The sequence below is a fragment of the Aulostomus chinensis genome, chromosome 1 (genome assembly GCF_037954235.1).
Source record: "Aulostomus chinensis isolate RoL2024-O1b breed Wild chromosome 1, RoL_Achi_v1.0, whole genome shotgun sequence".
Classification (NCBI taxonomy): domain Eukaryota; kingdom Metazoa; phylum Chordata; class Actinopteri; order Syngnathiformes; family Aulostomidae; genus Aulostomus; species Aulostomus chinensis.
In genome coordinates this window covers 7,583,487-7,655,167 of record NC_141320.1, presented here as the reverse complement: position 1 = coordinate 7,655,167, position 71,681 = coordinate 7,583,487, and the positions used below count along the sequence as shown (strand labels likewise).

The 71,681-nt window shown below is 45.3% G+C and overlaps 2 protein-coding genes and 3 non-coding genes across 5 annotated transcripts; 2 read left to right on the top strand and 3 right to left on the bottom strand.

Annotated features, from left to right (window-relative positions):
- Positions 1–12,045: 12,045 nt before the first annotated feature.
- trnas-uga (transfer RNA serine (anticodon UGA)) lies at positions 12,046–12,127 on the top strand. Its single transcript has one exon. It is a non-coding gene; the product is annotated as a tRNA-Ser (tRNA).
- Positions 12,128–23,978: 11,851 nt separating this feature from the next.
- On the top strand, positions 23,979–25,777 carry LOC147270212 (E3 SUMO-protein ligase ZBED1-like). The gene is made up of 5 exons (XM_086205081.1): positions 23,979–24,321; positions 24,452–24,669; positions 24,786–25,031; positions 25,187–25,393; positions 25,613–25,777. Exons 1-5 carry the CDS (start codon positions 23,979–23,981, stop codon positions 25,775–25,777), a joined length of 1,179 nt encoding a protein of 392 aa, XP_086061207.1.
- Positions 25,778–27,238: 1,461 nt separating this feature from the next.
- On the bottom strand, positions 27,239–39,614 carry LOC147270210 (uncharacterized). The gene is made up of 3 exons (XM_086205073.1): positions 39,249–39,614; positions 38,361–38,537; positions 27,239–27,453 (listed from the first exon to the last, which is right to left on the bottom strand). The coding sequence occupies exons 1-3, from the start codon at positions 39,511–39,513 to the stop codon at positions 27,239–27,241; spliced, it is 657 nt and encodes a 218-aa protein (XP_086061199.1). The 5' UTR covers positions 39,514–39,614.
- Positions 30,215–30,296, bottom strand: trnal-aag (transfer RNA leucine (anticodon AAG)). Its single transcript has one exon. It is a non-coding gene; the product is annotated as a tRNA-Leu (tRNA).
- Positions 39,615–66,234: 26,620 nt separating the features above from the next.
- On the bottom strand, positions 66,235–66,316 carry trnal-aag (transfer RNA leucine (anticodon AAG)). Its single transcript has one exon. It is a non-coding gene; the product is annotated as a tRNA-Leu (tRNA).
- Between the last annotated feature and the right edge of the window lie 5,365 nt (positions 66,317–71,681).

The window sequence follows — 71,681 nt, the reverse complement described above, 5'->3', positions numbered from 1 at the left end:
TAGTCCTTAGCAATCATGATTATTACAGAGGAAGCTGCTTCCATGGTAGTGCATTAATTTACATCATTTAGATGCAATACTGCGGGGGAGAAACACACTTGGCAGCAACTTAAAATGAAGCATTAAACATGATTCAAACAGGTCAGACCACCTCAGGGGTACCCCAGGTTCTGCATTGTAAAGTAAATATTAAGTGGCTGTTTGACTGTACAATAGTTGTTTGATCACCAACACAATGATGGTTTCATACACAAATGTCTTCATCAATATCATGTCCTGTTAAATAAGTCAGCCTATTTAAACTAACACAGACTTCTGCTCAGCCAACAGAAAGAAGGCAGACGCCCGTAAAACGGGTGGTGGTCCAGCACCACCACCTCTAACAGAGGCACAGGAGCCAGAGTTTAGGAAGGCCAGTGGCTGAGGGAGTTCATCCTTAGAACCCAACCCCCAAGACACCAGTTTCGTCATAAAATGTAATATGGCTCGATATATATATATATATATATATATATATATATATATATATATATATATATATATATATATATATATATATATATGTATGTATGTATGTATGTATGTATATATATGTATTTATATATGTATGTATATATATGTATGTATATATATATGTATATTTATATATATATATGTATATCTATATATCTATCTATCTATCTATATATATATATGTATATATATATATATATATATATATATATATATATATATATATATATATATATATATGTATATTTATATGTATATATATATGCACCCATGACTTTATTTCCCAACAGACTCTGCTGGTGCCATTTGCCTTGTGCCACAACAGACACAGTCACTGTCAGTAAATTCTTCAAAGATTTTCTCAATGTTATTTCAAGTCACTGAAACATCTCTCCTCCAGGACGAAGAGGATGGACAAACGCTGTCTGCTGCCTTTACAGTGGGGGACCCAGAAAGGTCTGTAGAAGTCACATCTTGATACATTCCTGATTCTTCCTCCATTCATATTTCTTACCATTCTGGTGGAATATAGAGACATCAGCCTACACTGAAGTATGAAGACAGTCTTGTCCTCTTTAACAGAGCATGGCTGGGCAGGAGGGTCCCTCGACCTCCAGTGCACACACTGACACAGTGAGATGTTCAGTCAACAGATTCATGTCCAACTGTCTAATCCTCATGTTCTCAGTTACCAGTAAAGGAACTTTACAGAGTCCACCTGCTGAGAAAAATGTAAAAAAGTGACAAAGAAATGCAGTACTTGGACCGCCAGATTAGGAAAGCAGATCTGGAAACAGAACGACTGGAGCCCAAGTTAGAGGGGGGTGCATGGCTCCAGGTGAAAATGTTAACTAGTGGAATGTGAACTGAACGAGCTTTTTGATTGCTAGGAAATAAAGAAGACCAAATGAAATGTGTATTGTTCCTTTATTGGACTGTGGTGGGGAGGATGATTGCTAATTAAATGCCAAAGTGATTCTGATATATGGTGTCTCTGACGGCTCTGCTGTCCTGGATAGCTGGCAGGTGGATGGGGTCGTCATCAGGCTCTTCCATTTGTAGGGCAGGGTGTTGCTCTCCTCTCATAGTGGCAATGTTATGAAGAACACATGCCACAAGAATATCACAGGCCCTCTCAGGGGACACCCTGAGGTGACGTAGGCACTGGAAACGGGCTTTTAGCAGGCCTATGGTCATCTCCACCCGGGCTCTGGTCCTGCAGTGAGCCCAGTTGAAGTTCTGTTGGGGGCCTGGTTCAGGGTGCGGGTAAGGGGTCAGCAGCCTGCGTTGGCATGGGGAACCCCTGTCACCCAGCAGAAGGCCATCAAACTCTCCTGTAATGTATAGTGGATACCTGAGAGTGGATTAAAGGAGGGAGACAATTGACTTCTATTGTGCAAATGTTTAGGCTGTACTTACCACGTTGCAGTCTGTTGCTCAGGTCAGACACAAAACATCTTGAGTCAGGGACAGACCCAGGCCACTATCATCCTCAGAATGTTGTGGCAGTCCAGCTGTCATGACGACAAAGATGGATTTGGACTGTGACCCAACGACTCAGGTCCTGACACCAGCAGACCCCTCACCACCTGCAGCCTTTTTCCAGCTCCACCAAACCCACCATTCACTGCCTCCTCATCATCTGGGCATCAAAAGCAGCTCAGACCTGCTGCAGCTCAGAGACCTCAGCCATTTTTAGGATGTCGCCATGATTCTCCTTCACAGGATTTTCATTCAGAAACAAGAGAACTGTCAAAGACCACAACAGTTTTCAGCTTGCTGCTAAACAGTACTTCAACTACCATTCCACTGTGTAATGGCAGTGACTGATGTGTACTATATGCAGTATTAATCAAGTACAGCCCTGACTGATACTTTATCTCCAGTGCTAGGAAGGATAAGAATGTTGAAATGGACCCAGCAGGAAGAGAATCTCAAGTCATGGCAACTTTACTGAGCAGCACTCAGTTAAGTTCAGGAAACACCAGACATTTGTACCACCTGTCAATGAAGTAGTCAGTAAAATAAATACTACATTGAAAAGTAGTGGAGGGAGAGCAGAGCTGGAAATAAGACCTTACTGGAGGGAATGAATCTAGAAATGTTAGAGTTCTTTCAGTTGAAGAAATCAGATTTGGGAGGGAAGTTCTGGACGTTTTCATCCATTTTTATTTCATCCAGATAAACAAATCATGTTTTCTACTTGGGCAGAATACGCTAACGTTGCTAACTAGCTAATATTATTTTCTAACTTCAGGCCTAAATTTGGGATTGACTGTTAAAATTGTTCACCTCACCTTTGTAACACCAGGTTTTGTATTGATGATGTCATTCTATTTGTCTCTGGTTCTTTCCATTCATAAATCAAACCTGAATGTTAGCTAGCCTGCTCTTACTGTGTTCCATCAGCTGCAGGTTTGACCACAGGTAGCTTAGCTAACTGCTAACTAATGAATGTTTAGTCCAACAAAGAATGGAGGTTGATAGTCATTCATCCAAAGTCTTTGGTTTCAGATGGAGCCTCAACTGAGACTCCTAGTTCAGAGGATGGGTTTGTTTGCTGTCAGGTTGCCACCTTTCTGGAGGAAGACAGGAGACAAGACAGGACATATTCTTTCACCAGGGGGTCAAAGCAGACATCAGTTCCCACTGATCCTGGATCTGGTCTACATTCCTGCCTGTTAAAAGAAGGTTTTAGTCACTACTGTTGCAGGATGTGCTTGCTGATGGAGAATTGTTGGGTGTTAACTGATGGAAGGACTGAGGTGCTGGACCTGCTCTACTTGTACAGTGTCATGAGATCACTTTTGTTGTGATTTGGCACTAAAAAAATTAAATTGATTTGACTGAAATGGAAACTGTTGGGGGGGGGGGGTCGCCTCCATAGGTTATGTGTTTGATCTCTGAATTCTGTGTTTGATCTCTGAATTCTGTGTTTGATCTCTCCACCAGAGGAAGCTTCAGGGTGTGCAGGACCATACCTGGATCATGAAGACGGGTTCATGGATCGGGAACTTTCAGCCAAACTCATGGAGCGTCTAAGAACTGTTGTCTGACTGCTGCTCAATGCTGCCATGAACACACAGTGGACTGGTGACTGGTGATGAAGCATTCATGTGAGAGCAACCACACATGGGGAGGAAATACCTGATGACTATTTTGAAAGAGATCATGAAAACATACGATCCAGGCTTTGGAACAGAAACCTCATCTGCACAATTAGAAAGGACCTGTTCCTGAACCACAGGCTCATCAGTCCTGCTAAGATCACGGGCGCTGCTGAGACACTGTTGGAGACACTGTTGGAGACACTGGCGCAAGCAGGGGTGGCACCAAGAGCGACTGGTGACTGTTGGAAAGTACACAGGTAGGTGACCACTGCTGGAACATTCATGCTGAACAAGCAGGATCTCAAACATTGGTATTCTACTTAGGTGGCGCTACAGAGTTGGATGTACTATTTTGACTACTCTGACTTTGCCTACATGCAGGAATGCTGCCCAGGCCTGTGCACTGCTAATGGGACTGATGGGTGCCCTCAACCTTGCATGTCCCCCACGACTGTGCTACACTTCTGAAGTGTTTCAAAAACTTCTCTTGGATCTGGATGGACTTCAACTGTCCCCCAAAGTCCACGCATTAAAGGTGAAATTGTCTTGAATGAAGATTTGAAGTGACAAACTTCACAATGCCAAACCGATGAGGTCAAGTTTGAATGGACGATGTTGCAGTTGAACAAGATTTGAAAGCACTTTGATGAAGCGTTGCAGGAGTTCTTGTCACGCTCACTGACTGTTACACACTTACGCTCACACACTCTCACACACTCACTTTACAGATGTGCGGTACACACACGGTGAAGAGGTTTTTGCTAAGAACATTTTTGTTTTGTTTCTTTAAGAACATTTTTGTTTTGTTTTTTTAACAACATTTTGGTTAGTTTTTTCCTGAAAGTACTTGTAATACATTGATTCTTAAAAATAAATATGTATTTGTACTTTGACTACTCTAAATTGACCGTAGGTATGAATGTGAGTGTGAATGGTTGTTCGTCTCTCGATGTTGGCCCTGTGATGGACTGGCGACCTGTCCAGGGTGAACCCTGCCTCTCGCCCGTTGACGCTGGGATAGGTTCCAGCCCCCCCGCGACCCTTAATGTGTAGGAATAAGCGGAAGACAATGGATGGATGTATTTATTTGTACTGTATTTTAGTTGTGTGATCCTCTTCCTGAGCCTGTCTACCTGGACAGTGAGGACCAACAGGACATCCTTGGTGCCTTTCTGAAGGCAGTACTTCATAGAACACCAACACAACTGAGCTTGATGGATGAAGTGCAGTTCATCTTTGGTGTTCTAGTTCCTGAGTGAGGCCTCACCATGGATATACTTTACAGAGTTTGTCCTTGCAGGAGTCAGTGACTTAATAGAGTCTAACAAAGGGTTGAACCTGAATGAGACAGTCACCCTTCAACATGGGGCCATGGCAGAGTGAACCAAGAACACTACAATGGGGGTGAGAGTGGAGCCATGATGGACTCACAGTTCATCACCTCCACCATCATGTGGACCACCTGATCACCTCTCCCTCAACCTCTAAATAACACATTCCCTGACCGGGAATCGAATCCAGGCCGCAGCGGTGAGAGCACCGAATCCTAGCCACTAAACCATCAGGGACCACACTGAGCTCTCCAACAACAGAGACTATACACAATGACTCAAGAACACAGGACTCTGTGGTCTACGTTTGAGATGCAGAGGGTCCACCAAGACCACCAGACACCTCAGCCTCCTAAAGACAGTCCACCCCCAGGATCCTGCCCCCCTCTGCTCCAACTCAGCCCTCCATTCATAACGTGACTTTCGCTACGTCCGAACTGCCAAGTACCAACCTACGTCCTCCTGCTACGACCTAAACATGGCGGCACCACTCAGACACCCTAGAAGATTGGTGGGGAAGCACGACCTCTGCTGGCAGAGCACAGACACCGCAATTAGGTAGACAGCACCAACGAAAGCCCCACCTGCTGGCCTGACTGTGGTACTGCACTCCACTCTGAACGCACCCTTCACTCATTCTCTATTATTAAGCACATTAACGCACCTGTACAGGTGTGTTCACATTATATACATATTATATATTTATGCTTGGCCGTTTTTGATGAACTTGGGCGGTACTCTGGTGTAGGGATGAGGTCATGGAGCTGATCTGGGAGCAGTCCTGATGTTAAATGCTGTGATGAAGGACAGTGTGGAGGAAAAATGAGTCAAATTTAAATTGTCAACAGTTCAACGTTGTTGGCAGGACTCCAACCTGAGCAGGGAGACCCCAATGGATTTCTAGTCCATCGCCTTCACCACTCGGCCACAACGACCACATTCACACACTTTTGTAGGAGACTGAAATTAGACAATGAAAGTTCATGTCAGCACAGTCAAATATTTTTTGTCCTCTCTCAAAGACAAACTATTTGTGTGTGTGTGTGTGTGTGTGTGTGTGTGTGTGTGTGTGTGTGCCAGTGTTGTGACTGAGCAGTGAAGAAGACGACCTTCTGACTCCATTTTCTTTGTTGCTCTTCTATCAGTTCCTCAGTTTCACTCATCAAGTGAAGCAGCTTTGACAGGTTTACTTCTCTGTGTGTTAACAACTTTGGTCTTTAAACTCCTGACAAACTCACCACGTCACACATTTGGTGAATTAAAGCAACAAATAATGACATCATGATGATTCAGGTTAGGGGGGCACGGCCTGGAGGCAGAGTGGCCGTCTAGCAGAGTTGCTGGTTCAGTTCTCACTTCAGCTGGTGACCATGTTGAAGTGTCCTTGAGCAAGACACTGAGCCCCTCATTGCCCCTGATGACCAGCATCCAAGACCAACAAGCTTCTGATTGGCTCTGATTCTCTGAGCCAAAATCCAACACAGGAAACAGAAACTCTTGAGGTTGTCTCACTTTTTTTTAAAGAAACTCAGCACAGGACAGTGATAGGAGGCTTGTTTCCTTGATGTGGGCTTCACCTCCACTGCTGTCCACATTTAAATGCTGGCTGATGCTGGTCCCCTGTTGAAACCTGGACCAGACCAGGGACCTTCAGACCTTCAGTCTAACGCTGTTCCAGCATTGGATGAAAGATACTGGTGCTCTCATCTTCTTCAACACTGACTTGTTCTACCAGGACAAGAGAATCTGAGCTTGGATGTCATTTAGCAGTCAAAGGCTTGTTAAACTGGTCAACATCAGCTGGTGTTCACTCTGATGATGTAGCGATGGTCTGGATTCTTCCTTCTGGAGCACCAAGCTGCTGGGAAGAAGCCTGATGATGTCAGAGTTGTGTTCAGTGGCTCCTGCTGGGTCCATTTCTGACAAATGGGCTCCAAAGAGTTCAGCTGTTTCAAAGGCTAAGAGAAAGCAGCACATCATGGTGGTCAGGAGACGAGGTGGCCGAGTGGTTAAGGTGATGGACTGCTGATCCATTGAGCTCTGCAGGCGTGGGTTCCAATCCCATCCTCGTCGTAGGAGACTTTGGTTTCTGCTCCTAGATTCTGGAACGACTCTGAAGTGTGAGGCTTTTCAAGAGGAGATCCTGCAGCACCAGAGAGCTGCAGTTCCAGGACCCCACAGCACCACCTACTGAATTGGATGATAAAATGCATTTATTGGACTTTTGTTTTTTGGTGACAGCGCCACCTATCGAATTAGATGAAAGCAAATGACTCCTTTCTCACTGTAGTATTAAAGGTTTATTCCACCAAAATACTACCTCCTGTCCTTTAATTTCTGACAACTGTTTGAAAGGTTTATTCCAATTCCTCCTAAATACTATTTTTTATGGTTTTAAAGGTTCATTTCACCAAAATACTGCTTTCTGTCCTTTAGTTTCTAACTACAGTATAAAAGGTTTATTCCAATTCCACCAAAGTACTTTCTAATTTATAGTTTTAAAGGTTCATTCCACCAAAATACTTTCTAATTTATAGTTTTAAAGGTTCGTTCCACCAAAATACTTTCTAATTTATAGTTTTAAAGGTTCGTTCCACCAAAATACTTTCTAATTTATAGTTTTAAAGGTTCATTCCACCAAAATACTTTCTAATTTATAGTTTTAAAGGTTTGTTCCACCAAAATACTTTCTAATTTATAGTTTTAAAGGTTCATTCCACCAAAATACTTTCTAATTTATAGTTTTAAAGGTTCGTTCCACCAAAATACTTTCTAATTTATAGTTTTAAAGGTTCATTCCACCAAAATACTTTCTAATTTATAGTTTCAAAGGTTCGTTCCACCAAAATACTGCTTTCTGTCCAACTTCTCAGTTTTAAAGGTTCCTTCAGTTGAGGGCTCCTGGTTCTGTGTGAGGGGTTGAGGGTCGATATGGGATGATGAGGAAGATTTCATGTCACGATGGTCCTGCTAAAGTAACTGTGAGTCATGACATCAAACAATGTCATCAAATTACGCTTGAACTATTAAAATGGCAATAAAATCTACTGGAATCATTTTACCACAAACACTTTTATTGTGATTTTGTGAGCATCATTTTTCAAACATTATAACATAAACTTTAAAAAGGGTCCATTCACTAACACTCTTACTTGAAGGTAGTCACTGACATCAGTAAATAGCTGATAAAGATTTGTGCTCATGTTTTAATTCTCTACTCTGACCTGTGCTGAGACACTGGACCAGAGAGGAAGACCTGCTCAGCCTCCTGCATGGACCAGTTCTGCAGCTCAGTGATGACGACGAGGGATTCAGCATTGAGTTCATTTTAAACTTTTTGGAGGAAACAACTGTAAATTAACCAGCAGTTACTGGTGATGCTTCACAGTTTCCAAGCTCAAACGGCCTCCTGCTTGTTGGACTCACAATTTCCAAAAAATGTAGACATCAAAAGTCAAATCATGGTTTTGTTTGGTTTTGTGTTGTTTTGTTTTTTACTGGAGGAAAACTTCAAATTGTGATGATGTGTCTGACTTAGAAACTGAACCCCCAAAAATCAAAAAGTCTCCTTCTTCTGTGCCGTGATCTCTGAGCTGATCATGATTGATCTCATCAATAGGCTGAGGTGTCTGGTGGTCTTGGAGGACCCTCTGCATCTCAAGCTGAGACCACAGAGTCCTGTGTTCTTGAGTCATTGTCTATAGTCTCTGTTGTTGGAGAGCTCAGTGTGGTCCCTGATGATCTAGTGGCTAGGATTCGGCACTCTCACCGCCGCGGCCCGGGTTCGATTCCCGGTCAGGGAATGAGATATTTAGAGGTTGAGGGAGAGGTGATCAGGTGGTCCACATGAAGGTGGAGGTGATGAACTGTGAATCCATCATGGCTCCACTCTCACCCCCATTGTAGTGTTCTTGGTTCACTCTGCCATGGCCCCATGTTGAAGGGTGACTGTCTCATTCAGGTCCAACCCTTTGTTAGACTCTATTAAGTCACTGACTGCTGCAAGGACAAACTCTGTAAAATATATCCATGGTGAGGCCTCCCTCAGGAACTAGAACACCAAAGATGAACTGCACTTCATCCGTCAAGCTCAGTTGTGTTGGTGTTCTATGAAGTACTGCCTTCAGAAAGGCACCAAGGATGTCCTGTTGGTCCTCACTGTCCAGGTAGACAGGCTCAGGAAGAGGATCACACAACTAAAATACAGTACAAATAAATACATCCATCCATCCATTGTCTTCCGCTTATTCCTACACATTAAGGGTCGCGGGGGGGGGGGGGGTGGAGCCTTTCCCAGCGTCAACGGGCGAGAGGCAAGGTTCACCCTGGACAGGTCGCCAGTCCATCGCAGGGCCAACATAGAGAGACGAACAACCATTCACTCTCACATTCATACCTACGGTCAATTTAGAGTAGTCAAAGTACAAATACATATTTATTTTTAAGAATCAGTGTATTACAAGTACTTTCAGGAAAAAACTAACCAAAATGTTCTTAAAAAAACAAAACCAAAATGTTGTTAAAAAAAACAAAACAAAAATGTTCTTAAAGAAACAAAACAAAAATGTTCTTAGCAAAAACCTCTTCACCGTGTGTGTACCGCACATCTGTAAAGTGAGTGTGTGAGAGTGTGTGAGCGTAAGTGTGTAACAGTCAGTGAGCGTGACAAGAACTCCTGAAACGCTTCATCAAAGTGCTTTCAAATCTTGTTCAACTGCAACATCGTCCATTCAAACCTGACCTCATCGGTTTGGCATTGTGAAGTTTGTCACTTCAAATCTTCATTCAAGACAATTTCACCTTTAATGCGTGGACTTTGGGGGACAGTTGAAGTCCATCCAGATCCAAGAGAAGTTTTTGAAACACTTCAGAAGTGTAGCACAGTCGTGGGGGACATGCAAGGTTGAGGGCACCCATCAGTCCCATTAGCAGTGCACAGGCCTGGGCAGCATTCCTGCATGTTGGCAAAGTCAGAGTAGTCAAAAAAGTACATCCAACTCTGTAGCGCCACCTAAGTAGAATACCAATGTTTGAGATCCTGCTTGTTCAGCATGAATGTTCCAGCAGTGGTCACCTACCTGTGTACTTTCCAACAGTCACCAGTCGCTCTTGGTGCCACCCCTGCTTGCACCAATGTCTCCAACAGTGTCTCCAACAGTGTCTCAGCAGCGCCCGTGATCTTAGCAGGACTGATGAGCCTGTGGTTCAGGAACAGGTCCTTTCTAATTGTGCAGATGAGGTTTCTGTTCCAAAGCCTGGATCATATGTTTTCATGATCTCTTTCAAAATAGTCATCAGGTATTTCCTCCCCACGTGTGGTTGCTCTCACATGAATGCTTCATCACCAGTCATCAGTCCACTGTGTGTTCATGGCAGCATTGAGCAGCAGTCAGACAACAGTTCTTAGACGCTCCATGAGTTTGGCTGAAAGTTCCCGATCCATGAACCCGTCTTCATGATCCAGGTATGGTCCTGCACACCCTGAAGCTTCCTCTGGTGGAGATTCCAGCTGCCTGGCCTCCATCTCTGAATACACTCGCTGGCCCTCAGCTTGTTTTGTTCCATACAGTCAAAGAGAAGCAGAAATAACAACACCATTAAACAGAGGTCAAACAGCCAGAGCAGCTCAAAGGCAGGGTTGGGGTTCCTCACCCCTCCTCCCCTAAAACAGAAGGCACGTGGTCAATCTGGGTGTTTGAAAGCAAAGGTCATGGGCTAGAAGTTTTAGTGGTTTACTCAATCAAATATTTATTTGTTAATGATATGATCATACAGAGAGGCTCACCGGACTTTTCCTCAACAAAAAAAGGTTTCAAATGTTGAAAAGCACACTAGTAATTTATCATCGCATCAGTTAAAGACAACAATACATAAAGAAATTGCTTACCGTTGCAATCGGCCATTTTCCAAAAAACAAAGACTTCTCTCCTGGTGAAAAGAAAAGAAGAGTCGTACGGTCCTCTGAGGTCCTGTTGTGTCTTTTGGTCAGAGACAAAGTGTGTGCCAAGTCGGCTGTGATGAATCTACCAGTAAACCAGGGGTTGGGTTCCCCACACCTTCCTCCCCTCAAACAGAAGGCCAGACGTGTGACTTGGAACACCAAACAGGACCAATGGTCTGTGTGAGGCTTGAGGGAGGACATGTCTGTCTTCTTGCAGTAGTTACTTTCCCTGGTGAGTAGTTACTTTCAGAGTGGAGGAACTCAGGTACTATCTCAGTTACATTTTGGCAGAAGTAACTAGTAACTATAACTACCTACTTTTGCAAAGTCCCGTGCCAGACACTGAACATGAGACACTTGCGGTCTCTTGGTGTGACAATCAGCCGCTCTGTGACAGCAGTGGAGACACCAGCAGACAGGGCGGAACCAACTGGAGCAGAGGAGGAGGAAGTAGCCCCACAAGAGCCCTCCCTCCCTCTCATTCTTTCTCTCTCTCTCTCTCTTTTGTCTTTTCTTCTATTTATTTGCCTTCTGCTGTCTGTCCTTTCCTGCTCTCGTTTAAAAACCAACCACAGCAGACGTCCGTTCCCATGATGAAAATTAATATAAAAGATAGATTTGTTTTCCTCTTAAGTTTAGAAGCTTTTCCAGATTCATGAAAAGATCATCAATCAGTGTCGTATTTCAGACAGACTTCTGGTCCGTGAGGACGAGGAATCCAGGACAGATCCACAGAACTCCAACTGCCATCTTTGATGATTCCTTCTCAGTCTGTAGGGTGGAGAGATCCTCCTGAGTCAACGAGCCCTTTTAGGATCCACCTCCATTTATGGATGGAATTTATACAGCATCCACTCACCAGTGGAGTCTGATATTCAACAATAAAGATTCCCAAGTCACCGTCCAACACTGGCTGGAGCAGCAGAGCTGGCAAAATGTCATCTTTTCTGTCATTGTTTCAAAATGTCCTCACTAAGATGGTTATTAATTCCTCATTCTCAGCTGCTACAGCCTTTAAAGAAAACCTTTGACTGGTGGCTCTAACAAAGATCAGATGTTGTCTCCTCTAGAACATCAAAATGATGATAATAAAGATAAGAATAAAGATAATTTGGTGAATTTCAGTCTCCTACACATGTGCGTGAATGTGGTTGTTTTGGCCGAGTGGTTAAGGCGATGGACTTGAAATCCATTGGGGTCTCCCCGCGTAGGTTCGAGTCCTGCCAACAACGTTCAACTGTTGATGGTCCATATCAGACCTCTTCCCCTACTTTGTGCTCCAGTTGTCTCCTCATCAGGCACCACAGGATCCAGGAGTCAAAGCAAATCATTAGTGACTTTAAAAATGGCCATCAAACACAAAATAAAGCTTGAAATAAGTTTCAAATTTAATTTTATGTTGACATGTTTCATCCATTTCACCACCACACTGTCCTTCATCACAACATTTAACATCAGGACTGCTCCCAGATCAGCTCCATGATCAGAGATCAAAGACTGAAGCAGGAGATCGATGCTCAGAACCCCAAGATCAAAGACTGAATTCAGAGATCAAACACAGAATTCAGAGATCAAACACAGAATTCAGAGATCAAAGAAATAACCTATGGAGGCTACCCCCCCCCCAACAGTTTCCATTTCAGTCAAATCAATTTTATTTTTTTAGCGCCAAATCACAACCAAAGTGATCTCATGACACTCTACAAGAAGAGCAGGTCCAGCACCTCAGTCCTTCCATCAGTTAACACCCAACAATTCTCCATCAGCAAGCACATCCTGCAACAGTAGTGACTAAAACCTTCTTTTAACAGGCAGGAATGTAGAGCAGGTCCAGAATCAGTGGGGACTGATGTCTGCTTTGACCCCCTGGTGAAAGAATATGTCCTGTCTTGTCTCCTGTCTTCCTCCAGAAAGGTGGCAACCTGACAGCAAACAAACCCGTCCTCTGAACTAGGAGTCTCAGTTGAGGCTCCATCTGAAACCAAAGACTTTGGATGAATGACTATCAACCTCCATTCTTTGTTGGACTAAACATTCATTAGTTAGCAGGCAGCTAAGCTACCTGTGGTCAAACCTGCAGCTGATGGAACACAGTAAGAGCAGGCTAGCTAACATTCAGGTTTGATTTATGAATGGAAAGAACCAGAGACAAATAGAATGACATCATCAAGACAAAACCTGGTGCTTACAAAGGTGAGGTGAACAATTTTAACAGTCAATCCCAAATTTAGGCCTGAAGTTAGAAAATAATATTAGCCAGTTAGCAATGTTAGCGTATTCTGCCCAAGTAGAAGACATGATTTGTTTATCTGGATGAAATAAAAATGGATGAAAACGTCCAGAACATCCCTCCCAAATCTGATTTCTTCAACTGAAAGAACGCTAACATTTCTAGATTCATTCCCTCCAGTAAGGTCTCATTTCCAGCTCTGCTCTCCTCCACTACTGTTCAGTGTAGTATTTATTTTACTGACTACTTCATTGACAGGTGGTAAAACTGTCTGGTGTTTCCTGAACTTAACTGAGTGCTGCTCAGTAAAGTTGCCATGACTTGAGATTCTCTTCCTGCTGGGTCCATTTCAACATTCTTATCCTTCCTATCACTGGAGATAAAGTATCAGTCAGGGCTGTACTTGATTAGTACTGCATATAGTACACATCAGTCACTGCCATTACACAGTGGAATGGTAGTTGAAGTACTGTTTAGCAGCAAGCTGAAAACTGTTGTGGTCTTTGACAGTTCTCTTGTTTCTGAATGAAAATCCTGTGAAGGAGAATCATGGAGACATCCTAAAAATGGCTGAGGTCTCTGAGCTGCAGCAGGTCTGAGCTGCTTTTGATGCCCAGATGATGAGGAGGCAGTGAATGGTGGGTTTGGTGGAGCTGGAAAAAGGCTGCAGGTGGGGAGGGGTCTGCTGGTGTCAGGACCTGAGTCGTTGGGTCACAGTCCAAATCCATCTTTGTCGTCATGACAGCTGGACTGCCACAACATTCTGAGGATGATAGTGGCCTGGGTCTGTCCCTGACTCAAGATGTTGTGTGTCTGACCTGAGCAACAGACTGCAACGTGGTAAGTACAGCCTCAAGATTTGCACAATAGAAGTCAATTGTCTCCCTCCTTTAATCCACTCTCAGGTATCCACTATACATTACAGGAGAGTTTGATGGCCTTCTGCTGGGTGACAGGGGTTCCCCATGCCAACGCAGGCTGCTGACCCCTTACCCGCACCCTGAACCAGGCCCCCAACAGAACTTCAACTGGGCTCACTGCAGGACCAGAGGTGGAGATGACCACAGGCCTGCTAAAAGCCCGTTTCCAGTGCCTCTGTCACCTCAGGGTGTCCCCTGAGAGGGCCTGTGATATTCTTGTGGCATGTGTTCTTCATAACATTGCCACTATGAGAGGAGAGCAACACCCTGCCCTACAAATGGAAGAGCCTGATGACGACCCCATCCACCTGCCAGCTATCCAGGACAGCAGAGCCGTCAGAGACACCATATGTCAGAATCACTTTGGCATTTAATTAGCAATCATCCTCCCCACCACAGTCCAATAAAGGAACAATACACATTTCATTTGGTCTTCTTTATTTCCTAGCAATAAAAAAGCTCGTTCAGTTCACATTCCACTAGTTAACATTTTCACCTGGAGCCATGCACCCCCCTCTAACTTGGGCTCCAGTCGTTCTGTTTCCAGATCTGCTTTCCTAATCTGGCGGTCCAAGGACTGCATTTCTTTGTCACTTTTTTACATTTTTCTCAGCAGGTGGACTCTGTAAAGTTCCTTTACTGGTAACTGAGAACATGAGGATTAGACAGTTGGACATGAATCTGTCGACTGAACATCTCACTGTGTCAGTGTGTGCACTGGAGGTCGAGGGACCCTCCTGCCCAGCCATGCTCTGTTAAAGAGGACAAGACTGTCTTCATACTTCAGTGTAGGCTGATGTCTCTATATCCCACCAGCATGGTAAGAAATATGAATGGAGGAAGAATCAGGAATGTATCAAGATGTGACTTCTACAGGCCTTTCTGGGTCCCCCACTGTAAAGGCAGCAGACAGCGTTTGTCCATCCTCTTCGTCCTGGAGGAGAGATGTTTCAGTGACTTGAAATAACATTGAGAAAATCTTTGAAGAATTTACTGACAGTGACTGTGTCTGTTGTGACAAGGCAAATGGCACCAGCAGAATCTGTTGGGAAATAAAGTCATGGGTGCATATATATATACATATAAATATACATATATATATATATATATATATATATATATATATATATATATATATATATATATATATATATATATATAAAAATATACATATATAGATATATAGATAGATATATAGATATACATATATATATAAATATACATATATATATACATACATATATATATACATACATACATATATATACATACATATATAAATATACATATATAGATATATAGATAGATATATAGATATACATATATATAAATATACATATATATATACATACATATATATATATACATACATACATATATATACATACATATATAAATACATATATATACATACATACATACATACATACATACATACATACATACATACATACATACATATATATATATATATATATATATATATATATATATATATATCGAGCCATATTACATTTTATGAAGGCACTGGTGTCTTGGGGGTTGGGTTCTAAGGATGAACTCCCTCAGCCACTGGCCTTCCTAAACTCTGGCTCCTGTGCCTCTGTTAGAGGTGGTGGTGCTGGACCACCACCCGTTTTACGGGCGTCTGCCTTCTTTCTGTTGGCTGAGCAGAAGTCTGTGTTTGTTTAAATAGGCTGACTTATTTAACAGGACATGATATTGATGAAGACATTTGTGTATGAAACCATCATTGTGTTGGTGATCAAACAACTATTGTACAGTCAAACAGCCACTTAATATTTACTTTACAATGCAGAACCTGGGGTACCCCTGAGGTGGTCTGACCTGTTTGAATCATGTTTTTATGCTTCATTTTCAGTTGCTGCCAAGTGTGTTTCTCCCCCGCAGTATTGCATCTAAATGATGTAAATTAATGCACTACCATGTAAGCAGCTTCCTCCGTAATAATCATGATTGCTAAGGACTACATTTAAACTCACGCATTGACCGAGCAGCAATGTTCCTCCACACCATCTCTCTCTCTTTTGCAGCTGCAGCGGTGTTGCACTTCTTTTTTTAACGCGTGTTGGAACTCTTCACATGATCGCATCAAGATTTCCAACTGCACTGACGTGAAAAACAAAGCTCTCCTCTTCTCCGTCGCCATGGTGACTCGGTGGATCGGGGCTCTATTTATGCTGGCTTTTTAGAGTTGTTGTGATCGCGCTTTACCCCAGGTGGACCTACTCAGAGTTGATCAAACTGATTCAAATCCGCTGTTCTGAAACCAAAAACTCAGAGTTTTCTATCTCAGGGTAGATCAACTCAGAGATCAGGATGAAACTCAGGGTTTGATGAACCTGCTTTGTGAAACGGGCCCCTCAAGTCCCAGTCTTCAAGAGTTTCTCCCCAAACTGTCAACCTGCTGTGACTCATAGGACAGCCGACACACAAACACCTGTTAAAATGACTCAACATTTCAAATGCTTTTATTGTGAAGCCCTGGATGGAACACATTCCCATGAAAATGCTTCTTTTATTGTGAGGCTTGGCCTCCAAATAGTCCACACATTCAACTCTGATGTCATCAGATCAGAAGGTGGCAGTGTTGTGTCTGTTTGTGTGTCTCTGGTTCCTCTTCCTGCCTCTGCTGTCTTCTTTCAGGTCTTCTTGATGGTCCGGCTTCTTCTCCTCCATCGAGGGGTTGCTCTCACCGAGTGGAAGCCTTGTAAACCTGGTGATTCCAAGATGGCTGCTGCGTTCATTCCTCGTTACTGTTATGGTGTTGATTCACTCCACGCCCACATTGTTGTGCTGATTAGAGAAAAAGGTTATGTTTCCATCCAAGTGTCCTGCACAACTCTCAGCAAGTAACTTAACATAAGAGGTAACTTGGTGTGCAGAGTAGAAAATACTTGAAGTGAGAAAATACTTGAAGTGGGAAGACTGAGAATACTTCAATATGTGAGCCTGTGTACTTGAGCTTTGGCCTTGTTTCAGTGTCAGGAACCAATCAGAGCAGCCTCCTCCTGACTAAACAGCTCTACTCATCAAGCCCCTGACCCCAGACTCTTCTTGGTGAACTGATCAGAGATCAGATTAGTAGAGAAGCAGTGACACAAAGGGAAACTTCCTCATTCCCTGAACGCAGCTTCATCAAACAGAGCAATGCTAACTGTTCACCTGCAGTGTTGTTCAAGAGGGGTGGAGAGAGCAAGGAGGAAGAGAGGTGGAGAGAAGAGCACGGGGTCTCCATCCAGGGATCTGCTGTTATTTTCTCAGCCCCCCTTCTCCCTTCCTTCCTGCTCACACACTTTGTCACGTGGACACGTGTTATTTGTAAATGGAAAGCTGCCAGAGTTCAACAGGGCTGAGTTTTCTCTCCAGTTTGACGGCCAAATTTGGTCAAATAATTGGAGATGAAGAGGAAGAGAGCTTTGTATCGTCCACGTTTGTGAGGAAGATCTTTTCATGCCACTCTTGATTTCTTTTGTTTTTGAAAGAAAGATATGGTCAGTTCCAAAAATTGGATCATTGTGATTGACAGGACCAGGCTCAGACACAGGACAGAAGCAGGGTTCACGGCAAGGGACGTTGATGTTCTTGTACTCCGAGCAGAGAAACCAAACGGCTGCAAACGTATCCACTAAATCTAGACTATCGGATAAAACTTTCAAAAACTCTCAGAGGCTGAAGAACACAAGACAGGCACGGCTGCATTAACAAGGTAGAGGCTGTGGCAGGAACTGTGGATCAACGGGCTGGAGTGAGCACACAAGGACGAGACAGGAGTGAAGGGTGGATGAGGCGTCATGAAGCCTGTGGACGCCATGACACTGTGTTACTGTCACTGAATACTGACACCTGCTGGACTGTAAACTTCCCTGCAGGCTTGACCGACTGAACTGACACTGATTTGATGACCCGTGAACACAATGAGATCATTGAAGTCTTTGCGTTCCTACTGGATCGTTCCATGTCTTTGAACAATGGGACCATGATGTGAAAGTCTCAGTGAAAGTGATGGGAATGAGGACGCTTTGTTTTTACAAATTTTTATTAAAAAAAGAAGTTTTTCCAACGTTTTCAAATCAAGTCTGTTGGGTTTCTTGAAGCGATTTCTCCTGCCGTGGAGCTCCAACAGACGCGCGAACCAGAGGGAGGAAACCACAGCGTTTCACTGCTTTACATTTAGAATCTCACGCCAAGCCGGAGAAGCAGGTCCTGAATCAGTCACGTGGTCACTGCCGGCTGAAGAGGCTTCATACATCATCAATACGCGCTTCACAAAACGACAAGAAGACGCGGGAAGCTTTGAACACAACAAGGAAAGAAGGAGAAGTCCGTGAAGCCCCGGCCTCGGTCTTTGTCTCCTGAAGGCTGAGTGGCGCCGGTAGAACCTCAACATGTGCGCCGCGCAGCTGCTGCGGGTGTCGGTCCAGGAGCGGATCCTCGCCGCCGCTGAAGACTTCCTGCTGCAGCTGGGAGAAGGAGACTCAGCGGCTGGAGTCCCGGTGCTGAGAGCGCTGCTCACCGAGCAGCTGGCGGCGGCCGCGGAGCAGATCGTGGCTCTGCTGGAGGAAACCGTGGCGGAGTACGAGCGGGAGAACCGCCGGCAGAGGTTGCTGCTCGATGCCGTGCTGAAGCCCCGAGTCAGGCTGGACAGAGCAGGTGAGTCCCCCGGACCTGCTGGGCCCCTCATTCCTGGGTCCTGTTAAGAAGCCCTGCCTTAACAATCAGTAGCAGCGTGTTACCATTGAACTGAACCACAACAACACCTCGCCTGAATGACGTTCACACTGGATCACCAACTGCTGCTAACTTGTGGACCAGAATGTGAACCAGGCTCCTGCTGCATTGTTACCAACATAAAGGGAAGTTTTAGGAACTCAGGAAACAAAGTCGACCTGAAACAATTGGTTTATTTCCTGTTGTTACTGATTTAATTTAAAACCTCCAAAGAAATGCATACAACATGACAATTAACACCTCAACATCAAAACAGTCAGCGCACACACACACACACACACACACACACACACACACACACACGTGTCAGCAGTCTCTCTGTCTCCTGCAGCAAGTCACATGATATCCAAATGAGTCCCATCAGAATGAACCAATGTTACAGCAGCTTTAGGGGACAAAATCCAAAGGCAAACCTCCTGCAGACACCAGTGAAGCTCTGTTGTTTCATTTCAATGCAGTTTCAGTCCAGATCAGTGAGTCCAGAGCTGCTAGCTTGACAGCTAAACACGGAGCATCACAACACTCAGCAGGACCCTGGCTGGAGTCGTTCTGCCAGCTTGAAGTGACGTCACTCATGCAACTCTTTGAGTGTCTCAGTGGTTCAGACCTCCAGTGCTCCAACATGAACAGGAACTTTGAAGACCATCAACCATTCATCAACAGTACAGAACAATGAGAAGAGTTTCCACTTCTAAATAAAAGGCCATCACACTGTTACTACTACAATATTACAGTATTAGAGGTTTAGAAAGTTCACCAAATTAAGAGTAAAATGATATCATAGGCATTGACTCAGCTGTGGAACAACCATGAATTCTGCTCGCTATCAAGAAATCCTGGCAAAGAATGTTGGGCCATCAGTTCAAGACCTCCAGCTGAAGCGTACCTGGGTTCTGTAGCAAGACAACGATCTGAAGCACACCAGCAAGTCCACATCTGAAAGACTAAAAAAGAACAAAATGAGGGTTTTGGTGTGGCCTCGTCAAAGTCCTGACCTGAACCCTATTGAGATGCTGTAGCAGGACCTTAAAAAGGCTGTTCATGCCCGAAAACCATCCAATCTGATTGATCTTAAACAATTTAGCACAGAAGAGTGGGCCAAAATCCCACCACAGCGATGTGAAAGACTCATCGCCTCTTATCGCTAACGCTTGACTGCAGTTATTGCTGCAAAAGGTGGTTCAACCAGCTGTTAGGGTCAGGGGGGCAATCACTTATTCACATGGGCCTTTGGAGGCTCAGATGTTTTTTACCTTATTAAATGACATTGGCACCAAAAACTGCATTTTGTGTTTCCTTGTGTTTTATCTTTGTAAAATATTTAGGTTTGCTGGATCTGAAATGGATGAGCCTGACAAATGTGCAAGAAATGTCAGACATTAACTGATGAATCAACTAGCAGATGTGATCATGAATGGACAAAACCATTCAGCAGAGGGGACCTATGACCTTTGACCTTGGTGACCCAACGTTGATCCAAGCATCTGAAGCCAGCGTTTCTGTTCCCAGTTTGCTGACTGGTCGTCAGTAGCAGGACGTCTCTTTTCATTGAGTTGATTTCTGTTTCTGTCTGTTGCTCCGCTGTTTCAGAGTCACATGAAGAGATTTCCGATGTTGCTGTTTGTGTCCTGCAGATGTGGAGCAGCTGCTGGTGATTAAAGAAGAGGTTCCCCCTGAGCTGCAGGACCCAGAGCCCCCCCACATTAAAGAGGAGTGGGAGGAGCTCTGGACCAGTGAGGAGGGAGGGCAGCTTCAAGGACAGGAGGAGGCTGATATCACCACGTTCCCCTTCACTCTGGTCCCTGTGAAGAGTGAAGGAGACGAAGAGAAACCTCAGTTCCCACAGCTTCACCAGAGTCTAACTGAGGAGAACTTGAAAGAAGAGTCTCTGAGCAGCAGCCCAGTTCATCCTCTGAAAACAGAAGCTGATGGAGAAGAGTGTGGAGGACCAGAACCAGAACCAGCCAGCAAGGTAGATCCAGATACACTTGTACAACCCCAGACTGACGACCAGATGTCAGACTCTTCTGAAGCTGAGACTGAAGTCAGTGAGGATGATTGGGTCAGACCTGATAACACGGCCACCTCTGAGCACAAGGAACCCTTTGGCTCAAGGAGGAATTTGCTTCAGAAACTGAGCCCAGGACAGGAAGTTACTCATTGCAGCTCAAAAGAGCAAAAAGTAAAGACTGAAAGAGAATCAGAGATCATCAGGAACGTGAACTTTGGTCCTTCTGAATCTGAGACAGAAGTCAGGAAGGATGAGCGTCCCTTTAGGTGCTCAACATGCAGTAAAGGTTTTAGAAACAGAAGGAGTTTGGATAAACACATGAGAACACACACTGGGGAGAAACCGTTCCCATGCTCAGTTTGTGGAGGAAGGTTTTCAGAAAAGGGATATCTGAAAAGACACATGAGAACACACACAGGGGAGAAACCATTCCCCTGCTCAGTTTGTGGCACAAGATTTTCAGAAAAGGGGCATCTGAAAAGACACATGAGAACGCACACTGGGGAGAAACCATTCCCATGTTCAGTTTGTGGCACAAGATTCTCAGTTAAGGAACATCTAGAATCACACATGAGAATGCACACAGGGGAGAAACCATATCCCTGCTCAGTTTGTGGCACAAGATTTTCTGAAAGGGGGCATCTGAAAAGACACATGAGAACACACACTGGGGAGAAACCATATCCCTGTTCAGTTTGTTGCAAAAGATTCTCAGTTAAGGGAGATCTGAAAACACACATGAGAACACACACTGGGGAGAAACCATTTCCCTGCTCAGTTTGTGGCAGAAAGTTTTCAGAAAAGGGATATCTGAATAGACACATGAGAACACACACTGGGGAGAAACCATTCCCCTGCTCCGTTTGTGGCACACGATTTTCAGAAAAGGGGCACCTTAAAAGACACACGAGAACTCACACTGGGGAGAAACCATATCCCTGCTCACTTTGTGGCAAAAGATTCTCAGTTCAGGGAGATCTGAAAACACACACGAGAACTCATACTGGGGAGAAACCATTCCCCTGCTCAGTTTGTGGTAAAAGATTCTCAGAAAAGGGACATCTGAAAAGACACATGAGAACGCACACTGGGAAGAAACCACCTTTGCAAGACGTGGCTTTGAAGCGTGACAAGAGTGGGAGACGCAGGTTGACGGCCAAAAAATGAATTTATTTCATGAAAAAACACAACGATGAACCAAAATTGAACTCAGACAACAATGTGATGTGAACATCAGTCCAGTTGGTGGTGTGGGTTCATGTGTGCATGTGTGTAAGGGAGGTGGAAAGAAGAGATGTTGTCTGCTGAAAGTCGAAGTCATAATGGATGAGGAGGAAGAGAGGCTCCCGGCCAGCAAGGCGGGTTCTGTATGTAGAGAGCACCGGGCCCAGGAGCTTCAACTAGGAGGAACGAACGGCCCCCCACCCTCCAGATACCTGCTGCAACACAAGGAACAGCATGAAAGGCACCAGCCACGGGACCTTTATATCCCCCCCCCCCCCCCCCCCCACACACACACACACCCTCAAGAAAGAGGTCCGGAAGCAAGTCACGGCACCTGAAAGTACCTGAAATGCATTTTTTTTAAAAGCCAAAATGATAATGAACCAAACCCCCTCAAACCATATACATCACCCATTGTTCTGTACAGATGAGGTAAACCTATCAGGAGGTGAACCAGTGGCTCCTCCGGTGGTCCAGCATCTCTTGTCCCAAGGTACCGCATTGACCGGTGCACCCAGAAAGCAATGATGTAGGAGGCTAGGAAAAGACAAGAGGAGAACCAGAGAGAGGAAAACAGTTCACTGTCAATTTCCACACTGAAGGAACTCTAGACAACGCGTCCACCACCACTTTGTTGGTCCCCTTCACACAGGAACTATCCAGTGTGACTGCAGGAACAGAGACAAAGAGAGGAGAAAACACAGCAGGAAAGAGACAGGATGAAGCTGAAATCATGGAGCCACCATTGGATAGGAGGGTGTGAGGGCTGATCTGATTTCTCTGAGGTCACCATCAAAGATCCACTTGGCACCAAGTACTGATCTTTATATTGATGTATTGATCCCTGATCAAACACTGAATTGTCTTTGAGATGTGTGAAAATAAATGAGTGGGCGGAGTCTCTGATATCAGTGATGTCATCCAGCTGATGGAGACATATGGGACATCAGCTGGAGCCTCCGGTGAAGTACCTTTAGTAGTAGTACACATGCAGTACACGCTCAGTACTGGCTCCTACACTTCCTACTACGCTCAGGCAGGGTGCTGTGCTGCTGGGCACCACTCAAACAAATACATGGTTCCTATGGGAGGAATTGGTTGGATTTCCGGTGGATCAGGACCAGGACTGAAGTTGGTCCCTGACCATCCTGGAGGGGCGGCTGTAACACAGGATGAGTTTTCACAGTGAAGGTCTTCTTCTTCTACAGCTGAATTAAAGTGTAAACAGCCGTCTACACACCTTTAACTGTCCTTATAAACTTGTCTTTTAATAAACTTTCTGTCCTCTTTTAAAGTCGTCAGTGCTTTTGTTTCCATGTGGAGGCTCTACTTGATCACCACCCTTGTGTTTGACTATTTGGAGTGGATGTTCTCTACTAGGAGTGCCACGATAGGTCGTGCTAGAGCTGTAAAACTGTTTTGCGATAACTGATAGGTCATTTTTCTAGTCATACAATCAAGGGCACATTTCAATCTCTGAAAAAGCCATTCTTCTCTTCTTGACTGTAGTCATTTATTTTCAACACAAGATGGCGCTCTGAACTATGTAGTGGTCTGCACTCTGACCCGCGTCAGTCACCCCTCCCTTCCTGTTAATTTGTTGACATTTCAGAGCGAGCACATGGAAGATGGACACTAATTCAGACAACATTGAAATCGAAGATGCCCCCATTTCTTTTAACTCCCTTGTATGGCACCATTTCGGTTTCCCAGTTGAGAAGAAAAATGGAGAACGAGTTGCAGACAAAACAGGAACGATCTGCAAACTTTGCAAGACGATTTGCCGTACACCCTTTCTAACATGTCCAACATGCAGTCATATGCAGCGCCACCACAGAGAAATTAAATTAGCGCCTGCTACTGCAAACAGAGCATCACTCCCCAAAGGCCAGACGACGCTGACAACCAGATTTGCCCCTCAACTTCCACCATCAAGTCCAAGAGCGATGGCAATTACACGGGATATTGGCTACATGATCGCATATGGTAAGAGACCATTTTCTATTGTGGAAGATCCGTCGGTCAGGCGTTTACTCAGGAGGATGGACCTGAAATACACTGTCCCATCACGTACGCATTTTAGCACTAAAGTAGTCCCTAAAATCTATGAAGAGAGGAAGGCCAGAGTCAAACAGTCCCTTCAAGAGACAGAAAGCATCGCGATTACAACGAACGGCTGGACTTCAAGAAGCACAAAGAGCTACATCACAATCACAGCACACGGTATCAACAACGACTGGGAAATGGAAAATGTGCTCCAAACGCGTCCCATCTCCGAGTCCCACACAGGTAGGTCTGATGCAGTACTGCTGGTTAATGCAGATTATTCTTGTTTTGTGAAAATTGCTTTGTGAAGCACTTTGTTACGTTTTCCTTGACAGGTGCTATTTAAATAGTAAACGTACGTATTTACTGATAGGCGTCAACATTGTAGACGGCCCGTGGAAAGCCCTTGCTGAATGGGAACTTCAGAGGGCAAACCATGTGATCGCAATCGTCACTGACAACGCTCGCAATATGGATGTGGCTGTGCGCGAGGCGGGCTTTGAGCTCCACATCAAGTGCTTTGCACATAGCGCCAATCTGGCATCTCAGGCTGGCCTTCGTGTTGGGCCCATCAGCCGTTTACTCGGGAGAGTGAGGCGCGTGAGTACTTTTTCCACAAGAGTCCCCCTGCTGAGGCCGCGTTGGAGTCCAAACAGAAGCAGTTACAGCTGCCATCGCGCAAGCTGATCACGGATGTACCAACTCAGTGGAACTCCAGCCTGGACATGTTGGAAAGATATCTGGAGCAGCAAGCCGCCATTGGAGCAACTCTCACCAGCCCTGAGATCAAACGCAACGCCCGGGACGTCAATACCCTGGACAGAAGAGACTTCTCACTTGCTGAAGACCTGGTGAAACTCCTCAAACCCCTCAAAACTGCTACTGTGGTCATGTGTGACGAGAAGACTCCCACCGTGTCTCTTATTGTGCCACTCAAAAGCATGATCGAACAGGTAGGCCTAATTTAAATGAATACTACCACTGCTTTTTATATTGTTCTTTACCTGTTTTCCCTGTTCTTATTTTTGCTTTGTCTGTTTCAATGCTTTGTGTTCATATTGTAAGTGCTACAACTAAAGCAAATTGTTATTTATTGTTTTTCTAACAGAGCATGGCGCCACACCCAGATGATTCCCCTGCCATAGCTGAAACAAAGAGAGAAATCCTCAACAATATCTCAGAAAGATACAGGGGGGATGTGTATGACCGTCTGCTGGAGTGCACAGCGCTGGACCCCAGGTTTCGAGGTCTACCTCAGCTAAACCACGACCAGCGTGAGGCTGTCTTCCTCAGGATCCAGGAAACAGTAAATCTGGTAGGCCCATGTCTTTCTTCTTTTCATCCTCCACAATTCCTTTGTTGGTTAATCGTGTGTGTGTGTGTGTGTGTGTGTGTGTGTGTGTGTGTGTGTGTGTGTGTGTGTGTGTGTTTCGAGACAGTTTCAGAGTAAATGTGTGTTGAGGAGGGGGGCTTTGTTGCTTGTCTAAAGGAAGGATCATGCACTGATGCCAGTCTTTCTACTCTTAGACCACAGATGAGGAGACTAATGCCAGGGGAGCAGCTGGTGAAGATCCGCCAGATGAAGGACAGGGGGCTGGGCTGCAACTGGAAGAGCCTGCTTCCAAGAAGACAGCACTTGAAGATCTACTTGGGGACTCATTTTCTGCTGTGCCAGAAGAACTGTTCAGAGAGGGAGTAGAGAGAGAGATTGGCATGTACAGAAGAGAGGCATCCATCCCACTCACCAGTTGCCCCTTGAAGTGGTGGAAAGAGAACTGTTTTCAGTGTCCTTTGCTGTCTCGTCTTGCGAAAGCTTATCTTTCCATCCCTGCTACCTCAGTTCCAAGTGAACGTGTATTTTCTACTGCAGGGGACATCGTTACTGCCCAAAGATCCCAACTGCTGCCAGAAAATGTGGACGTGCTAGTATTCCTCAAGAAGAATGTGGTCCTCCCTCCTGACGAGGCTGGGGCATGTGGCTTGATACCCTTAGCTCTGTGATGAGCTTTAACAAAGCCTACTGATAATAAGTGATCATTGATCATTGATCAGCCTACTGCTAATTGATATGTTGGCATTTTGAGTTTTGGACGTTTCATAGTAACAGTTAATTTATTTTTTGTTGTACTTGTTCAATTTCTGGAAGACACACTATTCAGCTGAGTTTGTAGCAAAATAATTTTACTTTTAAGGAAAGAAGAAACTGATGATGCATGCTTTTAGTTAAGTTTGTGAGCTACTTGTGTCAAGTTTATTCATAATGGTTGGCCAGGCTTGCCTGTTACATAAAGTGTAACTAAATTGAAAAATATGGCAAAAGCACTTTTGTTTAATATTTTGTATCTTTTAAATAAAATATATTCCAAAAAATTAGCTTAAAAAAACATTTCTTTAATATTGTATCGTATCGTTATCGTGACCTCCATATCGTGTTTCGTACCGTACCGTGAAATTAGTGTATCGTGGCACCCCTATGAGTTACTAAAATGAAATTATACTGCAGAATAAACAACAAATACTGATGAATCTCTGGTGGAAGTAATGACCTGGTTCTCTATGTGTTAGCATTCATGGTACCTGCTAAAAATCCTACACTCGTACTTTAATGCCACTGATCGCTCATGGAAACCCTTAGATGGCAGCTCAACACTGGGAATGGGAAAAGATTTGCTTTCAAAGCAACTTGTGATGTGTTTGAGTTCTGGAGCATCTCAACATTTCAGAAATGAAGGTGGAGATTAGTAGTCAGTATGAAGTACTTTGGGTATTTTTGCAGTAACTCAACATTTGAACATCTTTAAACCTTTATTTTGAAAAACGGGTTCATTCCTTTTTAAAATGTCTGATTGTGTTCCTATGAAGAAATGTATCTTTGAATGTAGCCTCTCATTAAAGGAACCGTTTGGTGTTTGGACAATGACGTGGTCTTTGTCACGATCGCTGTTAGCAGGAACTAGAATTTTGCTGGCTCCCTGCTCCGCCCGTCCAGTCCCACGGGAGGAGGAGGGCGTATGCATGGCCACATGACCGTCTCTGAAACCTCTGATGAATGTTGTTGTAGATGCAACGCTCAGTGGAACCACACTGATGCCTGGAGGTCAGCTCGGAAAAGACTTCAAAACAAAAGCAACCTTTTTGTTGTCAGTTATTTCTGGATTCTTCAGGTTCCTGTGGACCAAACAGCAGCTAAGAAGGTAGTGTTGGTGTCTCTGTTCCTCTCCAGAAGCACACAACTGTTGACAGAAAGCTTGGCTTTCCAAGAGAACACACTGACACTGGTGTGGTAGCCCTGAGTGTCGTGATTGAGAAAACCTTTGTCGTAGTTTTCAAAGACCTTCTGCCCTTGTAGGAGAGTTTTAGGCCTTCCTGGTGTTGCTGGACAGGCGGAGCAGGGACCGAGCAAAGCTGTGGTTTCTCATCATGGAGAAAGTCACTGACAACATGACGCTTGGGCCCAGAGTTCAAATACTGAGCCTTTCCTTCAAGTATTTCTACATCAGTTCCTTTTCTCCACATCAAAACCACTATTTTGACAGTCAAACACTTCATCGGACAGTTGTATAAAATAATGGCTGCATTCCTACTTTGCCAGGTTGCCTTGAATGTGGCGTCACTTCATGTTCTGACACTCTGCTGGTTTTTCCACTGTAAAGTGAACATTTTTAACAAGAAATATTTGTTCACAATTCACTGAAATGACTGTTCAATGCCACACATTTACAGACCTTTGTGTTTCATTGAAGGTTCATGTTTGAACACTGAATGTAGTAAAACCTGTACTTTAATGGGAAATCCCTGTAGATGAAATGGAACATTCCAGAACTTCACTTTAACACTACAATTACAGAGCTTCTGTTTGAATGGAGCTGTTGTTCATGGATTTTGATGTACGATGCTGAGTTTTCCAATGTCCAATGATGTTTTTACCATTCCAATCCTCTAAAGTGATGGACTGATACTGTCAATATGCAGAAATTCTCTATTGTTCAAAGTACAGATTCTGTGTTTATCCATTGTTGTAGTTTTTATACTTGGAGAAACCAGAATCTAACAGGAAATCACTGTAGAAAGTTGGCTCAGTTTCATAAAGTAACAACTAAATAGCTTCAATTGACAGTGATTGACCTTAAACTTGGCTATTTTGATGCACTATGCTTGCTTTTCCACTGTCAAATGAACTTTTTTAACGGGAAATTTCTGCTCATAGACTGGTTTGTTTCATAAATGAACCAGTAAGAGCCCTGAACTTAGAGAAGAACCTGAAAGGTCCTTGTTCTTCATGTGTTTTTCCATGATGGGCCTGTTTTCCTGCAGTTGAATGCACATTTATCAACACTAAATGGACTGTAATTTCATCAGTTGGGACTGTGAAAGCTGCTGTGTATTTTACAGTTTCTTCCATGTAATTTTGAGGAACAGTTCATTACTGTAATTTTACGGTACCGTCTGGAATCTCTGCTGCCAGACTTTTTACCGTTTTTTTTTTACAGTGCAGGCATCGATTCAACCTTCTTCCTCAAGTAAAGTACAGGCACTTCAGTGTACTCGTACATCTTCAGTATTGTCTTTTGTTCCTTTGCAGTGTTTGCTGCTTCAGTTTCATCCATGGTTCAACGTTCACATGGCAGATTAAATCAGAAAATCCAGCCACATGAGACACTTGACAGGTGTTGATGTGGACTGAAGTGTCAGCAGACCTCTGGTCAGGGCGGCCACCTGCTGGTTTGGTGCCATGAAAAGAGGCCAGGCAGGGTTATGAGTATGATTTATGTATGACAAATATAGGAGGACAGAGAGGAGGAGAGAGAAGCCCAGAAATTTGCTTCATGTGGGCATTAAAGGACAGATCCTGATCAAAGAGAACTCCTAGGTTCCTTAGGGTGGTGCTGGGGGCCAAGGTGATACCTTCCAGGGTACCTGTCTCATTAGATAAACTTGTAAAGTGTCATGAGATAACTTCTGTTGGGATTTGGCACAAAATAAATAAAATTGACTTGACTTGACTTTGAAGTTAGAATTAAATTTAAAGTAGAAAACTCTTCCCTCTTCAATCCTGTCACTCAGTGTTGTAAACTGTTTCAAACAAATTCTACTGTTCAACAGTTCAAGTGTTTCTAATGAAGCTGAATGTTCTCCTCTACTTTCCTCAATTGGGTTTCTTTCATGTCCTCCTGAGATCAAAGACAGAATTCTAGCTACTGTCAAAGCCCTGATGACATCATCAGGAATTCTGACCTGTCCAGGGTGAACCCTGCCTCTTGAACAATGTCACCTGGGATCGCCCCCCCCCCCCCCCATGACCCTTAAAGGATAAGAACAGAAAGTGGATGGACGGATGGACTCAACACTGAAATCAGCTGATCTGATCCACATTCTAATGTTTCCTGTCCCTCTTTAGGAGTCAATGAGAATAGTAGTGTATATAATAATGTATATCCAACCTTGTAGTATCTTTCCAAAGCTTTTAGTATTTCTTCTTGTTTCTACTTGTAGTTTTAGTGTCTGGATCTTTTCTTTTGATGTCCTGCTGTCTGCTCTTTGCTTTTGGAGCTTCCTTCAACAACTACCAGGCCTCCTGGGTACTGTAGGAAACATGGTCAAGTTCTTCTGACTTCTCCAGGAACGTCCTGCTCACATTGGTCTGTCTTCATTTTGACTCCTCCCACTGCCACAATGACCAGCCTTTATACTCTTGGTGACTGGGGCCCTGGTTGCTGCAGGCCTCAACACCAGCCTGTGGTTGTGAGCAGGGCAGAACAGAACTGACAGTATCTCTCATGGAGGACCTGGGTCAGCGCCTGGTGCCAGCTGGGGCACCGCTTTAACTTGGACCCCTAGAAGATCTTCTCCAGGAACTGGCCTTTTTTAGTCGAAACAGCGTGAAACTTCAAGTAAAGAATTAAAATTATTTAATTCACAATGAAGCCTCTGTCAAAAAACAAAGGAACAACTGACTACCTCCCCATTGACTTCACCCTGATAACCAGGAGGTAACCTGGTAGTCAGAGCAGCAATGCTCAGGTCTGTGGACTCAGAGGAGGGTTCTTCATTTGGTCACAGGTTTGAAGATACCAGTGGAAGAGAGAGGAGAGGCAGTTAAAGACCTGCCACACCTCTCCAGTGACCTGGGACATGATGGCAGTGGTGGGATTTGAACCCACGCCTCCTCAGAGACTGGAGCCTTAATCCAGCGCCTTAGACCGCTCGGCCACACTACCTCACTGAGCTGTTCTCTGAGTTGGTCTGCTAAAGGCATGTTGAAGAGGAAGTAATAATGATATCAAACTGATTCTGAAGGGGGACCCCTTTCCTCCCACGGTCACAGGAAGTGACAACAGCGCTGCTAGAAGCAGGAAAGAAATGGTAAAAGGACTCAGTTTGTACAGAGCCTTTCTACCTCAGCAGCACTCAAGGAGCTGAACAATGTCCTCTCATTCACACACACTCACACACTGATGCTGAAGGCTGCCATGCAAGGAGCCAACCTACTCATCAGAAGTATTTAGGGGTTCAGTATCTTACTCAAGGACACTTTGACATGGTCACTGGAGAAAGTGAGGATCAAACCAGCCACCCTTTGGTTGCCAGACGGCCACGCTAATCCTGAGTCATGTGACCTGGATAAGATGGTGAACTACAGCTGATCGCCATGCTAGCAAACCCCTTTTGTTTGGTTTGGTTGTTGTTTAGTGACTGTGGATGAATACACAGGAGAAGTTGAGCATAAATTTGTGTTCCCTGTTCACTTGAATATCTGCAGGAGTGTGAGGTGGAAATAATACTTGGAGGAGAATGAGAGTTCAGTCTCAGCGCTATGACCTGTGCTGACACTAAAACATGTCAGCCCACAGAACAAAGATGGCAGTCCTCTGGGAAAGCAGGTACACCACACATACACGAAGAAACCCTACAGGAAACAAATATCTCCAGATGCAATGGAGGAGCAAGTAGCCCTGTTCCAAGATGGCCGCCCTGTAGGCACACTGCTGTAGCGAGCCTTAGCAGTCAATGCAGTATGAATAGATGTCTATGGATGGAATTCACTGCAAGAGCAGGCTAGCAAACATTTAATGAATGTAAAGAATCAGAAAGGCAATAACAATGACATCATCAATACAAAACCTTGTGTTACAAAGGTGAGGTGAACAATTTCAACAGTCAATCCCAAATTTAGGCCTGAAATTGGAAAATAATATTAGCGAGCTAGCTAACATGAGCTAGTTACTGTTAGCAAGCTGGCAAGATTTAGCACCATCAAACAGTTCAAACAAGGTCAACAGCTGTTATGATGATGGTCACATGATTGAAAAGATTAAAATCAACTCTCTGTATCAATGTGAGATAGAGTGACATAAATGAATAGAACATTACTCACTGACTGAAAACTGAAAAAGCACCAGACTTTGGTCAACTTTTTTATTGACTTTTTTTTCTTCTTCCAATCAACACTGCCCAGAGTTGATTTGAGGAAATCACACTCACACATTCGACTGTCATGGAGGGAGCGCCACTGATGAAGTTTGGTCAGACGGTGAAGACACACTTGACCCCAGAGAGGTGAGCAGGTTTTGGACCAAGTTGGAACTTGTCAAGTATTTGAGACAGAAAATGACAGAAAGCTGAGGCTGTGTCCTGGTTCTGCTTGTTTCAGATTCATTCCCTCCCAGTAAGGTCTTATTTCCAGCTCTGCTCTCCCTCCACTACTGTTCAGTGTAGTATTTATTTTACTGACTACTTCATTGACAGGTGGTAAAAATGTCTGGTGTTTCCTGAACTTAACTGAGTGCTGCTCAGTAAAGTTGCCATGACTTGAGATTCTCTTCCTGCTGGGTCCATTTCAACATTCTGATCCTTCCTAGCACTGGAGATAAAGTAGCAGTCAGGGCTGTACTTGATTAGTACTGCATATAGTACACATCAGTCACTGCCATTACACAGTGGAATGGTAGTTGAAGTACTGTTTAGCAGCAAGCTGAAAACTGTTGTGGTCTTTGACAGTTCTCTTGTTTCTGAATGAAAATCCTGTGAAGGAGAATCATGGAGACATCCTAAAAATGGCTGAGGTCTCTGAGCTGCAGCAGGTCTGAGCTGCTTTTGATGCCCAGATGATGAGGAGGCAGTGAATGGTGGGTTTGGTGGAGCTGGAAAAAGGCTGCAGGTGGTGAGGGGTCTGCTGGTGTCAGGACCTGAGTCGTTGGGTCACAGTCCAAATCCATCTTTGTCATCATGACAGCTGGACTCCCACAACATTCTGAGGATGATAAAATGCTGGTTTGGTTCTGTTTCTGATGAGAGGTTCAGAACTAAGACCTGAATCCAAGATGAGACCAGTGTTGAGAGGCCTCAAGTGCTCGTGTTTGAAGTTTAGCATTCAGTTTCTCTCTGAGCTTCAGGACCAACAATTAAGACCTCAGTTTTGTCCTGACTGAGCTGAGAAAGTTCTCTGCCTCCATGGCCGGATTTCTAAAGGTAAGAGGACATCACCTGGTACTGAGTCACCAGGAGACACTGAGATGTCCTGCTGAGTGACACCAGCAGAACTTTGGAGGTTCATACTGAGTCTCCTGATGACAAGTGGCAGTACAGAGATATTAAAGAGGGTCTGAGCTAAAACTGAACCTTGGGGAACTTCAACCTTTGATCTCAGAGTTCTGTGTTTGATCTTAGAGTTCTTTCTTTGATCTCACCTTGATTTCTCAATGATTTCTTTGTGGACTCCAATTGTCTTTGATCTCAGAGTTCTGTGTTTGATCTTAGAATTCTTTCTTTGATCTCTCCTTGATTTCTCAATGATTTCTTTGTGGACTCCAATTGTCTTTGATCTCTCAGTGAGACAAAGACATAGCAGCTCCAACCTCAGCCTCCAGGAGGCACTGATCCTCTAGTGGTCAGTCCTCTGTGTTGTGGCTGCAGCAACCCTGGTTTGAATCAGGGTCCCAGCAGCAACATTCCTACTGACTAGTGTTTGTTGTTCAACTGGACAGTTTGTCTGGTGTCTGGTGTGGGACCCCTCTGTAAAACACCTTTTACTACTTCCAGATGTTCACAAGGTCAAATAAGGTGACTTGCAGCTAAGTCATCGATTCTGCCTGGGATGCATAAGCAGGAGATCCCGGTACCGCTACTAACACTAAAGAAATACATTGATGAACTAAATACAGAGTTGGAACCTTTCCTACCTCTTTGGGAACTGCCACAGAAACATCTTTGTTACAACTGCCTTGTGTGTCCAACACTCTATTTTAAGTGAATGTATGTATAAATTTAACTACAGTTTAAGCAAATATATACAGTATATAAATTTGTCTACAGGCTCGAAGCGCCCCTCCCCCGCTGACGTAAAGTGAGAGTGCAGAGGGGAGAGTCGAGGCTTGAAGCGCCCCTCCCCCGCTGACGTAAAGTGAGAGTGCAGAGGGGAGAGTCGAGGCTCGAAGCGCCCCTCCCCCGCTGACGTAAAGTGAGAGTGCAGAGGGGGGAGTCGAAGCTCGAAGCGCCCCTCCCCCTCTGACGTAAAGTGAGAGTGCAGAGGGGAGAGTCGAGGCTTGAAGCGCCCCTCCCCCGCTGACATAAAGTGAGAGTGCAGAGGGGAGAGTTGAGGCTTGAAGCGCCCCTCCCCCGCTGACATAAAGTGAGAGTGCAGAGGGGAGAGTCGAGGCTTGAAGCGCCCCTCCCCCGCTGCTCTCTCCCCCTGTGTCAGAGGGGAGAGCAGAGCAGGTTTTTAGAGTTTTTCATGTGAAAAAGTGTCCTAAACCCCAGATGTTGTCCAACAGTGGAATGTACCATCATCATTTTATAGGGATTTGTGTCAGGAATTCAGTGGTGTGTTTTTTGAAGGTGTGGGAGTTTTAGTTTGGATGTGACCAGCCTGTGTTTGACAGTCTGGACCAGGAGGGGAGGCAGGCTGGACCAGGAGGGGAAACAGTCTGGACCAGGAGGGGAGACAGCCTCCCCATGTGCTTCCATTGGAGCTGACAGTTCCCAGACAGCAACACTGCAGCAGATCTGCTCTAGACTGTGGATGAGATTTGGTGCAGACCCGTTTGCCAGATCTGCACCGGGGTCTTTATTCACAATGGCCCAATACCGGCAACAATATAGATTACTGATCTGGAACGGACTTGGGCCAGTTGTGACCCAGTACAGTTAAAAACTCAATGACATTTTGATTCGATTCGGCACAGAGCCATGTGAATTGTCTTCAAAAATATTTATTCTTCATTTCACATTTAAATCACACACTGGTCTCTTTGTCAGCACAAAATTCTTTTGGGCTTTTCAAAATAAAATCATTCAAAATTTGTTGCAAACTGTAGTCTTCAAAAATATTTAGGCTTATTCTTTTATTAACATTTGAATCACATACTGCTCTCCTTGTCAGCACAAATGAGGTTTGTATTTTTTTCAAAATAAAATCATTTTAATTTTCTATTCCAAAGTGCAGTTTTCAAAAACATTCAGGCATCTTGTTTGGTTCACATTTAAAACACACACTGCTCTCTTTGTCAGCACAACTTTTTATTTTGGCTTTTCAAAATAAAATAATACTAATTTTGTTACAAACTGCAATCTTCAAAAAATATACATTTTTTTTTTGGGACACATCATCATTGTCATAACAACCTTTGGCCTACAGTCAAAAAGATGTCCTGATCCATTCACGTGATCAGAAATCGGGGCCAACCATGTGATTTTTTGAATGATCAGAATCAGGTGAACTAGATCTGATGGGGGACCAGACGTCCTCTTTTACCCGGACATGTCTGTTGGAATCTCAAACTTTCAGCACCGTGCGCAGTCAGGAGTGGCACCTGAGGTCACAGACAGACAGAGCACCACAGCGGCCCAATCACAGCACTCCCGTACGCGTGATGATCTTTGGGGAGGGGGCTTGGGGGGGGGGGGTTGCTGTTGAGACTCGGCAGGTACCCCTTCTCTGTCTGGAGCAGGGGGGGTTTCTTAGATTGATTCCTAATTGGCTGCTTCAGGAAGTCTTCCCTCAGTGAGCACCTCTTTATTCAATCTGATTCCTCTGTCTGTAGTAACAGGACATGAACCACAGTCCTTGAAGGGAGCTGTCATTAAACCACTGCTTCAGAAGCCTCCTCTAGACCCCGAGGTTCTAGCCAACTATGGCCTGATAGCTAACCTCCCCTCCTCTCTAAAATCCTGGAGAAAGCAGCTGCTAATCAGCTGAGTGACTTCCTCCATAACAAGAGTTGATTTGAGGGTTTCAGTCTGGTTTTAGAGCCCAGCCCAGCACAGAGACAGCACTGTAGAAATGACTAACACCTTTAATTTCATCAGATGATGGCTTTGAGTCTGTTCTGGTCCTGTTAGACCTCAGTGCTGCCTGTGACACAGCTGACCATCAAATCCTGCTACACAGACCTGAACTCTAAGTTGGCATTCAGGGAACATTAAACTGGTTTCAATCGTATTCATCAGGTTGATTTCAGTTTGTAGATGTTAAAGATAAATCTTCTATACAAACCAAAGTTAAACACGGTGTTCCTCAAGGTTCAGTGCTGGGGCCGATACTCTTCACTTTATATATGCTTCCTTTAGGTCATATAATTGGAAAACAGTCCATAAATTTCCACTGTTTCACAGATGATACTCAGTTATATTTATCAATAAAGCTGGATGAAGGCAAACAGTTGTCTAAACTACAAGTAGAGACCCATGGTCTAGTGATGTCACTGCTCTGGATGGCATCACTTCAGCCTCCAGCAGCACTGTTAAGAACCTAGGAGTTCTATTTGATCAGGATTTGTACTTCAATTCCCACATTAAACAAATTTCAAAAGTGATTTTTTCATCTACACATCTCAAAAATGAGAAACATTCTGTCTCACAGTGACATGAAAAACTCCTCCATGCATTTGTTCCTTCTAGGCTGGACTATTGTAGTTCTTTATAATCAGGCTGCACTAACAAGTGGTTAAAGACTCTGCAGCTGCTCCAGAATGCAGCTGCTCATGTAATGACAGGAACTAGGAAGAGAGACCACATCACCCTGTGTTAGCTTCATTGCACTGGCTTCCAGTGAGATACAGAATAGAGTTTAAATCCTTCCCCTCACTTTAAAGCTCTAAAAGGAAAATTTAGGCACAAAAGCAAACTTAAGGTGTGTTCTTCTATTATAATTATGATTTTGAACGATTGCAGGGATTTGGTTTTATAGCATCCAAATGTAACCCTGTTTCAGTGCATACCACTAACTAGCTCCCAACGCAGGCTGTAGGGGCAGCAGATAAACAGACGAGTCATCACAATAACATCCACTCAAAATATTAAAACACTTCGTGGTGATACAAGTAGAGGCTCTACATGTAAACTAAAGAGAAGCACTGAGAACTTTAAAAGAGGACAGAAAGTTTATTAAAAGTCAAGTTTATGAGGACAGTTAAAGGTGTGTGAAAGGCTGTGATGAATCTTCCAGTTCTGAAGTTGGATTAATAACGTGATGACCACCACAGGGTTCTGGTCAGAGAACACAAACAGTCATCAGATGTGTTGAGTGGACTTTACTGAAGTGACTTTAGTGGCATAGCACAGAGTACAGAGTATCTGCAATAAATAATAGAAAAAATACTTCAAGTTAAAATAAGTATCTCCTTTTCTAACTAAACAGCAGTAAAACAATAATTTACTCCACATAAATACACACATATGTATAAATGTAAACACTGTAAATAAATGTATGCACTTGAATATTAGCTCTTGACAGTATGAACACATCTCCTCACAACACTTACCAAGTTAGCTGAATATGAACCCAACATCCACCGAGCACAAGCTAACAATTAGCTCCTTTTAATGCTAATTTCTGAAATAAACAGGAACTAAAACGATCATTTTCAGAGTGCAAACACACTTCTAACACTGCTGAACACAAAGTAAAAGGTTCTCAGTCTCATGACGTCAGTTTGCAACATTATAAAAGCAACTTACATCTTCAGTGACTCCTGCACTGCTGCTGACTGAAGGACAAAAGGATAACAAGAGGCAGGAAGTGCAGGCTACCTGAAGCCCTTACAAAATAAAATACTTTCAAAAAAAGCATCTTCAACTAAATTGTTTATTGTGAAGAATTCTAGACAGGCTATTTACACTTTAATTCAGCTGTAGAAGAAGAAGAAGACCTTCACTATGAAAATTCATCCTGTGTGTTCTGACTCTACTAACGACATCATGTTACTCGCTTAGTTTCAATTTTGATGTCCAGTTGTTTATTTTTCGTGAAATAAAATCATTATTTGGCCTTCAACCCACATCTCCCACTCTTGTCATGCTTCGGAACTACATCAAGCCAAGTGGTTTCTCCCCAGTGTGTGTTCTCATGTGTCTTTTCAGACATTTATTTTCTGAGAACCTTTTGTCACAAACTGAGCAGGGGAATGGTCTCTCCCCAGTGTGTGTTCTCATGTGTCTTTTCAGACATATCTTTTCTGAGAACCTTTTGTCACAAACTGAGCAGGGGAATGGTCTCTCCCCAGTGTGTGTTCTCATGTGTGATTTAAGATATGCCTTAACTGAAAATCTTGTGCCACAAACTGAGCATGGGAATGGTTTCTCCCCAGAGTGTGTTCTCATGTGTATTCTGAGATGTCCCTGAACTGAGAATTTTTTCCCACAAATTGAGCAGGGGAATGGTTTCTCACCCGTGTGTGTTCTCATGTGTGTTTTCAGATGTCCCTGAACTGAGAATCTTTTTCTACAAACTGAGCAGGGGAACGGTTTCTCCCCAGTGTGTGTTCTAATGTGTATAACCAAACTCCTTCTGTTACTAAAACCTTTACTGCATGTTGAGCACCTAAAGGGACGCTCATCCTCACTGACTTCTGTCTCAGATTTAGAAGGACCAGAGGTCACGTTCCTGATGATCTCTGATCCTCTTTCAGTCTTTACTTTTTGCTCTTTTGAGCTGCAATGAGTCACTTCCTGTCCTGGGCTCAATTTCTGAAGCAAATTCCTCCTTGAACCAAAGGGTTCCTTGTGCTCAGAGGTGACCGTGTTATCAGGTCTGACCCAATCATCCTCACTGACTTCAGGCTCAGCTTCAGAAGAGTCTGACATCTGGTCTTCAGTCTGGGGTTGTACAAGTGGATCTGGATCTACCTTGCTGGCTGGTTCTGGTTCTGGTCCTCCACTCTCTTCTCCATCAGCTTCTGTTTTCAGAGGATGAATTGGGCTGCTGCTCAGAGACTCTTCTTTCAAGTTCTCCTCAGTTAGACTCTGGTGAAGCTGTGGGAACTGAGGTTTCTCTTCGTCCCCTTCACTCTTCACAGGGACCAGAGTGAAGGGGAACGTGGTGATATCAGCCTCCTGCTGCCCTTGAAGCTGCCCTCCCTCCTCACTGGTCCAGAGCTCCTCCCACTCCTCTTTAATGTGGGGGGGCTCTGGGTCCTGCAGCTCAGGGGGAACCTCTTCTTTAATCACCAGCAGCTGCTCCACATCTGCAGGACACAAACAGCAACATCAGAAATCTCTTCATTTGACTCTGAAACAGCGGAGCAACAGACAGAAACAGAAATCAACTCAATGAAAAGAGACGTCCTGCTACTGACGACCAGTCAGCAAACTGGGAACAGAAACGCTGGCTTCAGATGCTTGGATCAATGTTGGGTCACCCAGGTCAAAGGTCAAAGGTCCCCTCTGCTCAATGGTTTTGTCCATTCATGATCACATCTGCTAGTCAGAATGTTCATTTCTAGAATGAGAGGTCAGTCACTAGAACCAGAGGTGAGTGACGTCAAAAAGAAATGTGTCTTTCCTTTCCAGTAATTGAGGAAAACTCTGGCTGAGACAAAATTTGTAACGTGTAACCTATGAGGTGTTTCTCCATGTTTCTTAGTTTTGTTTTTACTTCCATACAAATACTCAAAAGTAGTAGAACTGGCAGTGACGCATCCTGGAAACCAAACAGCGCCATCTACTTGTTGGTCAGGAAGCAGCCAAGATGGCGCCCAGCGTGTCCCGAGCCAGGTGAGGTTTTAAGGCTCCAACAACACCGAATAGCCGTAGACTATTAAACACTTCTACGTTTTTCCACTCCGGCTCAGACGGTCTGAACACAATGACCCGGATTACGGACACAACCAGACCAGAGACACTTCCTAGCAGGAGTGCGGTTTCTCAGCTCTCCTGGTCAGTGTGGGGGGACTCACCTGCTCTGTCCAGCCTGACTCGGGGCTTCAGCACGGCATCGAGCAGCAACCTCTGCCGGCGGTTCTCCCGCTCGTACTCCGCCACGGTTTCCTCCAGCAGAGCCACGATCTGCTCCGCGGCCGCCGCCAGCCGTTCGGTGAGCAGCGCTCTCAGCACCGGGACTCCAGCCGCTGAGTCTCCTTCTCCCAGCTGCAGCAGGAAGTCTTCAGCGGCGGCGAGGATCCGCTCCTGGACCGACACCCGCAGTAGCTGCGCGGCGCACATGTTGAGGTTCTACCGGCGCCACTCAGCCTTCAGGAGACAAAGACCGAGGCCGGGGGTTCACGGACTTCTCCTTCTTTCCTTGTTGTGGTCAAAGCTTCCCACGTCTTCTTCTCCTTTTGTGAAGCGCGTATTGATGACGTATGTGGTGACGTCCGAAGCCTCGCCAGCCGGCAGTGACCACGTGACTGATTCAGGACCTGCTTCTCCGGCTTGGCGTGAGATTCTAAATGTAAAGCAGTGAAACGCCGTGGTTTCCTCCCTCCTCCTCCAAAAGCGTTCGCTATTTGATCAAAGGAAGGAGAAACAAGTGACTCGATGTTGTGGAGGCTGAACTCAGAGTTGAGAGAACTTTCATTCTGATCTGAGAGCAGCAACAAAGCCACTGAGAAAAACTGAACCACTGTCAGAGTCGGCACAGCATCAGCAGTCAGGCTGTGTTCACACTGGGAGAAACCATCGGACAGAAACCTCCCTCAGTCACACTGAAGGAACCTGAACTGACTGCTGCAGCTGGGACACACACACACACACACACACACACACACACACACACACACACACACACAGCAGGAAACATGAACAGAGAGATAAAAGCACAGGATGCCTCCTCCTCCTTCCAGAGATCAACTGATCTCCAGATTGACTTCAGTTCTTTGATCAGAATTCTTCTTCCTCCTTGATAGATTTATTGATACTTTGTCATAGACGGTCCATTCCTATTGGAGGATGTTAAAGAACAGAAGAACCAGGTTCCCATGTATGGAACTAGAATATTTATATTCGGTATTGCAGTCGTTTCCAACATCCATCCATCCATTGTCTTCCTCTTATTCCTGATAAGGGTCATGGGGGTGGAGCCTATCGCAGAGTCTAGAGGTGAGAGGCAGGGTTCACCCTGGACAGGTCACCAGTCCATCACAGGACCAACACATAGAGACAGACAACCATTCACTCTCACAGTCACACCTACAGTCAATTTAGAGTATCAATCAGCCTCGTCCTCTCTTGATGTCTTTGGACTGTGGGAGGAAGCTGGAGAACCAGAGAGAACCCACACAGGAACAGAGAGAACATGGAGACTCACACAGAAAGACCCTGTGCTCCAGCCGGGACTGGAACCCTGAACCTTCTTGCTGTGAGGTATTTTTATCTCACAAGTGGAAAAATGTAGAATCTTCATGTCATTACATGTCGTTCTCCATTGGGTCACTAGGGGGCAGCACCTACCTGCATCACCAATATGAGCCTTCAGTCTGTCAGGGGGTAGAATTCAGTCACCACCAATGACATCAGAGTCAGAGTTTAGACATCAAAGACAGACATTAAAGCCTCTCTGATAAAACAAAAATATCCTGCAATATTTTTTCCAAAGTGAGACCCTCTTTATTCTCTAGTTTAATCTGCTGCAATAATAATGAGCATCTTTGTCAGTCTACTGATGAATGTCAGATATCTTTGATGACCAAACCTGGACGTTTGTCTCAGTTTGACTGGAAGTCTCATTCATTCATTTCTCCTCCATGATTTCCTGCAATGATTTCCTGGTTCTGCTCCATTCAGGTTCAGAGAGCTGAGATTAAAATCACTCAGGAATAAAAGAGGAGACACCAACAAGTCAGCATGGAAGAGGAGCAGCTTTTCAAACTGGTCACCCTGGCTGCTGGTCTGGGCCTCCCTTTGCCTCGGTGCTCCTTGAACCAGTGAAGGTCCTGGTCCAGTCTTCTCCACTGAGTCCTCGTCAACAGGGAGCACCTCCCCACCAGAGAGGTGCAGGGCAAAGGAAAGGAAAACTCCAACCAGAATGAACGCTGCACTAAAAACTGCCCTCCATTTCTTGAGGGGAACGTTGGGTCTTCCTCAGGCAAATGGCAGTCAGCAGTGGCTCAACATCTGAACTGAGCCCAGACCTGGTCAGCTGATCATTCACCAGCTCAGCCCCTCCCACTCATGACGAAGACCTTGAAAACCCCAACATCACCTCCTCCGCCTCAGTCTGGCGTGTGTGGATGGAGGGCTGTGATGTCAGCAGCGATGACATCACTGACACAAACACACTGATCTCTGACTGGTTTGGTCTGAGTGGGATTCAGTGACATCACACAACCTGCACCAGATGAAGGGGCGGGGCATCCAGGAGCTGTGACATCACTGGTGACTCTTGTTGGGCCGCCTTCTTGGCCAAAGTGGAGGAGAACAGGACCCAAATACAGACGGGGGAGAGGAGCGTTCAACAAAAGGAGGCTTGAATGATGAAAAGACAAAGAACAACAAAGGAACTCAAAGCACCAACAGGGGAGAAAAGACAAAGTAGCAAACAAAAGCCAAACTTCCACTGGAAACTTGGAGGAGCTGGAACAGGAGGGAGAGAACATGAGGCTGAGAACTCTGGAGAATGAGAGGTGGACAAATCCACCAGCGCAGCATCAGGAGAGCAAAGAAACCAGAAGGAGCTTTGAGGAGCTGCTGACATGCAGCCAGGGAGCGTCTGCCTGAGATGGGAGGAGCTGCTCATCCACCCAGATGGAGAAGCAGCCATCTTGCTCTTCTGACGCCGACCGGCAGAAGGAACAGAGGAGGTGAGGGGCCTCACGTTGTCATGGCAACATGGAAACATTCCACTCTATCAGCGGTGCCTCCATCAGATGCACTTTGTCTTTGTGAAGATCAAAGTGAAAGGAAATAATAAAATAAAACAATGAAGGCTGCATGAACTGAGTGACACACTTGAGGATGACATCAGCGAAATGTGTGATGTCACACTGCTGAGTCGTGAGGTCACCACCAGAGAACAAATGAGTGATGAGATGCTGATTATTGACTCTCTACTTTAAATGATCTCACTCTCTTCCAGCTTGAAGAAGTTTGAGGATGAATGAAGTCAAGAATTGAAAAAATGGAGAACGTTCATGTCATTACATGTTGTTCTCCACTGGGTCACTAGGGGGCAGCACCTACCTGCAACTCCTGTAGTAGTAGTGACCACAGCGCCACCTACTGGCAACAGGAAATGACAGATTTGACACTGAGATGTCCTCGTCACGGCGTGATGGAGAGTTCTGATGATTCATCAGCACAATCAGACTCTGAGAACTCCTCCCTCCCTGGTTGATCTGAGTCAAAGTTCCCATGTCTGATCAACTTCCTGTCCTGATGACATCACTACTGCAGGTGACCAGTTAGCATTGCTCTGTTTGATGAAGCTGCGTTCAGGGAATGAGGAAGTTTCCCTTTGTGTCACTGCTTCTCTACTAATCTGATCTCTGATCAGTTCACCAAGAAGAGTCTGGGGTCAGGGGCTTGATGAGTGGAGCTGTTTAGTCAGGAGGAGGCTGCTCTGATTGGTTCCTGACACTGAAACAAGACCCTCATATATTTATGATGACATCACCAATAGGAGCCTTCCCAGTCTGTCAGGGGGTAGAATTCAGTCAACACCAATGACATCAGAGTCAGAGTTTAGACATCAAAGTATATTGGAAAATATACTGCAGTATAATAAATATTAGATTTCCATGTATGGGAACCTCACTCTCAAAAGTAAAAAGTATTCTTTGTGCCGGTCCAGGCCAAGATGGTGGTGTATGTGAGCTGAAGGAGGAGGGTGGGTTCTGTTCCTGTGTGTGGAACTCATCAGATCCAGGATCCAGGATCCAGCTGGACTTCAGCTTTCATCAAATATCAGGAGATTTGGACTCATTTAGAAATGTGTGGTGCCACCAGAGAGTCCTGAGTCCTGTGGAAGACGACAAGCTGTTGTTGGTGAACCTGCTGAAGATAAAATGTGTGTGTGTGTGTGTGTGTGTGTGTGTGTGTGTGTGTGTGTGTGTGTGTGTGTACATACGTTCATGTCTGTGTAGGTCCATGTGTGTATCGTTCAGCATGAGTGTCTATAAACTGATCTTTTGATTGAAAGGAAGGGTGATTTTGTTGAGAATGTGATCATTCAAAGTACACAGTGAAATGCTTTAATATATAAGAGCAGCAAATAAAATGGATTTTAAAAAATTAAAAATCTCTCTCTCTCTCACACCATTGGTCAAGGCAGACACAAAGATCATGAGAATCTGGATCTTGTGTTTGGCTTCAGTGAAACCAAACCAGATGAACCAACAAGTGTTCATTCTGGTGGTTTTTCAAACTTTCCAAAGCTGCTTTTATTTTGGCTGTTGAAACTTAGGAACGGTGAGTTCTCTCTTCTTCTTATCTTTAGTTCTGAAACCGTCTGTTGTCACGGTCCAGCAGCGATGCCTCTCGGTTGCTATGGTTACTGAGCTCAGAGAGAAATGAGCGACCGAAGACGAGTTTCCTCCAAGTCTCCTCAGCAGAGTCGTGTGAGGACGAGCAGCAGAAGTCTCAGCCTCCTGTCCCTTTTAGAGCTGATCAGTCTCTCTCTGCAGGGTCCAGTCGTCCCTCCCTGCTGCTGCTGCTGGTTTTTCTTGAAGTTCATTGAAAATCCAAGCAGAAGCAAAGTTGATGTGAGTGACATCATCAGAGAGAAGCTGCTAATCTGATGAAGGACCACAATCAGGATGAAGAATTGGGGATGAAGATCACAGCGTCATCAGCAGAAAATCTGAATCCTAGTTCTTCTAGTTCTAGTTCTTCTCATCAAGCCTGTGTGTGTGTGTGTGTGTGTGTGTGTGTGTGTGTGTGTGTGTGTGTGTGTGTGTGTGTGTGTGTCAGCAGCTCCCAGCTGCAGCAGTCAGTTCAGTTTCACTTCAGTGTGACTGAGGGAGGTTTTTGTACGATGGTTTTTCACAGTGTGAACACCCCCTGACTGTTGATGCTGTGAAGACTCTGACAGTGATAAACGGCTGCATCTTCAGCCTGAACTCCACTGATGGTCAGAGTGAAGCCAGAGTTTGATCCACTGCCTGAAAAACGAGCTGGAATCCCTGATGCTCTCGAGGTGGCCCAGTAAATGAGAAGTTTAGGAGGTTCTCCTTCTCTCTGCTGGTACCAGGATAAACGGTTCCCACTATAAACATCCTGACTGGTTGAACATGGGAGGGAGACGGAGGCTCCTGGAGCAGATCTCACTGCTGCAGGCTGAGTCACGGTGACCTGACCTCTGGACTCTGAGGAGACACACACACAACCATCAAGCAGCTTCATCTCAGAGGACCCATGTTGTCTATCTGTTCAACGACTCAATCTGCTACAAGTCCATTCTACCAGCAGCTGAATCAGGGAGATTGGAATGTGTGGGGTTTCTTTGTTCTTCATCTTCATGACTGAACAGAGAAGCTTTAGTTGATGGCAGTTGATGTGACGTTTTCCTCTGTAAACGTTGCCATCAGAATGTTTGCTGCTCCATTTTGATTGTTGCTCTCCAGCTTCAGCTCAATAAAAACCTCTTCATCACATCAGTCCCATGTGGAGCTGCGTTGTTCCAACAACACTGAGCTCTCAGCTCATAGCAGTTCTACAATAAAGGTTCCAACACAATGTTCCATTGATCCATGAACAAAGCAGGCAGTGAGACCATGATGATGTCACATCTGTCCACTGTCCACATGTCAGAGCTGAAAATGATAGGATGCCATGTTCCCTTCAACAACAGTCCAGCAGAAAGCCACCATGAAGACCTGAGGAGGAGCAAGGCAGCTCACCACAGTCAGGAACTCCCAGTCACCTCAACAAGGTTTCTGTCCACTCACGTTCAACCAGACCAGCAGATCACCTGCATCCCCACTGCCTCACCACCAGAGGGCAGTAGAATATCAAATCTAGAGGTTTGGTCCATTGTGTCACAATGACATCAAAGACAAAATTCTGAAATCAAAGAGTAAAAAAATTCTGGGTTCAAAGAATTCTGAAGTCAAGTTTTGGAAGTCGATCATGAACATGAACCTCCAAGTCTGAAGTTTAAACTGGTAACTGTGGTTTGACTGGTTTGTTGTTTAAGTTACCAGGTTTGTAACAACTTTCCCATTCAAGGCCTTGAATTTCAGGGGAATCCTTGAACCAAGTCATGTCCAAATAAGGGCATTTCTGGTTCCTTGAAGCTGCCTTCGATGCTCAGCCACAGGTAAATCCCTCCTCCTACACAGGACAGGACAAAGTAAACATTGTCCCCATGGTAACAGCCTCTCCTCACTGGTCACTACACAGTACGAACATTCCTAAAACATGGCTGCCGCTGATTTATGCTCATTGTTCACGGGGAAAGGAAAGTTTGTTTGAAGGTGAAAAGAACATTTAGATTATTTTTGATGGTAAAACCAGATTTTACCAGGAGTTTCTCCATTAAAACAGAAATGTTTGAGTTTCAGCTGATTTGACTTCCTCAACAACATTGGATTCCATTCTTCTTTCACTCACAAACCAAAAGCTTGAGACCAAATGAGGGCTGGACTGTAAACTGACTGGTCTCTGGCTCGCGCTAAGGAAGTTAGCATGTTTGTGTTCACCACCCCTTCCTAATAAGATGTTTGGAGTGTGCAGTCAACGCTGGTCTGATCTGTTCAGATTAGCCACACCCTCATTGGGTCTCAGTAAAGTGAGACAGGAAGGTTCCACTTCTAATGGAACATTTGAACGTTTGGAAGGAAGCAAGAGAGCAAACTGGCTTGCAGTGTGGTTCTGGTTCCAGTGACGTGTTCCTGGTCCTCCACCATCAATCCTCTCTAGTTCAGCTCCAACCCACCACAGAGCTCCAGGCTCCTGGAAGACTTCTCTACTTTCCTCTGAACCTCCAGCTGAAACCCAGTTTGCAGTGCTGTTTGTTCCATGCAACTTACTTGACACAAACATCAGCAACACTGCACTGTCATGTCAAAGGTTGGTTTCTATTTAATCACTGAGGAAACGGAGAGCAAACCAAACCCTCCAGGACGCTGCCTCCCAAAAACAATTCCCTGTGAATCATTCCATGACCTGGAAAACCACATCTGTCATGAACAGACTGGAATGTCCTGTGAGCAAAGAGTTCTGTGGAGGAAGAACCAGACGAGGCTTCCAAGACAGACGACGGAACACAAACATGCAGTCCACCCATGCAACATGGACTCTGAGCAGTTGGTGCAGGGCTGCCACGTTTCATTCACTAGCAAACATTCTATGACACCCAGCAGACTACAAACTACTGGGGTGTCACCATTGACTCTACTTGAAACAACTGGACTCACATCCAGTTTGAAGGTTTCTGACTTGGATCAACTTCATATTTTTATGTAACGGCCTCAAGAAATGGAAAAATGTAGAACGTTCATGTCATTACATGTTGTTCTCCATTGGGTCACTAGGGGGCAGCACCTACCTGCAACTCCTGGGAGCCCTCAGTCTCACCTGTCATGAAGAAGCAGGTCCTGAATCAGTCACGTGGTCACTGCCGGCTGGCGAGGCTTCGGACGTCACCACATACGTAATCAATACGCGCTTCACAGAACGAGACGAAGACGCGGGACGTTTCAAACAACAAGGAAAGAAGGAGGAGTCCGTGAACCCCCGGCCTCGGTCTTTGTCTCCTGAAGGCTGAGTGGCGCCAGTAGAACCTCAACATGTGCGCCGCGCAGCTGCTGCGGGTGTCGGTCCAGGAGCGGATCCTCGCCGCCGCTGAAGACTTCCTGCTGCAGCTGGGAGAAGGAGACTCAGCGGCTGGAGTCCCGGTGCTGAGAGCGCTGCTCACCGAGCGGCTGGCGGCGGCCGCGGAGCAGATCGTGGCTCTGCTGGAGGAAACCGTGGCGGAGTACGAGCGGGAGAACCGCCGGCAGAGGTTGCTGCTCGATGCCGTGCTGAAGCTCCGAGTCAGGCTGGACAGAGCAGGTCAGTCCCCGCAGGGACCTGCTGGGCCCCTCATTCAGCCAGGAAGTGGAGCTGCAGAGGCCCTCAGAGAGCATTTTAGGGGATTTTAGGTGTAAAAAGCCATTTCCGGGTTGTGTGTGAACGTCTGAAAGGTAAAATGTAAAAATTCAAAGGTCAAAATCAAAGGGTAAACTAGTTTTTCTGTGGATTGTTGTCCAGACTTCTTTTGTAGTTTTTACCCTGTCCTGTTCAGCAGCAGCATCCATGTTCCTGGTGCCATGTTGGACTGAAGCAGTTCTACTCTGCTAAGGAGGAACCTGATAAACTCCTCCTATCACCTTCTGTGTTGAACTTTATTAGGAATGGTGTTGGTTCATTGATGAAGCTACCGGACTGAGACTCAGGAGAGGACAGGAAGAGAGAGCAGGGACAGGACAGGGAGGACAAGGGGGGGGGCAACAATAGGAGAAAAACAAACAAACAAAAACAGTAGCAACAATAACAACAGAGATTTATCGAGGATTCGATCGGAAATTCTACTGGTCACCAAGAGACAAACTATAAAAATAGACCAGAGAGAGAGAGAGAGAGAGAGTAGAGCCAGCAGGTATTTATTCTCAGAGTATTACAGTTCTACAACACAGAACAACAGACGTTAGCGATGTCGAGAAAAAGCCCCCCCTCACATCTTACCAACCTGTCTTTGTAGCCAGAGAGGCGTGTATTTTGAGACCAGGTGTGTGTGTGCGCGTGTGTGTGTGTGCGTGCTACGGTTTGTCTTGGATGAGGTGGGTAGCTGACTGTAGCTGATGTGGGGGACCAGAACATCACACCCCCAGTCCAGGACAGCAGGCAGGTCAGGACCAAGCCACCAGGGCACCCAGAAACCCCCTGAACACAGGGAGCCCCAGGAAGCCCCCCCCCCACCCCCCAGGCCACAGGCCCAACCCATGCCAGGACCCGCAGGAAAGCATAGGAGCAGCAACCCCCACCCGGAGGCAGCCCACAGAGAGATGGGGCAGAGAGATGACCCTGGGCCCACCAGGCACACCCCCCCCCCCACAGCAGGAGCTGAGCCCAGGGGGATGGAGCCCCGCCAGCATCGAGGCCCACCCACACCCCACGCCAAGACGGGGCAAACCACAGCCCACTACAACGACCAGGCCCACCGCCCCCAGACAGAGCTACCCCCCAACCTCCTGACCCCAATACCCTCCACCCGTCCCCTGTTCTCCCCTTTCCCCCGGAGCAGGTCAAGCTTCAGGCTATAAGGCAACACCAGCCAGCAACCCCCCCCCCCAAAAAAGGAAAAAAGGACCCCCCACTCACCCAAGAGGCCTATGGCCACCTTCCAGGGTGAGCCGAAGGCACCCACATCCGGGACCGCCACCCCCAGACAAAAAACAATCCTATCCTCATCTTCCTCCTACAGGGGCTGAGCACTCCATCGATGCAGACGCAGTCCAGGGCACCTCAGACCCTGTAAAACCGCCAGCAAGGGATCCACCACACAACAGCAAGGCCTGCGACCAACCCCAGCCCAACCACCATACTGGGAGGCACCCATCCCAAGAACACCAGTCAGGCCCCCAGGCCAGCAGTGCAGTTAGCAAAAGGGGCAGCAATGGACTCACTCCCCGCCCCAGCTGCCCCCCCATCCCAACATGGGCGCAGGGTGTGTGTTGTGCGTGGGAGTGTAGATGTGATGGTGTGGATGACTAGAATGTAGTTAAAATTCAGGGAGGCACCCGGGGCATGGGAGCGCCGCCGGTTGCTTGTTTGTGTGCCATTTATTCTTTTTTATATATAAATATTAATATTAATATTGGTCCAGACGTTATGTGTGCCAGAGAGCTAAGTATTTCCTGTGTAGGTGTTTTTTTGTTGTTATTTTTTGATGGCACCATGAGGATCATGAAGTGAAAGAAACAAAGACCTGACGCATCAGTGGATCTCAGGAATCGTCATTCCAGGGCTGGAACCTGAGGTGTGAGTCACTGTCAATGGTCAATGTGAAGAACACTCCCATTGACAGGCATCAGAAGCATGTTACCATTGAACTGAACCAAGACAAGACCAAGCTGAGGGGACATTCACACTGTGTTGCTAACTCCTGCTAACTGAGTCGTGTGTGACAGGCTGGCCCAGCATGCTGTGCATGTTGGTGTCCTTGTGTCGTTCTTCTGTAGGCTGCTACGGTGCTACCTTGTTAAAAGATGATCCTGTAGACTGGAAATTATATCAGCCCATTAAAAACAACCTTTTTTTCTCCACTGCCTGGTTGGCCTGGGCTGGACCGGCCATTAGGGAATCATTCCACTTCTCCCAGTGGCCAGCACCTCCCTGGCTGTGAGTGTAGGTGGGCTGACATGTTTAGCATCGGTACAGGTTACCTCTGGTTCTAGGGACTGAACTCTCATTCTCCTACAGGGTCTCATTCTAGAAATGAACATTCTGACTAGCAGATGTGATCACGAATGGACAAAACCATTCAGCAGAGGGGACCTATGACCTTTGACCTGGGTGACACAACGTTGATCCAAGCATCTGAAGCCAGCGTTTCTATTCCCAGTTTGCTGACTGGTCCTCAGTAGCAGGACGTCTCTTTTCATTGAGTTGATTTCTGTTTCTGTCTGTTGCTCCGCTGTTTCAGAGTCAAATGAAGAGATTTCTGATGTTGCTGTTTGTGTCCTGCAGATGTGGAGCAGCTGCTGGTGATTAAAGAAGAGGTTCCCCCTGAGCTGCAGGACCCAGAGCCCCCCCACATTAAAGAGGAGAGGGAGGAGCTCTGGACCAGTGAGGAGGGAGGGCAGCTTCAAGGACAGGAGGAGGCTGATATCACCACGTTCCCCTTCACTCTGTTCCCTGTGAAGAGTGAAGGGGACGAAGAGAAACCTCAGTTCCCACAGCTTCATCAGAGTCTAACTGAGGAGAACTTGAAAGAAGAGTCTCTGAGCAGCAGCCCAATTCATCCTCTGAAAACAGAAGCTGATGGAGAAGAGTGTGGAGGACCAGAACCAGAACCAGCCAGCAAGGTAGATCCAGATCCACTTGTACAACCCCAGACTGAAGACCAGATGTCAGACTCTTCTGAAGCTGAGACTGAAGTGAGTAAGGATGATTGGGTCAGACCTGATAACACGGCCACCTCTAAGCACAAGGAACCCTTTGGCTCAAGGAGGAATTTGCTTCAGAAACTGAGCCCAGGACAGGAAGTGACTCATTGCAGTTCAAAAGAACAAAAACTAAAGACTGAAAGAGAATCAGAGATCATCAGGAACGTGACCTTTGGTCCTTCTGAATCTCAGACAGAATTCAGTGAGGATGAGCGTCCCTTTAGGTGCTCAACATGCAGTAAAGGTTTTAGATGCAGGAGTGGTTTGGATACACACATGAGAACACACAATGGGGAGAAACCATTCCCATGCTCAGTTTGTGGCAAATGTTTTTCAGTAAAGGGAAGTCTGAAAACACACTTGAGAACACACACTGGGGACAAACCATTCACCTGCTCAGTTTGTGACACAAGATTCTCAAATAAGGCAAATCTAGAATCACACATGAGAAGACACACTGGGGAGAAACCATTCCCCTGCTCAGTTTGTGGCAAAAAATTCTCAGTTAAGGTTTGTCTGGAAAGACACATGAGAACGCACACTGGGGAGAAACCATTTCCTTGCTCAGTTTGCGGCAGAAGGTTTTCAGAAAAGGGAAGTCTGAAGAAACACATGAGAACACACACTGGGGAGAAACCATTCCCCTGCTCAGTTTGTGTCAAAAAATTCTCAGTTAAGGTTTGTCTGGAAAGACACATGAGAACGCACACTGGGGAGAAACCGTTTCCCTGCTCAGTTTGTGGCAGAAGGTTTTCAGAAAAGGGAAGTCTGAAAAGACACATGAGAACACACACTGGGGACAAACCATTCCCCTGCTCAGTTTGTGACACAAGATTGTCAAATAAGGCAAATCTAGAATCACACATGAGAAGACACACTGGGGAGAAACCATTCCCCTGCTCAGTTTGTGTCAAAAAATTCTCAGTTAAGGGAAGTCTTGAAAGACACATGAGAACCCATACTGGGGAGAAAACACTTTGCCATGCTGTGGCTGTGAAGCATGACAAAAGAGCGAGGTGCAGGTAGGGCTGAATGAACAGCCCCCCACCCTCCAGATACCTGCTGCAACACAACTGCTTTCTCCAGGATTTTAGAGAGGAGGGGAGGTTAGCTATCAGTCCATAGTTGGCTAGAACCTCAGGGTCTAGAGGAGGCTTCTGAAGCTGTGGTTTAATGACAGCTACCTTCAAGGACTGTGGTTCATGTCCTGTTACTACAGACAGAGGAATCAGATTGAATAAAGAGGTGCTCACTGAGGGAAGACTTCCTTAGGCAGCCTAGTAGGAAACAATCTAAGAGACAGGATGAAGGTTTTGATGAGGCCATCATTGAATGAAGTTCTGGACTGTTAATTTGATAAAAGTGGTCTAAAGAAACATCTGGTTCAACAGCAGTTTCTGTGTTGACTGAGTTTACAGGTAAATTAGAATCTCTTGAGGACAGGAGCTGATTAATTTGATCCTTATAGTTCCTATGTTGTCATCAAAGAAGCTCCTAAAGTCGTCTCTGCTGAGAGCTGAAGGAGTCCAGGGTCTAAAGAGTCAGGACTCTGTCAGTTTAGCTCAGTGCTGGAAAGAAACCTGGACTGTTTTCTGTTCCTCTGTTAGTGATGAATAATAGGAGGCTCTTTCTGCCAGGCTAAATGTGATCCATCCTGCTGAGAGGAGCACCACATTCTTTCTGGTTGTTGTTCCTCTGGCTTTAGTTGCCAAGTGTTGAATTCTACCACAGAGCTGTTCTCTGTTGTTAATGTTCTTCTTTTTGAAGGACCGATGGAGTCGTTAGTGTGGTGGTGTTTATTGTACTGCTGTGTTGTGATGTCGAAGTCTACGTCAAGCATTGTGACAGCCGCCAGTCACGAGCCACAAGTCTCCAGTCTCCAGCATCTCCAATATCTTCAGTCTCAAGTCTCAAGCCTCCAGTTTCTGGTCTCAAGTCTCCAGTCTCCAGTCTCTCCAGTCTCTCATCTTAAGCCAAGTCTCCAGTCTCCAGTCTCCAGTCTCTTTAACAAACCTCTTTTGTGCACCCTCCTTCCCCTCCTCTTCATTTGGGTCTACTTCCCTTCACCCTGCCTCCTGACAAACAAAGGAAATGCGTCACCAAACAAAGGAAAAAGCAAGCTTCTGCAGCAGTGAGCCTGCAGTTTTATCTACCATGAGATCAACCTCCAAATGACTCAACTCAGAAACAGGCATCTCTGTTGTTGTCATCCATCCAGTTACTGAACAGTGAACTTAAAGTTAACAGAAGAATAGAAAGTTTATTAAAAGACAAGTTTATGAGGACAGTTAATAAAAAGGTTTAAAGAGAGTATTTTTATAGGGAAAATGCTGGAGTTCCTTGTCCTTTGCTTGGATTTGTTTGCTTTTTTATTGAGTTTGACTCGCTGGAAGAAGACTTGTTGATCCAGGAATGAAGCTGGATTCTTCTGTGCAGAGCATTCATTGAGTTGAAGTGTGGCTGTACATTCAATGATCAGTGTTAGGGTTTCCTCTCCTGTGTTCAGCTGTTGCTCATACACACACACACACACACACACACACACACACACACACACACACACACACACACTGCTGTGTCTGAACACTGAAGCTGAGGAGAGAGACTAATTTGCACCATCTTTTGGGGTTTCTATCTCTTTCCACACACAAATGCAGGCTGGCTCCTGAGTGGTTCATAGCTTTTATGAAGGCGTGTGCTTTGTTGCCATGGAGACCAGAGCTTCAACAGGTTGATGAGTTCTTGAAAGCAGAGTTGGAGTTTGTTTGTGGACTGAACAGTAAACTCCTTTCTTTTGTGGGACTTTTGAATAAAACATTGAAATGAAAATCACTCTCCTTATCGTTTTTGATGCTACAGTTTTTATGTTTCTGTAGACGTTTGGATTCAAGGATCTTGATTGTCAAACCACTCACATTTCCATGTTGGTGGTACGAAAATTGAACTCTGGTCCTGGGGTAGCAAGAGATAGCATAATAAAGAGTGGAGGACAGAAATAAGGATTTACAGACAGAAAAGATATCAAGTTGAGGGACACTGCACTTAGAGGATGAGGGACCAGTTGTTGCTCTGTGGATGGGAGAGGGTGGAGACTACAGAGCAGGGCTCCAGCTCAGCAGTCTGACAGCTGCAGGGAAGAAACTGTTCCTGAGCCTGGTGGTCCGGCTCTGGATGCTCCTCAACCACCTTCCAGAGGGGAGAGGACGCAGCAGACTGTGGGCGGGATGGGTGGAGTCCTCCATGATGCGGAGGGCCCTCACTTTGCATCGTGAGGTGTAGAGGTCCCAGATGGAGGGAGGACTGCTCCCCAGAGTTCTCTGTGCAGCCTTGACCCCCCTCTGCAGAGCCTATCTTTCAGCAGCCGTGTGGCTCCGTGCCACACGGTGATGCAGGTGCACAGGACGCTCTCCACCACACAGCGGTAGAAGTTCCTCAGGACGGAGCTCTCCAGTCCAGCTCTCCACAGCTCCCTGAGGAAGTAGAGACGCTGCTGGGCCTTCCAGACCAGATGGGAGGTGTTGGCACTCCAGGTGAGGTCACTGGATATGTGCACACCCAGGTACCTGGAGCTGGAGACCACTTCCACAGCTGTGCCACTGATGTGCAGGGGGGGAGGGTGCCTGACCCTCTGAAAGTCCACCTCCATCTCCTTGGTCTTCTGGACGCTGATGCAGAGGTTGTCTGCTCTGCTCCACTGCACCAGGTGTTCCACCTCCTCTCTGGATTCAGACTCATCCTTGTTGGTGATGCGTCCTACTAGAGGAGGACTCCAGTGGACTAAAGGGGACTAGAGTTGTTCTACATGTCGGACTTCATCATTGGATGGTTTCAGAGTCTGAAAAAGCACCGAAAAAACTACAGCAATGTACTGACATCGGTACTTTGTACTTTTGAATACTGAAGTATTTTTGAAAAAAAAGTTCCTGGTTACTTTAACTTGAGTAAAATTTTGGCCGAGCAACTTTTTGTTGTCGTTGAGTAAGATTTGACTCTGAGTATCAATACTTTGACTCAAGTACTGGAGTTGAGTACTTTTACCACCACTGTTTAAGGAGGACATCATGGCAACAAATATTCACCCTGATCCTTGTCTGAAAGGAGAACCCAGTTCATGGTCGACTTCCAAAACTTGACTTCAAAATACTTTGAATTCAGATGATTTTTTTTAACTTTTTGATCTCAGAATTTGGTCTTTGATGTTGCAGTGACAGAATGGACCAAACCTGCTTATCGCCTACAGGAAGACCAAGCAGTCAAGAACTAGTTAAAATATGAAGCTCTGATAACTCAGAAATGTAAAAACCTCATAGCACCACAATGTTTTGAGTCATGAGAGCACTTTTGAATTTTAAGTGAACAGCACTGAAGAACTTTAACTGAGGTTTATCAGTGTACTTCAATCTTTGAACTTGTCCCAATGCTAAAAGGACTGGAGAGTCAACAGGTTCAACTGTGAGCAGAGCTTTAAACAGACAGAAACAACAGTCATCAGGACAGAATGTGGTAGCACCAGCAGCAGTGGTGAGAGAGTCACATCAATCAAACACAACTGCTAAGTGTCAGCATGAACAAATCCATTCCCACAGGCAGTGGTGACAGCTGCACAGGATCAGTTTGATGGAAGGACCCACCTTGATTTCTGCTGCTGCTCAGCTCTGGTTTCTCTTTCTTAAACTCTCCACCACCTGTGGTCTCAGTGCTAGTTGTGCTTCAATCCCTCTGTGCTGTGCTACACTGAGGGGTGGTTCTCACTTCTTCTTCTCCCTCCCATCTTTAGCCTGTGGAGTCTCCACAACTGGAGGTTGATGACAGGCCACTTGGCAGCGTCTTGACGGCGAACTCCACTGATGCACAATGCCTCATCCTGACAGGTGACCCATCATCACGGAGGGCAGTGGCTGGTCAGCGGGCCCATGCCGTCTGAGGGAGACACTCAGGCTCGGAGTGGCCATCTGGAGGACCGGGAGTTTTCTTGAACGGCCGGTGCCCCCGGCGGCCGGATGGGCCGGTGTGAGCAGGCATTTAAAAATATATATTTCTGGTAAAAACGCAGATACAGCGGTTAGTTTGTTTTTGTGTTAAAATGAGAAACAGACCCATCTAGTTGTAGTGCCACCACTCAGCGGCCGCCTTGCAGTCAGAAGCCATGAAGAATGTTGCCCAGTAAGAGGAAGGAGAAAGGAGGAGCCGAAAAAGAGAGACTCCGCAAAAGAAAAGCAGCTGAGGCAACTGCAGCCAAATTTCCAAAACTCGACACGTTCTTCCCCAAGCATGTCCAACAAGAGGGGACAGGTAAATAGTAAACTTATCCTGTGTTAACTTAGCTAAGCTAACGTTAATGTTAGCTCAGGCTGTACTAGCAGCTATAACCGTGCAGCCTGACAAACTTTGGCTATCTGTGACTGTGTTTGGCTACTGGCTAGTCTAGCCAGTAGCTGTTAAGTGCTAACGCTAATGTTACGCCGCACTGTTATTGTATCGTTTTTTGGCTAACGTCAGCCACTCACTGACAGTCAAAAGTTGTCTCTTCTTAAAAGTTTGGCACTCATGTGAGAAACTTCTGTCTTAGCTTCACAGCAGATGGCTGCAGCCTCTCAGCAGACCAGCAGTGCCAGTGAAGATTACGAAGACCCAGTTCCACATCATCGTTGTCCAGTTCCACACATGTCCCTGGAAAACGATGATGTTATTAACACAGTTGCAGAGACCAGTGCACTGCTCAGGCTCTTGTTAATGGTTTGATGAAGGAAAAAAAAAAAAAAAAGTGTACCAGGGTTGTAAAATGCTATTAGATAGCAAGCTCTGGTGAGTTTAGAGAGACCAGACCACTGCACTGCTCAGGTGTTTTTTTTTTTTTGTTCAATGTTTATTTATGTTGGTCCTCCCAACACTAGAGAAATATATCAGTGTGATTACTGTTTGCACTAAATGTGGTTAACTGTTAGAACTGTTATTGAGAGAAACATAACATGTTGGCTCTCGTGGTCATTCTGTATGTCCATGTTGTACACCATTGTGTACCACAGTGTTGGAATGGATACAGTATGTGAGTTTGAAGTTGCTGCTTTATAAATCTACATTGTGAAACAATGTATTTGCACTACATTGCATGTCAATACAAACCATATGTTGTGTGCTGAAGAGCGAAGTGGTCAAAAATAATGAATCGATAATTATGGATATAATTATCGATTATTAAATAAATTACTAATTAATATTAAATATTATTTATTCGGGGCACCACCCTGATGAGTTCAGGGAAACTAAAAAACGACCAAACTTGTAACAGTTACCAGTCTCTAACAGAGTTTATCTACTAACAGTCAATATTCTGTAACATTAACGACCAAGGGACAGCTCTGATGTTGGAGGATGAGATCAGAGCACTGCTATTGATGAGACACGTGACCACAAGTTGGTACACAAAAGATACTACGACTCCTCTCTTATAATAAAAATATATTTATTAACACAGTGCATCCATCAATCAGCAACACGTTGGTATGACGGTTATCTAACCAAAAGAAACAAGTGATAATGTGTGCGTGTGTGTGTGTGTGTGTTTGTGTGTGCGTGCGTGCGTGCGTGCGTGCGTGTGTTTGTGTTTGTATGCAGATTTTTCCCTGGAACAACGGATTTTATTTGAAGCAAGAAAGCAAGAGCCTCCAGATCAAAGTCAGAATTGATGATGATGTCATCAGGGCTTTGATAGTGTATTTATTTGTACCTAGAATTCTGTCTTTGATCTCAGGAGGACATGAAAGGAACCTAATTGAGGAAAGTAGAGGAGAACATTCAGCTTCATGAGAAACACTTGAACTGTTCAACAGTAGAGTTTGTTAGAAACAGTTTACAACACTCAGAATTAAATTGAAGATACAAAAACCTTCCACACTTAAATCCTGTCTCTAACTTCAAACTGGGGATGAACATTTTTATAATCAATCTGTCTCTATGTGTTGGCCTTGCCATGGACTGGTGACCTGTCCAGGATAAACCCCGCCCCTCACCTGAAGGCTGCTGGGATAGGCTCCACCCCCACTAACCATTGCAGATCATCAATGACCAAAGCTACTAAGGAGGATTACAGAGTTTGGGAGTCAGTGACTAACAAAGGGTTAGACCTGAATGAGACAGTCACCCTTCAACATGGGGCCATGGCAGAGTGAACCAAGAACACTACAATGGGGGTGAGAGTGGAGCCATGATGGATTCACAGTTCATCACCTCCACCATCATGTGGACCACCTGATCACCTCTCCCTCAACCTATAAATAACTCGTTCCCTGACCGGGAATCGAATCCAGGCCGCGGCGGTGAGAGCGCCGAATCCTAGCCACTAGACCATCAGGGACCACACTGAGCTCTCCAACAACAGAGACTATAGACAATGACTCAAGAACACAGGACTCTGTGGTCTCAGCTTGAGATGCAGAGGGTCCACCAAGACCACCAGACACCTCAGCCCCCTAAAGAAAGTCCACCCCCAGGATCCTGCCCCCCTCTGCTCCAACTCAGCCCTCCATTCATAACGTGACTTTCGCTACGTCCGAACTGCCAAGTACCAACCTACGTCCTCCTGCTACAACCTGAACATGGCGGCACCACTCAGACACCCTAGAAGATTGGTGGGGAAGCACGACCTCTGCTGGCAGAGCACAGACACCGCAATTAGGTAGACAGCACCAACGAAAGCCCCACCTGCTGGCCTGACTGTGGTACTGCACTCCACTCTGAACGCACCCTTCACTCATTCTCTATTATTAAGCACATTAACGCACCTGTACAGGTGTGTTCACATTATATACATATTATATATTTATGCTTGGCTGTTTTTGAAGAACTTGGGTGGGACTCTGGTGCAGGGATGAGGTCATGGAGCTGATCTGGGAGCAGTCCTGATGTTAAATGCTGTGATGAAGGACAGTGTGGAGGAAAAATGAGTCAAATTTAAATTGTCAACAGTTCAACGTTGTTGGCAGGACTCCAACCTGAGCAGGGAGACCCCAATGGATTTCTAGTCCATCGCCTTCACCACTCGGCCACAACGACCACATTCACACACTTTTGTAGGAGACTGAAATTAGACAATGAAAGTTCATGTCAGCACAGTCAAATATTTTTGTCCTCTCTCAAAGACAAACTATTTGTGTGTGTGTGTGTGTGTGTGTGTGTGTGTGTGTGTGTGTGTGCCAGTGTTGTGACTGAGCAGTGAAGAAGACGACCTTCTGACTCCATTTTCTTTGTTGCTCTTCTATCAGTTCCTCAGTTTCACTCATCAAATGAAGCAGCTTTGACAGGTTTACTTCTCTGTGTGTTCACAACTTTGGTCTTTAAACTCCTGACAAACTCACCACGTCACACATTTGGTGAATTAAAGCAACAAATAATGACATCATGATGATTCAGGTTAGGGGGGCACGGCCTGGAGGCAGAGTGGCCGTCTAGCAGAGTTGCTGGTTCAGTTCTCACTTCAGCTGGTGACCATGTTGAAGTGTCCTTGAGCAAGACACTGAGCCCCTCATTGCTCCTGATGACCAGCATCCAAGACCAACAAGCTTCTGATTGGCTCTGATTCTCTGAGCCAAAGTCCAACACAGGAAACAGAAACTCTTGAGGTTGTCTCACTTTTTTTTTAAAGAAACTCAGCACAGGACAGTGATAGGAGGCTGGTTTCCTTGATGTGGGCTTCACCTCCACTGCTGTCCACATTTAAATGCTGGCTGATGCTGGTCCCCTGTTGAAACCTGGACCAGACCAGGGACCTTCAGACCTTCAGTCTAACGCTGTTCCAGCATTGGATGAAAGAGACTGATGCTCTCATCTTCTTCAACATTGACTTGTTCTACCAGGACAAGAGAATCTGAGCTTGGATGTCATTTAGCAGTCAAAGGCTTGTTAAACTGGTCAACATCAGCTGGTGTTCACTCTGATGATGTAGCGATGGTCTGGATTCTTCCTTCTGGAGCACCAAGCTGCTGGGAAGAAGCCTGATGATGTCAGAGTTGTGTTCAGTGGCTCCTGCTGGGTCCATTTCTGACAACTGGGCTCCAAAGAGTTCACTGTTTCAAAGGCTCAGAGAACGCAGCACATCATGGTGGTCAGGAGACGCGGTGGCCGAGTGGTTAAGGTGATGGACTGCTGATCCATTGAGCTCTGCAGGCGTGGGTTCCAATCCCATCCTTGTCGTAGGAGACTTTGGTTTCTGCTCCTAGATTCTGGAACAACTCTGAAGTGTGAGGCTTTTCAAGAGGAGATCCTGCAGCACCAGAGAGCTGCAGTTCCAGGGCCCCACAGCACCCCCTACTGAATTGGATGATAAAATGCAGTCCTGGACTTTAGGTTTTTGGTGACAGCGGCACCTATCGAATTAGATGATAGCAAAATACTACTTTCTAACTACAGTATTAAAGGTTTATTCCACCAAAATACTACTTCCTGTCCTTTAGTTTCTAACTACTGTATAAAAGGTTTATTCCAATCCCACCAAAATACTTTCTAATTTATAGTTTTAAAGGTTCATTCCACCAAAATACCTTCTAATTTATAGTTTTAAAGGTTCGTTCCACCAAAATACTTTCTAATTTATAGTTTTAAAGGTTCGTTCCACCAAATACTTTCTAATTTATAGTTTTAAAGGTTCATTCCACCAAAATACTGCTTTCTGTCCAACTTCTCAGTTTTAAAGGTTCCTTCAGTTGAGGGCTCCTGGTTCTGTGTGAGGGGTTGAGGGTCGATATGGGATGATGAGGAAGATTTCATGTCACGATGGTCCTGCTAAAGTAACTGTGAGTCATGACATCAAACAATGTCATCAAAATACGCTTGAACTCTTAAAATGGCAATAAAATCTACTGGAATCATTTTACCACAAACACTTTTATTGTGATTTTGTGAGCATCATTTTTCAAACATTATAACATAAACTTTAAAAAGGGTCCATTCACTAACACTCTTACTTGAAGGTAGTCACTGATATCAATTAAACAGCTGATAAAGATTTGTGTTCATGTTTTAATTCTCTACTCTGACCTGTGCTGAGACACTGGACCAGAGAGGAAGACCTGCTCAGCCTCCTGCATGGACCAATTCTGCAGCTCAGTGATGACGACGAGGGATTCAGCATTGAGTTCATTTTTAAACTTTTTGGAGGAAACACCTGTAAATTAACCAGCAGTTACTGGTGATGCTTCACAGTTTCCAAGCTCAAACGGCCTCCTGCTTGTTGGACTCACAATTTCAAAAAAATGTAGACATCAAAAGTCAAATCATGTTTTTGTTTGGTTTTGTGTTGTTTTGTTTTTACTGGAGGAAAACTTCAAATTGTGATGATGTGTCTGACTTAGAAACTGAACCCCCAAAAATCAAAAAGTCTCCTTCTTCTGTGCCGTGATCTCTGAGCTGATCATGATTGATCTCATCAATAATCCTTGGCAGCTGACCAGTCTCACACACACAGCCCCCCCCCCCCACACACACACACTGAGACATGCAGCAGCTCACAGTAACTGCCTCAGTCACACAGCAGATAGACTCCTTTCTATAACAAGATAAGCAGTAGAAAATGGATGGAAGTGATGATGAACTGATGAACAGGTGATTTGTCCAAAAGTCAACATCAGATTCATTTCCAGTCTGTGGAAGCAGTTTCATCTTGAGGTTCCAGGTAAGAACAGCCAGCTGTGGGCTGACACACATCTCTTCAGGAGCACTTCTATGCTCCAAACTTGCCAGGTTGAATTGTGTCTGTATTCTGAGGGCAGCAGGAGGACGGAGGAGTGAGGACACACACATTTGGAACAGAGAGCAGCTGTGTGTGGGATTTCCCCAGCAAAGATGAGAACCAGCTCCTTCATGCTGGCTATGAAGGCTCACAGTCACACTGAGCCAGCTACAAATACTTTGATATGCAACAGACTGGTTTCTCTTCTGGTAGTTTGTTATCGACTGTTGTCACATTTATGGATCAATTTAGCTGATAAGATGAAGGCTCCAAAGGACCAGCTGGAGATGCAGAGGATTGAACCCGGGGCCTCATACATGCAAAGCATGCGCTCTACCACTGAGCTACATCCCCTCTGTCAGAGTCACTGTTTAACTGATGCAGCAACACAAACACAGACACAACATTTTTATTCTTCATTTTAGGGAAAAAAGGAAGTCAGCCTGTGATCTCAAAGGCTCTGTGATCTCAGGAGTTTCACTGTGACTTCAGCCCTCACAACCTTAGACCACAGAGGCAAGTCAGGCTCCAGGAAGCTGAGGCTGCTCCGTTCTCAGTCCAGTCCAGAGTGAAGGTTTCCCTCTCAGAAGCTTTCCAATCCAGTCCAGATCCTCTCTGACTAGCAGGAGTCTTTGACCAGGAAATGAGAATTATATTGAACGTCTGCTCATCCTCAGAATGAAGTAAAAGTATTTGTGTTCCTAAAATAATCTCCAGATGCTAAGATCAATTATTAACATTGATTGACAGCTCTAAACTGACCCACCATCACTATACAGTTGCAACTGAAATATTTAGAAATATTTCAAGGAAGCAGCAGGCCCTCATCCGCCCCGGTCCACCCGACTGTGTCCCCTGAGACAGATGACAGCTCACTTCTGGCAGAGGCAGTTGGGTTGAGGACCGTTGCTGATGTCATCAACCGATGTCTCCATCACCAAAGGTGACAGACAGGATGGTCATGGACATAAAACAGAGGCCTAAGAATGAGAAAGAATGGTTGTCCTGACTGAAGTTTAGCTTGAGCTTTTTAATTTGTTACTAAAGGAAGTATTGGTACAAGTAAAGGCAGGCGAACTTTCCACAAATATTCAGAATTAACTTTGACAACCAAAACATGAACCAAGACGACAAAATAGTGAACATGAAAAAGGAACCAGTCCCACCTTCTTGTGTGTTCCTGCTGAAGTAAATGTTTATGAAGATTTGTTGTGTTCTTTTTCCAAAGGTCCAGCCAGCATTGCAGGTCTCAGGAGAAGGAGCCACTTCAGCAGGATCTGTGGGACAAATCCCCCCACGGTGAGACCTGTCCAGCTCCCTGCAGCTCTGCAAGTGTTACCAACTCTTCATTCCAGCTGTTTGGTTGAATCCCATTTTTTCACCTTTGAACCTTTTGAACACTGATGAGGAGGTGAGGCTGGAGGCAAAACCACAACCTCACGTCAGCTCACAGGATGAACCAAAATGCCAGACACTTCCTGTCACTGCTCCAGCACCACCTGTCTCCCCTCCATGTCTTTACCATCTGTGCAGCTTCCTGCTGTCCCTGGACCCTCACAGGTGATCGCTCCACCTGGAGCCTCACAGATGGGTTCTAACCTCCCAATACCTGCAGCCCAGCCTCGACCCACTCAGACACAGTCACCCGTTCAAGCTGGGCCTGGTACCACACTCCAGTACAGACAGAGAGAAAGAAGACACACGGGATCCTTTGAAGAAAATGCAGTAAAGACAGGAAGCCCCCATTACATTGTCAGTGTTTCAGTGACTGGCATTGTGAAGAGACTGAGACAAAGTCAGTTATGAATGGAGGGCTGAGTTGGAGCAGAGGGGGGCAGGATCCTGGGGGTGGACTGTCTTTAGGAGGCTGAGGTGTCTGGTGGTCTTGGTGGACCCTCTGCATCTCAAGCTGAGACCACAGAGTCCTGTGTTCTTGAGTCATTGTCTATAGTCTCTGTTGTTGGAGAGCGCAGCGTGGTCCCTGATGGTCTAGTGGCTAGGATTCCGCGCTCTCACCGCCGCGGCCCGGGTTCGATTCCCGGTCAGGGAATGAGTTATTTAGAGGTTGAGGGAGAGGTGATCAGGTGGTCCACATGATGGTGGAGGTGATGAACTGTGAGTCCATCATGGCTCCACTCTCACCCCCATTGTAGTGTTCTTGGTTCACTCTGCCATGGCCCCATGTTGAAGGGTGACTGTCTCATTCAGGTTCAACCCTTTGTTTGACTCTATTAAGTCACTGACTCCTGCAAGGACAAACTGTAATCCTCCTTAGTAGCTTTGGTTCCTTGCAGCACAGAAAGTCTGTTCACTGATGTAGGAACTGGAAAACTTAGAGCTCCGTTCCTTCGTTCCTTCCTACACTGAGCAGAACAAACACAGAACAGAGAGCAGTTCCTCCTACAGTTCTCAGAAAGTCTGAGGGCACCAAAGAAAGGAGGGAAATGCAATCAATGTTGAATTATTTTACATTTCTTATATTTGATCAAAGATAGAACTTAATAAGCGTCCATCAACCTGCAGGACAAACTCCTTCACTGTGTGGGAGGTTCAGAGTCCCTGGTTTGATTGCAGCTTTGACCTGAGCAGGTGTTCATCTTCATCTCAGTAACAGGGGACACTTTATCACAGCAGTGGACAAACATCAGCATTCATCACCCAGCAGCTCCTCTGATCAACAGACCAAGCTGAAGTATTCTGAGAAGGAGGGCATGGATCCCTCTACCTCTCACATGCTAAGCTAGCACTCTACCATTGGAGCTAAGTCCCCTTTTGAGCTTCCATTTGAGTTTTCTGTTCCCATCTCTATGGTAACGGTCAGTTTTGACCCACATCTTCAATCAGCTGTAAAATTCACTAAAAACAATTTTCTATCATCCAAGTTGTTTCCATCTCTTGGTTTCCTTGTTAGGCTTCCTTATCCATGGAAATATTGATTTGAATATTTTGTTGTGGGCCTCTGGACCTTTTTTTAGTCAGTAAACCCTCGATTTCAATTAAAAAAATGATAAAATGAACCTTTGGGTTTGGCATAAAAGTCTTTTTTTCAGCAACAGAACTTTAATATAAACACTAAATGAAAAGCAGAACAGGCCAGAACACAAACTCTGCTCTGCCGTCCTTCCTGGTTACTGGGCATGGACTGCTGGAAGGGGCATTTTCCTCAGAAAGGGACAAGACGTTCATCCACTCTCACCTCTGGCCCTGGGTTGAATGTTGGTGCAAGGAGCTGCACCCATCTTTCCCAGACATCCCCAATGGGGGCAAGCTTGTCAGTTCTTGCTCCGGTGTCTCTGTCGTCAAATCTGAGGACTCTTGATGTTCGTTGAAAGTTCTGAAGTGGCCTTGTGGCCCGGAAAATATTTCTGCCTGTCGATGCGTCCCAGAGACGATCAGTGGCCTCACTGCAGGATCTGAACACTCCAGGAAGAAGAAGAACACCAATAGAAGCATCCAGGTGTCCCTCATCAATGTCTTTCCACTTGTCACCATGGACTTTTTTTCCTTTGAGGTTTGTCACAGCAATGCTGACTCTTTTTAGTGACAGTGGCATGAACAGAACCATCAACCATAAACAGCTCCAAACATGTCTTGATGTCAGTGCCTCTCGTCACAGCAAACCTTGTGATTCCAGGGCTCATTTTGATGACATCAGCAGCAGCTGCCCTGCCATGTACATCAGGAGACACTGAGCTCCAGCCAATGTTCCCTCTAGTTTTTCATGTGTCTGGTTATCCTCACAAGCTCCCTGAGCTCACTGAGAACCACTGTGAGCACCGTCTGAGGTAGGACCTGCATGGAGGGCAGAGAGAGAGAAGAATCAGGGACAAGGATCTGTCGGTTTGCTGCTTTATGAAAATATTGTAAATGATTATTATTCTTCATAATATTGTTTTAGTAACCTGCTTAGGAGTTGTGAATGATGCAGAGTCCATGGGAAACAGCTAATGCTGTGGTACCCCCCCCCAAGTTACTGTACAAACCTCAGAAACCTTTTGCCATAATAAGACAAGATGTTGTTATAGAGATGTAAAGATAAACCTATAGAGATGTACATGTATATAGATGTAGTCAAGTCAAGTCAGTTTTATTTGTATTGAACCAAATCACAACAAAGTTCTCTCATGACTCTTTACTAGTAGAGCAGGTCCAGCACCAAACTCCTTCAATGAACCTCCACCCAACAGTTCTCCACCAGCAGCACATCCTTCAACAGTGGTGACAAAAACCTTCCTTTTAACAGGCAGGAACATCGAGCAGATCCAGGATCAGTGGGGACGGCCTTCTGCTTTGACCGGTTGGGGGGAAAGAGAGCAGGAGAGCGGGGCAGAGACAAAGACAGAGAATGGAGGAAGACAGATATACAGAAGGAAAGAGAGGGACAGAGATAAAGAGAGAGAGAAGGGAAGAGACTGATGGACAGACGATGAGCAGGTGGAGCTACGGGTGGCAGCTTGAGCCTCTTCAGGTCTGCAGCCTCCTCCAGCAGCACCGACATCTGGGATGAAGGGAGAGGGAGTTAGTGACACATCTGAGTATGATTTATAAATGACAAATAAAGGAGGACAGAGAGGAGTAGAGAGAAGCCCAGTGCACCATGGGAGATCCCCCAGCAGCCTAAGCCTATAGCAGCATATCTAAGGGCCACCCTAAGCAGCCCAACTATAAGCCTGATCAAAAAGGTTGCTCTTAAAGGTCGAGAGGGTGTCTGCATCCTGGACTGAAACTGGGAGACGGTTCCACTGGAGGGGAGCCTGATAGCTGAAGGCTCTGGCTCCCAGTCTACTTTTAGAACTCTAGGAACCACCAGTAACCCTGCATCCTGGGAGCGAAGGGTTCTAGCTGGATAATAGGGGACTAGGAGCTCTGTCAGGTAGGAAGGAGCCTGACTGTTGAAGACTTTGATGGTAGAAGGAGAATTTAGAATTCTATTCTGAATGTGATAGGGAGCCATGCAGAGAAGCCAGTCCAGGAGTACTGTCTACTAGTTCTAGTCAACACGCGGGCCGCAGCGTTCTGGACCAGCTGGAGAGTTTTCAGGACCTACTTCTTCTTTTGGTCACAGGTTTGAAGATACCTGTGGAAGTGAAAGGAAAGGCTGTGAGAGCCACACCTCTCCAGTGACCTGGGACATGATGGCAGTGGTGGGATTTGAACCCACGCCTCCTTAGAGACTGGAGCCTTAATCCAGCGCCTTAGACCGCTCGGCCACACTACCTCACTGTGCTGCTCTCTGAGTTGGTCTGCTAAAGGCATGTTGAAGAGGAAGTAACAATGATATCAAACTTATTCTGAAGGGGGACCCCTTTCCTCCACGGTCACAGGAAGTGAAAACAGCGCTGCTAGAAGCAGGAAAGAAATGGTAAAAGGACTCAGTTTGTACAGAGCCTTTCTACCTCAGCAGCCCTCAAGGAGCTGAACAATGTCCTCTCATTCACACACACTCACACACTGATGCTGAAGGCTGCCATGCAAGGAGCCAACCTACTCATCAGAAGTATTTAGGGGTTCAGTATCTTACTCAAGGACACTTTGACATGGTCACTGGAGAAAGTGAGGATCAAACCAGCCACCCTTTGGTTGCCAGACGGCCACGCTACTCCTGAGTCATATGACCTGGATAAGATGGTGAACTACAGCTGATCGCCATGCTAGCAAACCCTCTTTTGTTTGGTTTGGTTGTTGTTTAGTGACTGTGGATGAATACACAGGAGAAGTTGAGCATAAATTTGTGTTCCCTGTTCACTTGAATATCTGCAGGAGTGTGAGGTGGAAATAATACTTGGAGGAGAATGAGAGTTCAGTCTCAGCGCAAAGACCTGTGCTGACACTAAAACATGTCAGCCCACAGAACAAAGATGGCAGTCCTCTGGGAAAGCAGGTACACCACACATACATGAAGAAACCCTACAGGAAACAAATATGTTGCCAGAGACTTTTACTCTGTTTTTGTTGTTTACCAAAGTACAGGATTGGAGGGAGACTGATGGTTGCTGTTTGGGTTTTTGGAAAACAAGGAGGCTGTGGGTTCAAGCTGGATTCTCAGAGACTATTTCCCCAACCTCTACAATGGCATCTACACTGTCATCCAGTCATGTAACTGAAGTCATCCAGTCACGTGACTGAAGTCATCCAGTCGCGTGACTGAAGTCATCCAGTCGCGTGACTGAAGTCATCCAGTCGTGTGACTGATGTCACTTGGCAGGACTCTCATTGCCGTCTCATTCTAGAAAAGAATCCAGACTCCACCTGTGGCTCCATGATAACTGATGGACCTCTGGTTGGAGGCTGGACGATGATGTTTGGACTGGAAGGAAAACTCCTTGTCCAAATTCCATTGTGTTCAAGTTTAAAGTCCCACAATAAGAAGTAGCTGAATCTGACAGGTGGAGGTTTGGAACTACAAGATGGTGATGTTTTCTTGACTTGATGCTCTGACTGTCAGGGTGGATGACAGCTTCTTCTGCTGCTGCATCTGAGTGGCTATGATTGGAGGTTTTACCTCCCAAGGTTGTCTGGTTCCAGGGGAAATTCTAAAATTCCAGTCCCCAACCTGGGCTGTTCTGAAACTCTTCTCCTGAATCACTCCTGAGCTGCATCAAGAACAAATACCAGTGCCAACCAGATCAACTTCATGGCTGCTAACAGCCTCAGACACTTGATTTCCATCAATCTGGAGCCAAGAAGGCCCTCACCTGTGGTTCTCCTCCAGGAGGGTCCAGGTTCTGCCATTGGGGCTCCTGGTGCCACTGCCAGAGAGCCTCAGCTGCACACTGCAACATTTCAACAGGAGATTGACATTCCTTCAAATGTCCTGACATCTGATTCCAATGGTTCTGTTCCATATTTATATTTTAAATCAATCACACAATGAAAGCTGCCTCAGCTGGTTTAAGTGAGAGAACAAGCTAAGAGATCTGAAACCAGTAAAATATGCTTTTCTGTGTGCAAACTAGTGAGGGGCATGGAAGGATATTTTACCACCAATACAGAACCCAGACTTTAGTCATGTGATGAGATGGAGACTCTGATTATGAAGTTAATGGACAAAATGTGAATTGAAGGATGAACACAAATGGGTTTTTGAACCAAACACATTTCTTCAGCAGACTTTGATCCAACATTGAAGTTAGAGTTTGGTGGCTGCTCCATGTTGGAGGAAACCAGGCAATGTTGGACCATCACAGGGAAGCTCCTTTGCCTCCTCTGCTGCCAGTTTAACCACTCACTCCCATCAGTGGAGAGCAGCTTCAACTGGGTTTGGAATGTACCACTGTGGATGCATGGGAATGTGGAGAAAATGTCCTTTGTCAGAAGTGGGATTCGAACCCACACCTCCAGGAGAGACTGCGACCTGAACGCTGCGCCTTAGACCGCTCGGCCATCCTGACAGACACTGACAGTTGCAGACTGAATTAATTCACTGACAAAGTAGAATTTTTTTCCACAGGAGCTACTGGCTCCTTAGTTGTTGCATTTATTGTTAACATTAAACACACAGTCTGTGTTCATGGCAGTAAGAAATGAACCAGAACATTAGAGCCACATTGCATCTCTTGATCAGTTTGTTACATGGGACACATTCCAGACAGGAAGGTCCCACCAAGACTTGAACTGGGATCACTGGATCCAGAGTCCAGAGGGCTCACCATTCCACCATGGAACCAAACACAAGGAGGAGGTTCCTCTAAATACCACTTGACATCACTTGCAATCAACCTGTTGCTATTTGGAGGTTCATCTTGCTCTTGTTCCAGACTACATTGGCAAAAGGATCATGAACCACAAGGAAATCATGGAACTCCAGATTGATTCAGGACTTTCTAACTCCATCGTATGACCTGGGAGCAAAGACTGGCCAGGCCTTTCTTAATTTATCAGTTAATTACTGCTTCAACAAACATGCCACTTAATTAAGTTACCAGAATTTCTCTCATTGAAAAACCCACCAGCCTGATTTCTTGACACGACATGAAAAATTCTCCAAGAACCCACAGTTGGGTGGAAAGATACCAGGTTAACCAGGAGGAGTCCTGTTCCTGAACCATGGATGGAACAAAGTCCACTGGAAAACTCAGCAGTTCCTGAGTGCCAGATCCATCCGGGAGCTTGGGTCTCCCCTTGACTGTGGTGATCCATGAGATCAAGGAGGACAGAGGAAAGAAGGATCCTGTTGGAGATCTCCTCCCTTCTTCCTCCACTTCACTACTACTTGGATGTCAGGAATATGAGGTACTTTACTCAAATGAGGTATTAGGAGTTTCCTGTTTGCCAAGAAGGAAGTCAGAGGTTCATACCTCACTTGTTGGTGGTGCCCTCAACCTGCTGAGAGCATCACTTAGTTCTCTACAGAGAAACATGGCAGCTCTGCTGAAGGCTGCAGGAAACCTGCTTGAACTGAGACTTGGACTCAGGTCACTGGATTCAAAGTCCAGGGTGCCAACAGGTCCACCAGGGCATCTGTGCTTTACTTACCGTGTAAAAAGGACCACAGTGGTCGTCTGGTTTTAATTTAACAAACAAATACGGTTGAAAACTTTGAGACAGAGACACAGGGCTCTTATTTGAAGGACCATGGGATGGGAAATATCCCAGACCTCTGAGATCAGAGCGTTCACTTTGATCTCAGGGTCGTGACTTTGGGGGTTCTTCCTTTGGTCTTCAAATACTTGTGTTTTTATTGGCAGAACTTTCAACTTGCATGCAAAAAGAGAATCACAGTCAATGGAAACCCAGCAGACAGTGTTTATTTCTAATAAATCAGACAATCGCACAAATGAGAATGAAAGGAAAAAACAATAAAATGTTTTAAAATCCTTCTCCACTCTAAAGCTTTTTGAAGTTCATTTGAAGGTTCAAAGGTGGAGGTGAGGAGGTCACCCTGATCCTCCCTGTCGTCACTGCCGGGATTCTTTCTTCTGGTGCTGTGGTTCTTCTGATGAAGGGGGCGTGATGTTTGCTGTCTCAGGCTCCACCAAATGTCCTCTTTAGGACGCCACAATGTGGCCTCTTCACTGCTCCATCTTCCCTGCATCGGAGACACCAGGGTTCCTCCTGGTGCCGACCCCATCGTCCTTCTACCCAATGGTGCGGCCATGGATCCTCAGAGGACGCTGGGATCCTTCTTCTCATCAGAGCCACAGTTTTTCCTGGAGGGAACAACAGGAGCTTTGTTGTAATGTTTTGCTCGGTGTTTCCTGCTCAGAGCGTCAGGATCTGTGACGCCATCTTGTGGTAGGGGGTCATCATCTTGTTGTGTGGTAGTGGATTCATTGATCTGCTGTTTCAACACATTCAAGTTCATTATCCTACAAGTCAAAGTACATTTGGTGTGGAGTTTTAGTTTCTGGCCTCAATCATAACGTGTGCCTTTCTTCTTCATGAACATTTCTCAGCTTTGTAAGTTTACCTCAAAACCTCAAAATAATGCTACAGTGATGTCGGAAGAATTGCTAATGAACTCAAAATGATGCGACAGTGATGTAGTGAAAGTTGCTAATAAACTCAAAGTGATGCTGACAGTCGTGTCGTAAGAGTTGCTACTAACCACAAAATAATGCTACAGTGATGTCGGAAGAATTGCTAATGAACTCAAAATAATGCTAACAGTGATGTAGTGATAGTTGCTTCAAACCTCAAAATGATGCGACAGTGATGGAGTAAGAATTGCTAATGATCTCAAAGTGATGCTAACAGTAATGTAGTAAGAGTTGCTACGAACCTTTAAATAATGCAACAGTAATGTAGTAAGAGTTGCTACGAACCTCAAAATAATGTGACAGTGATGTCAGAAGAATTGCTAATGATCTCAAAATGATGCGACAGTGATGTAGTAAGAATTGCTAATGAACTCAAAATGATGCTAACAGTAATGGAGTGAAAGTTTCGAATAACCTCAAAGTGATGCTGACAGTCATGTAGTAAGTTTTGCTACGAACCTCAAAATATTGCGACAGTGATGTCGGAAGAATTGCTAATGATCTCAAAATGATGCTAACAGTAATGTAGTGATAGTTGCTAATAAACTCAGTGATGCTTACAGTAATGTAGTCAGTGTTTCGAACAACCTCAAAGTGATGCTGACACCCATGTAGTAAGTGTTTGGAACAACCTCAAAGTGATGCTGACAGTCATGTGGTAAGAGTTGCTACTAACCTCATAATGATGCTAACAGTCATGTCGTGATAGTTGCTAATGAACTCAAAGTGATGCTTACAGTAATGTAGTAAGTGTTTCGAACAACCTCAAAGTGATTCTGACAGTCATGTCGTAAGAGTTGCTTCGAACCTCAAAATAATGCGACAGTGATGTCAGAAGAATTGGTAATGATCTCAAACTGATGGGACAGTGATGTCGTAAGAATTGCTAATGAACTCAAAATGATGCTAACAGTAACGTAGTGATAGTTGCTAATGAACTCAGTGATGCTTACAGTAATGTAGTAAGAGTTTCGAAGAACCTCAAAGTGATGCTGACAGTCATGTAGTAAGTGTTTCGAACAACTTCAAAGTGATCCTGACAGTCATATCGTAAGAGTTTCGAACAACTTCAAAGTGATCCTGACAGTCATGTAGTAAGAGTTT

Bases quoted from the DNA above. Each gene is read 5' to 3' on its own strand.
- LOC147270210 (XM_086205073.1), bottom strand. From the start codon at position 39,513: ATGTGCGCCGCGCAGCTACTGCGGGTGTCGGTCCAGGAGCGGATCCTC. The intron at 38,538-39,248 runs GTGAGTCCCCCC...TGTGTCCTGCAG, and splicing joins AGTCAGGCTGGACAGAGCAG to ATGTGGAGCAGCTGCTGGTG. The intron at 27,454-38,360 runs GTGAAGGGGACG...CCGCCTGTCCAG, and splicing joins CACTCTGGTCCCTGTGAAGA to CAACACCAGGAAGGCCTAAA.
- LOC147270212 (XM_086205081.1), top strand. From the start codon at position 23,979: ATGGCAATTACACGGGATATTGGCTACATGATCGCATATGGTAAGAGA. The intron at 24,322-24,451 runs GTAGGTCTGATG...ATTTACTGATAG, and splicing joins CATCTCCGAGTCCCACACAG to GCGTCAACATTGTAGACGGC. The intron at 25,032-25,186 runs GTAGGCCTAATT...TTTTTCTAACAG, and splicing joins TCAAAAGCATGATCGAACAG to AGCATGGCGCCACACCCAGA.